The sequence below is a fragment of the Balearica regulorum genome, chromosome 12 (assembly GCF_011004875.1).
Source record: "Balearica regulorum gibbericeps isolate bBalReg1 chromosome 12, bBalReg1.pri, whole genome shotgun sequence".
NCBI classification, from domain to species: domain Eukaryota; kingdom Metazoa; phylum Chordata; class Aves; order Gruiformes; family Gruidae; genus Balearica; species Balearica regulorum.
This window is the reverse complement of record NC_046195.1, coordinates 22922637-22984829: the sequence shown is the minus strand read 5'-3', so window position 1 is coordinate 22984829 and position 62193 is coordinate 22922637. Positions and strand designations below refer to the sequence as shown.

General features: G+C 44.8%; 1 protein-coding gene across 5 annotated transcripts; it reads left to right on the top strand.

Annotated features, from left to right (window-relative positions):
- The first annotated feature begins 10570 nt into the window (after window positions 1-10570).
- On the top strand, window positions 10571-50536 carry UACA (uveal autoantigen with coiled-coil domains and ankyrin repeats). Of its 5 annotated transcripts, XR_012837411.1 has the most exons (21): window positions 10571-10731; window positions 24972-25105; window positions 25613-25701; window positions 26792-26856; window positions 27757-27814; window positions 28298-28368; window positions 28474-28580; window positions 29513-29694; window positions 30140-30177; window positions 31473-31559; window positions 32705-32812; window positions 33891-33923; window positions 34418-34516; window positions 34719-34755; window positions 35668-35720; window positions 37044-39731; window positions 40374-40526; window positions 41461-41526; window positions 42236-42366; window positions 44095-44112; window positions 45127-50536. XR_012837411.1 is itself a non-coding variant. In XM_075764336.1 (19 exons), the coding sequence occupies exons 1-19, from the start codon at window positions 10675-10677 to the stop codon at window positions 42305-42307; spliced, it is 4197 nt and encodes a 1398-aa protein (XP_075620451.1). In that variant the 5' UTR covers window positions 10571-10674; the 3' UTR covers window positions 42308-44084. The 5 variants fall into 5 exon arrangements, 3 of the variants coding, with proteins under 3 accessions (XP_075620451.1, XP_075620452.1, XP_075620454.1); XR_012837410.1 differs by having other exon boundaries at window positions 44095-50536; XM_075764336.1 differs by lacking the exons at window positions 44095-44112; window positions 45127-50536 and having other exon boundaries at window positions 42236-44084.
- The last annotated feature ends 11657 nt before the right edge of the window (window positions 50537-62193 follow it).

Here is a 62193-nt window from a genome sequence, read left to right as displayed (position 1 = left end):
GAAACTGAGGCAGACAGAGGGAAGAGGAGGTGGAGCAGGCCGGTGCTGGAAGGAGAATGTGCAGTAGGACAGAGGCCTCACGTCTGGCAGCCGTGATCTGCAGTCACGGAGAGCTGCCCGGTGGCTTGGGGACCCCCTCGCCTCAGCTCAGCCACGCTCGGCTCCCCACGTCTCCCACCGCCCAGAGCTGCTGCGATGCTGATGGGCAGCGGTGAAGGCTGCGGGAGTGAGGGGCCAGGCGGAGTGGAGGCAGGGACCACAGTGGGTTTGCCCAGCAGAGCCGGCGTCTGACAGAGGTGACTGAAACTTTTGGTGGTCGGTTTTCCGAGCCCCTCCACTGGGCGCCTTCCTGGGACCCCCCGACACCTCCTCTCCACCGCGGGCAGCAGCCGGGGGCTGCTCCGGTCAGAGCCCCGAGGCAGCGTGGCACGCAGCGCTGTGCTGGGGTATGCAGTCCCGCCGGGTGCCGTGTTTGTGCCGTGCTGCCCAAGCCACGTAACCAAACACGGGGCGTCTGGTACGTTCCCGCTGGCCCCAAGTGGAAACAGGCTGGAGCGATGGGGCGAGGACATTGCATCCATTGGCATGTTTCTACTTTTAACATGTTAAAGATCATGTCTGTAACCTGCTCTAATTTTAGGCAGCAGTATATCTGCACTGAGTTCCCAGCACGGAAGAATGAGTGCAGGTGTAAAATTAGATGTATTATTTATGGGCCGGCGGTTACCAGTGCTCCATCACTAAAAGCGCAGTGGCCCGTTCGTGTCGGCACTTCTGCCTCCCATGCTTCATACCAATCGCCTACTGCTGTTTTCCCACCCCAGGATTAGCCTGCAATCAAAATCTTGTTATCCAGGAGGAGGTTTATAGGGAAAGGACTCCATTCCTGCATTTAGGAATCGATCCCTATTAGGATCAGTTAAACATAGCAGCCTTTCATTCTCAGTGGCTTTGGCTGGCAAGAGCAAGGAAAGCACGCTTAATCAGCGACTGAACAATTATAAATGGTGGGTTTCTAGTCTGCCACAGCTGGAGAAAAGATTATATGAAATAACTAACATGGAAATGTTAATCAGCATTAGCTGTAGTCCAAATTCCATTAACAGGAATGCTAAATACAGAGGAGGAAAGTGCTCGGATTAGAGTGGCTTGGTGACAGACTCTTCCCCAATGTTTGGGTCTTGTGCTCCAGGATTTAAGCTTTGATTTAAAAGACAAGTAATCTTCTTTCCCTCATCAGTACGAACAACAAAAATGTCAAATATACAGCAGCTGTAAATCAGTGCAGTGATATGTGCAGGCAGCCCGGAACACTCTTCCGAGGTGACATTAAAGCAGCAGCTTGTTAGCGTTGGCATGAAATCCCTGCTAACGGCTGAGCCGTGGGGCTCGGCGTGCCAGGGACCTGTGTCACGGAGAGGCAGGCGACTGAACGGCTCTGCGTGAGATGCGGTCAGCCGGCGCGGCTAATGGGATACTGAAAGGGCACTCGGTTTCTCTCCAGGCCTGGTCCGGGTCAGCAGTAATTGAGCGTGCAAACCAGGACACAAATCTCAGTCTCCTTCCCCGTCCGTGCAGGCCAAGCACATCCGTATGGAACGATTTCACTGAAAAACTCATTGCGCTGGAGCGACTTGCCTTGCAGGGAGGAAGCTTGCGGAAGGAAAGGCTTTCTGCCTGAATGCAGTCTCCAGCTTTTGATTTTTTTAGCATTTATTATTATTTTGTATTAGGCTGTTCAGTCCCTAGTTTCAGTGCGTGTCACTGCTTGCTTTATCCTGACGCTTGTTTTCCAAGTCTTTGCAGTTAATATCTCTGAAGTAACTCAGGCTCCTCCAGTTTTCCTTCAGCTGGAAATGCAGGGCTGGCCACGGAGCTGTCTGCTGTGGAGTGGATATGATGTGGGGGAAATCCTGACGGCAGAGTTCACCCCACTCCGGCAAAACTGGAACTCAAATGGATTTACCCACGCTTCTCCCTGCCTTGCACATGCCGTGCAAGGCTGCCGGGGCCTCCAGGGGCGGTGGCGAGGGAGCGGTGGTGTGCAATTGCACACACGTGGGTGATTGTTGCTGTATAGCTTATTGTTTGAGAGGCCCTTGCTGCAGGGGCCACTCTTGAACCTCCCGGGTTGTATGCACGGAGGAATTTGAAAGTGGAAGCTGCCCCGTTAGCGGGACAGAGGTTATTTTATCAATGGAGTTACAATGCACATTGCTCACTCTGCTTGATTAACTGTATGTTCAAATAGCAAAATCCAAGAGAGATGAAGACTGACACGATTTAGCAGGGCTCAAGTCTCACCAGCTAAAATAAGCCCTGAATTTAGGTACCAAGTCTGGGAGCAGAAGTTGCTCGTGTAGCCAGGGAAGCATGTTCTGCAAGAGCCAGTGAGCAGCCCGGGCGGGATGCTTGGGGGCATTGTGCTGCCCTGGGGGAGATGTGCCATCCCGCCATACGTGCTGCCCTGGGGGAGATGTGCCATCCCGCCGTACGTGCTGCCCTGGGGGAGATGCGCCATCCCACTGTACGTGCTGCCCTGGGGGAGATGTGCCACCCCACTGTACGTGCTGCCCTGGGGGAGATGTGCCATCCTGCCGTATGTGCTCTCCTGGGGGAGATGCACCATCCCGGTGGTGCTGGAGGAGCTCTTGATTATCAAGACAGTGTCTGGTGTCTGAGTGCACCCTGGCATTTGGCACATGCAAAAGCACGTGAAAGGAGCAGAGTAGTTCTCAGGCTGTTTGGATGCTTTGCCCACGGGGTTGGGGGTTTTTTTCACTCTCTTGAAATGACAAGGCTTTGAGAAAACCCATCCTTGAATAGCTCTCACAGCGCTGCAGCACAGAGAGCAGGCTCACGTTACACCGGCAGGTATTTCAGGCAGCCTCTCGCTGCCCCGTGGCTTTGTCCAGCATGCTGCGGGGAGGCACAGGAATTGGGACACAGTGTGCCTGCCGCCCCCTTCCAGCACTGCTCCAAGGGCTGAGGCCTCTGCTCTACAGCTAGATCAGCTCCCGGATTTGTGTACAGATTGCTGCCCAGCATGAGCCAAAGCTCCTTTCCAGAACCAAATCCCATTCACAGGAAATTCACACCCTGTTTGCCATCGGCCAGCATCCAAGAGGGAGCCGTAAACGCAGGCGGAAGGTTTATTTTGCAGGAGTACCATGACATCGGCGGGTGCAGGAGCTGGGTAGTGCGGTGTGAGCTGACAGCCGTGTGCCAGCCTTGTGGGTCGCCCCAGGCACGCCTGTTCTCCCTGCGTTACCCCAGGGTTTGTGCACCCCCCGGCCACCTCCTCTTTCCCCTCTGCTGCAGCTCGGTTCTCGCTCCTCCTGTGAACCCCAGGCTGCCCCCAGCTTTGCTGCTGCAGATTCAGCTGCTACCTCAGCAGAAGGCAGGATTTCAAACCCCGCTGCTTTCCCGCTGATCAGACCAGATGGAGAGCAGACAAAGCGTGGCAGAGATAACAAAGTTATTTTGCGAGGCTTGGAGAGCTGTGTGGGGTTTCTCTGGCTTCAGGAGACACTGCTGTTTAGGATTATTGTGGGAGACGCTGCGGTTGCTATTATTACATTGCAAATCCATGCCCGGATGGTTGCTAACCTGAGGCCCTGCTTGCTTTGCTCCTCATCAACCTAAAAATGAATCAAGGATCTCTCCTGTGCTGACAGGAGCTCCCAAGAGGAGACATGGTGTGAGGGAGCTACTGAAGGTCAAGGGGCTCTGGTTTCACTGTTGATCCATTTGAGCTTAACCAAGGCTCCAAGCTGCTGATGGTCCAACCCCAGACGTCATACATACACAGATAAGAAGCTCAGGAAGAGCTTTCCCTTTGTTACTGACTCCACCGCTAAAGCTTTGGAAACTGCGACCGGTGTTGCCTAGGAGCTCTGGTTTCCACTGTAGCCAGCCAGCAAAACCAATCCAGTGAGGATGGAGAAAGATGTGCTAATGACAAACAGGCACTTGAGATGTCTTCCTCTAACTGGGCTGGCTCCCCATACACTGAGCATCGTCTCTGAAGATCTGTCTGCAGCTCTGCTAGTGTTCAGATGGATTTGCACACTACACATTCCCACAGAGACACATTTTTCTCTCTCTTCCACTGCAAATGAACCGGTTGTTAAACCAGAGCATGGTTATTCCCTGGCTGGTCTTTCTATCAGGCTCAGGAAGGCATTCAGGTCTGGTTAAGTTCCTTTTGATCTTTACATTCCTTGAGGCTCCTTATCACTTTTCCTTATCCCTTCTATTTGTCTGTCCTCCCCCTTACCATATTTGTGGTAAGGCTTTATCTCTGCGACCAAACCAGTCCATGGGTGGTGGGGCTGTGTCCTGCCATTGCCATATTTCACTGGGTTCAGCCCCAGAAGAGGGGGCCAGGCACGGAGGTCACCGACGTTCCCTTTACCTCTGCTCTGCGCGGAGGCAGTTTAAGAGCCTGCCAGAACGCAGCAGGCCCTGCGGTTCCCCTGGCTCCTGCTGTAAGCCAGCCCACGGATGAGTTGCTCCTCGGGGAGTACTTACAGGATGAGTTCAGGGGCTCCACGTTTCCAGATGCTTGTTTCATGTTTTCTGCCTCCGTGGCCATTCCTGAACTGCTTTGCTAATCCACTGGGCCTTGCAGGGCTATGCTGGGCTCCCCGTTTGCGCAGTGTTTGCCGTTTCCCTGCAGATTTGCCCAGGGTACCATGGCACCCCGGGAGGCCTCCGGACAGAACTTCCCATGTTACAGGAGTTGCGTTCTCTGACTGAAGCTCCTGCCTAATATTGCTGATATACAGAGGCAGCAGAAACCCCACTTTTGTTGGCAGTGTGGGGAATCAGAGTCTAATGGCGACAATTTCCTGACGCATGTGTGAAGGTGAGAAGTTTTTGGTATGTCTCTTGCACCCACTTCTGTTTCCAATTCTGGCTGCGCAGCATTCCCCTCCCTGGGTACGACCACAGCGCGTGTTACCGAGTTCAATCACAAGTTTCTGGGGTGAACACTGCAGTCTGCATGTGACATGTTGCCTTTAGTTTCACTTGGAAATTCAGCTCCCTTACACTTGTTAGAATGTGCTGCTTAATTAATATAATTTATCACACAGATGCTGTGGACCACAGTGCTAAAAGCATCACAGGTTTCCTGGCTGTGTCTCAGTGCTGCTGCATCATCACAATTTCACTTCTCTGAAAACATATCTGCCTTCTCTCAGCAGCAGAGGTGCTTGGCAAGCCTTGCAGACCCAAGATCTTTACATGTACATCTTCCCTAGCGATATTTCAAATCTTCCCACTACAACTGGAGTCCCATGCGGTCATGCAAATGAAATTAGCCCCCTCCCTGCAAACGTGTGTGTGTGTGGGAAAGGCTGAGGAGCTGTTCTGTCCCAGTCTTCAGCCACCACCGGAGCTTTACCCACTCTCACTGCCAAAACAGATTCCCTTCCTTTGGGGTGTGCTTCAATCAGTAATGAACAGGCAGGGCAGCCTGTTCTGTTGGCTGTCCTGGCAGCAGGCAGCAGCCCTAGTTTCTACACCCACTCCTGACCTCATGCACAGCTTTGGGACGTCGCCTCCCACCTGCTCCCACTCCCATCGCTGCCCCGTTGGTTACGCACAGGCAGTTCTTCACGACAGGCACGGTCTCACGCTCAGTCTGGGCACAGTGCTGAGTGTTTCCTGTGACTGCCAGGCACTGTTCTGAAATAGCCGCTAGTAACAAGCCAGAGCAGCCAAGTTGGCAGCCGAGCCTTTGTCAAATTCAGCTCCCAAGAGACTGGCACATGCTTTGTTTTTTCCTGAGCTCGGCACCATGCCAGACTGGTTCAAGAGCACAGTGTGTAAACACTGGCTGCATGGAGGTTTCCGTCTAAACATGTTTCCTCCCTTCTCCCTTTCTTGGAACCCAGAACAAAATGGGGGTGAAAGGAGTGAAACAAAAGCTCAGACACTGGATTGCTTCGGCTATACATTGTAAAAGACTTCCCTCTGCTTGCTTGTACGTACCTGCGGCGGTGTCTGCTCCCCATCCCCAGCAGGGTGGCAGTGAGACGTGCGGGCAGGTTTGTGCAAACATGGCTGGCGCTTCTGGGGCATGGGGAGAAGTGGCTGTAGGGGAAGGTGGGAGTCAGCAGCAGGCAGAGCAGCCGGGATCCGGGGCCTGCCTGGCATGCCAGTGACGGCACGTGTGCTCCAGTTCTGTGTGGCCATGGCTGCAGGCTGCTCCTGGCAGGCGCCTGGTGTGGGGACGAGACCCAGCTCAGAAAGGCACCGGATGGAGAAGCGTGCCTCTGCCAGGTGCAGGGCATCCGGCCGTGAGCCTGGGCATCAGCCCAGAAGGCGGCCTCGCTGTACCCTTGCAGTGCAGCCTGTGACTCTTCGTGGGTTCAAGAGCAAAGGGAGATAGATCTATATCCTCCTCCATGCATGTGCCTGGCATGGAGATTAATTTACCCGGATGATTAAGGCAGCAAGTGATGCAGGAAGTGGCTGGGTAATTTACTGGCCCAGGTAGAAATAGAAAGCGAGGAGTGCGTTTCCCTTTCAGTCATGTTGGGGTTTGATTTTTATGCCCTGTTAGAAACTGATTGATACTTCACATGCCTGGAGAAGTGTAATAGACTAATCTGCTTTTTTGTCCGATAAAACAGCTGAGAACCAGAGCTTGTTGAGACTCTTCCTGGAGACAGGTGTTGCCACATGGTGGTTTGTTCAGAGGGTGCTCCCCAACCAGCTCCCTCGGTGGCCGCAGGAAAGGTGTCACTGAGCGTAGGTGGAGGTCCTGGAGTCACAGTGCGTACGGAAACCTGCTGCTCGTCTGTCTCTGCTGCTCACAAGCTCAGGAAGTCGGTATCGCTGTCCTTGGCGTTGCGCGCAGCCACCTAGCTTTTCAAAAACTTCTCGAACTCTCACTGCGGGTAAGAGAATCACAGAAATGGTGCTCCTCTAATAGAGCAGAAAGGCAGACTTTGGCACTGTAACTCTAACAAACCTCCACCATGGAGAAGCTATTCCTTCCTCCTAGCTCACTGTACAGCTTGGCTCCGATTAGTTTGTCTCGACTGCTAGATGTGGAGGCCAACACTGCTTCTATTTCAGGGGAACTTGCCAGAGATTAATTAGATCCCTGCCCTGCTAGAGGACCGGCCAGCATATTTTGTGTGCCATTAACTCAGTACTTATCACACAAACATTGTTGGAATAAATATACGCTTTGTTGTGCTGCTGTAAGCAAAGGTTGTCACAAAAATGAAACATTTGAGCAGATACAGAGTGTGATAGTTTCTGAGCTACATAAGCTGCTTGCTTAGATCAGATTTTAGCCACGGTTACTGAAACGGCACAAAGTGTGTATTAGCGCGTGCAGCCCTGCCGCGCTCAGCAGTACTTTGACGGTGCCCATGGCTGGCCAGCCGTGGTAGCGGGGAGCGTGGACAGCGGCCACCGTGTACACAGCATTGCTGATGTGGGAGCATCTCAAGGGCATCCACCAAACCCCGCGTCAATGTACGAGGAGATGTACAACCCATGTCAGTCATTGCTCCAGAGGAAGGAATATTGAAGGATAAAGTCACAGAGAAAGTAATACATGGAGTCAGGAGACAGTAGAAATAATCTCCAGCAAGGGCTGCAAATAACCGTTTGGTCTCTGTTTGTCAGCAGTGAAATGACCTTATCTAACCACCCTCAGGTTGTGCTCCACTCTTCGTGCCCACGCAAAGCACATACAAGCCATGGCAGATTGGCTTGTATTGGCTCGTCTCACTTATGAGAGAGCTGGGAGAAAGTCTAGCCAGACAAGTAGGGAATGAGGTGACAGAAGCCAAGAACCAGTAACAGAGCGATGGTGAGAGCGTAGTGCAGAACAAACAAGGACACATCTAGCTAACAGGCAGAGAGGGGATGGGATGTGGAGAGGGGTGATGGAGTGAGAACTGCCTGCCAAGAATCGTAGCAGCAGCAGCTTGAATTTGGAGAGCAAAGTGAGAAGTCTGGAGAAAAGGACTGTAGTAGATGTGTCTAGAATCAGGGAATAGTTCGGCACCATGGTCGGGGAAGGGCCAGAGCGTGGAAGTCTGTCCTGACTGCACTGCTATGGCCCAGCTTGGGCTGGCAGCTGCAGCATGTGCTGCTGAGACAGTCAGCTTAGCTGTGTTCCCCCTGAATCTTTACAGCCTGGATGCCAGTCAAACATACAAGTCAGTCCCTAGTAATTTAACGTGAAACATCTTGTTCTTGTGCTGACACATGCAGCACTAAGGCTGAAAGATGGTGTTCAGATAGGGAGCTTTCTGCTTTGACAGGAGGGAAGAATGGGGAAGGCTCCGCTCCGGCTGATCTGGCCAATTGCTTTACCCTGCAGAGAGCTGGCCAGTGAGAAACGTGGTGTGCCTGGGACAAGCTTCACCCACCGCCAACTGCAGCCGGAAGAAGCTGGCTCACAGGGCAGATGCCATCCTCTTACTGCAGTGGCTGCTGAGCCTCCAGAAGAGCAGAGACTCAGCAGGCTGGCGCAGACGCATGTATGTGTGTGATTACCTGGGGACAGGGAACGGCTCTGAACTGGCGGGGCACTTGGAACTGCTGTGTGCAGCTCCTCGGCACTGGCGTGATAGCAAGGAGGTACTTTTGAAATTCTGCTTTCCCTCTTACCGGAGTGACTCAGAAGGAGCTTCCTTTAAACAGCACGAAGTTGGTGGAACGAGGAGAAAGCTACTGCTGCTAGCTTGGTCCTGAAAGTCAGATAATATTTTGTAAAGTTGAAACTTTCAGTAATAAAACCTTGTTTTTAATGAACCAACTATTTTCTGCAACAACTCACCAGACATTGGTTCTGATCTGAACAACTCAAACCAGTTTGTCTGCCCCAGGTTAGACTGGTGCTGGAGCTTAGCTTTGCGCTTGGATTCGTGAGTGGACACGAACGCTGCTGGCTCATGTGTGTGCAGATCCTTACGCAAGCACCCTTTGAGGTGCTGTGGCTTGGGTGCGCTCTAGGAATTGGCTTTTTCAGTTCTGCACCTTCAGCTGACTAAAGGAAACCACTGCTCGTATTGCCATGGATAGAAAATAACCGGGGAATCCTGATCTCACCAGCTTCCAGCTGCTGCTGTCATTTTAGCCACCACCTCACTTTGATTTGTGCCAGGCAGGGTCAGGTTACCTGTGCCAGTGGTGAGAGAGTGGCAATACCAGGCTGAAGTGGTGGGAACTGGGGTTCAAAGGGGACTTACGGGGCTTTGAGAGCAGGAGCAGCGCTGGGCTTTGAGAGCAGAAGCAGCGCTGGCTGGCTGAATGACAGAGGTGTTGGCTTCTGCTCGGAGGAGGTGCTGGTCTTGGAGTTTCTGTCAGTGCCTTGAAAGCATGGAGGCATCCAGAGGGGGAAAGGAGGTGGCTCCTGAAATGACAGCGGCTGCCTGAAAGCACACCGAAAACATTAAATGACGTTCAGAGCATGAATGTCTTGTCTCCAAAGAGTTCCGATCTGGACTCAATCCCGTTTAGATGAGGCTAGGCTGGGGTTAGCCTGGTCTGGGGAAGGTTTTACTTTGGAGCACGCAGGTACTTCCCAGCGACCCTGATGTGCATGAAATGGCAGCAGGTATTTAAAGACACCAGGTATCTTTCCCTCTAAACAGGCCACCTACAGAGAAACCTAACTGTTTGAATACACGGTTTGCCTGAACTGATTAAAAAGCAGTGACATTTACCTTGAGCTCTGCTTATATTAGAGATATATTGATTGAATAGCTCCTATCCAGCTCTAATAAGCAATGTTTTAAACAGAATCCATGGGTTGTAATTAAATACTCTCAGTACTGTGCATGACCTTAAACTTCCCGGTGCTGTGCCATTGTGTGTGACAGGGCTGTGAGTAACATGATGAAAAGGAGATGTTAAATAGACTTCGGGCCGAACAAAGCTGTGACCAAAACAAGCAAACTGCCAGCCTCAGACATTCCTTTCGCAGAAGCAGGGAGTTAATTACATTGTTTTAAATGCTGCCTCTACTCAGCTTGCAAGATTTCTTGTGAATAAACGCCTCCTTTATTAAGAGGGAGTACGTTTGCAAGGACAGCGATCACTTTGCATTCTCCGCTCCTGGCAAGTGTGCACCAGGCTCCTACCCGCTCCCTCCCGCCACCAGGCCTGGGAGCTCTGCCCTCCCTCCCCGACCCGGCAAGCCCGGAGCGATGGAGGCTGTGTCTCGGGGTGTCCGGCCCACAGCGGGGCTTCCCAGCACCAGGCACACACGGCGGGGCGGCGGGGCAGCCCGGCCCCGGCCCCGGCCCCGGCGCCCTCTCTGTGGTGCCCCTGAGGGGCTGACCAGGCGCCAGAGCGGCGCACCGCTGGCCGCGTGCCTCTGCCCCGCCCGCGGCGCGCCCCCTAGCGGCCGGGCGGCTCCGCACAGGGTAAGGCTCCGCCCCCGCCACGCCGCTCCCACCCACACCCACCCTCAGGCGGTCTTTAAAATCAGGAAGTCCCTCCCTCCCCGTCCCATCGGGTGATTGGCTGCGACCCTCGCGCGGGCGGGTGGCGATTGGCTGCGATTCCCGCGGTGGGCGGGGCGGCTGGCTAGGGGTGCTCCGGCGGGCGGGGGCCAGCTCGTCCCGGCCGTGGTGGCGGCGGCGGGTGCGCGTGGCGGGGCCGGTGCTGCGCCCGCCCGCCCGGGGCCGCGCCATGAAGAGCCTCAAGTCCCGCCTGAAGAAGCACGAAGCGGTCATCGGCGGCAGCGCGGTGGGTGCCGGCAGGGCTGCGGGCAGGGGGGAGGGACGGACGCCCCCTCCTCCTTCCGGGGTCGGGGGGCCTGTGGCGGCGGGCTGAGGGCCCGGGGGCTCCTGGGAGGGCAGGCGGGGCTGGGGGCCGCTGGGCTCCGGTGCTGTGGGAGCCAGCCCCCGGGGTACCTGGGGACGGAGCGGTGTGGCCGGGCTGCGCGGGAGGGCAGCGGGCGTGCAGCTCCGTGGGGAGGTGGGCTGGGGCAGGGAGCTGCGCGGTGGAGGGTGGGCTCTGCTGGGGGGTAGGGCTGGCTCTGGGGGCCCGGCGGGGGGGGGGCGGCAGGGCGGCTGCGGAGCTGGGGCTGCCTGGGAGCCGGGGTGCGAGGAGTAGAAGGGGCCGGGCTGCTGGGTATGGCGTGCGGGCAGAGCGCAGGGAGCTCCGGGGACCTCCGGCTTTGCTGGGGGCAGCGAGCGTGGAGGAGCCGGGGTGACCCGGGGGAAGCGAGTCTGGGACGTGTGGGGAGTGGGCGCTGTGGGGCCGGCCCGCAGCGGCAGCACCCTGGCACTGGGGCGGATCGGGGAGTTGGGATGTGCCGGAGGAGCGGAGGAGGTCCCGCGGGGTTGGAGCGGAGGGGCAGGCGGGGAGCCCCGGGCCGGCCCTGCGTGGGGAGGGGGCACGGCAGGGAGGGGGGGCTCCGAGCGCTGGCTGGGGAGAAGCGGGATGAGGATGTGCGCTATGCCTGGCACCCAGCCTCTTGCTCGGGCTGCCCGGGGTGACCCGCAGGTCAGAAAACAAGCGTGCAACCGCATGTTACCTCTGCCTTCAGTTTTGCTTTCTGGCCCCAGCAGAAATTAACACCTTTTTATTTTTTCCATAAGAGCCTTGGGAGCCAGTGATGAGCTCTGACTGGCAGCCTGCCCCGGGGCTTGCTGAGATATGTGTGCATGGCACTGTCAGCAGCTTGTTCGACATCCGTAACTTCTGTGGCAAAATTGGAGCACTTATCCCAGTACACAGAAAGAGGATATACTTAAAAAGTGGACAAAAAGCTTTCAAAGTGGCCAGTGACTTTACACAGTTGTGATTTCTGATCGTGTGGTCTGGGAATATTGGGCCTTGGGGAGTTGCAGCCTCTGGAAAGGGGGTACTTTTGTGATGTTGCAATTGTCTGTGTCTCATTCTCTATGGCTCCCAAAATTTACGTTTTAAGTGACTTTGTTTTTCACTTTTACTTCATTCATCTATGCAGATGACTTTTGATGAGAGGGGTCTTTGTGACAGAAGAAAGCTATATTCAGAAATTACTTTGTGTGGTAAATATCTTTATTTGTGACCATTCAGTAAATGCTTCCCTGGGAGCCTACTGCAGCAGTTGCACTCCTGAGCTTATTGCCGTCTTCCTGTGCTGGTGTGCTAAACTTGCCGCTGGCTACATGAAATAGCGGAAAAGGGCAGGTTAATATGATACACTGACTTTTATCAGTCATCTTTTAAGATATTAGCTATCTTTAAAATGCTCCTGCACATTTGTCTTGGATCTGAAGCAGTTATTTGAAAATAATAGCTCACTGGAAAGATATGTAGATATTCAGGCTTGTAAACTGCTGACTGAACTCGTCTGACAAAACGACAGCTCCATGTGGAAGTGCATCACTGTGCTGAACGTTTCACTGTGCAAAGGAGTGATTCAGAAGTCTTTTATGATAATTTGTAATGTGTAGGCTGGCTTATGTTATTCATTAGTCATCCTATACTTTAGAGCTGTTTGTTATTTCAAAGTAAGCCTACTATATTTACATTTCAACAAACACTTACAGCATCCACATTTGTTTGTGAATAGGCATGGAGATTTTTCACTTCCATAGGTGAAGGCTCAACAAGCCTTCCTTTCAAAGTATGTCTGAGCTGTCTTAATACTTTTAAGAGCTGAAGTTATTCTCAAATACATGAAGTGAAGTTACTTTCACTGAGATCCTTTAAAAACTGGGGGTTGTACCCGTGATGTACTTATTTCCCCTGTTTATTACATATTGTGGTTACGTGATCACCGGCTAATCAAACACCAACTTATAACCTTCTATTTGGGGGGGGAAAAGAATTCATCAGCATGGATGGGTGTTAATAGTGAGGCCGAAGGGGGGCTGGCTGGCTAAAGCTGGGTCTCTGTTTCTAGCTGCTGGGGAAGGAAGGGAAGTGGGTGGGAATCCTGCCAGCATGAGCTTTATAGATCCCGCTTGAAACGAGTGTAAAAGGGTTGCCTGTTTGAGAAACTTCATCCCTCTCTCCTGTCCCCACCCAGTGCTATTTCCTGGGGGGTGGAGAGAAACTCAATCCCTTCATCATGCTGCTGAAAATTTTCCTCCAGGTAATAGTTACGTGCCCTCTGCCTTCCGATGGTCATCTTCTGGAAATGGCTTTATTACCTGTCTTGTGATGGAGGGAAGCCATGACGAAGCGGCAGAAAGTAAAAATGAGCGTTATTACCAATTCCACAATTATCCAGAATGTTTTGTCCGAAAATGGAATTATCTGGTTTTGCCAACTCCAGCTGGCTGATGGCGCTCGGAAAATAATCTGAGCAGCCTGTTCAGTAACTGCAGTGCTCTGAATAGTGAGACAAATGCTTGTCATTCGCAGGAGTGTAGGCTGGAAACTTTAACACCAGATTCTGTGCAGCATGAAGCCTTGAGGACATGCTCCTCACTTTCAGTCAGAGATGATGCCTCATTCACCCCAGTTACAAGACAGATTTTAATTACTGTAATCAGTCCTACTGGGGTGACCACAGCAGCATGCACTGCTAGTATTTCTGGGATTCCAAAATGCAGGCCGATATGATAAGTGTACATTTGTGATCTAGTTTGTGTTTAGGAAATGTGTTCTTCCAGTATAGTTAGGAATTCTGTATCTATAAGAAGCAAATACAAAATGCTCGCTGGTTGTTTTTTCTTGCGAAGATGCTCGGGGAAAGATTGGTTTATCGTTCTACAAAGTTATTTTTGTTTCAGACCTTTGCTAATCGACTCTCACTGGTGAGATGCTAACTGTTGGCCTCGGTGGGTAGTGCTTTGAGCTGAAGCTGTGTCACTGAGTGGTGGCAGGTCTGTAGCTCTTGGGAGTTGTGTGCATCCTAAGATACAACACCAAAGACAGAGCTGGTGTGAGATAAGACACACACTGCAGAAACCAGCAGCACTGCCTGGAGCACCTGCGAGTAACGAGGGTGAGCAGATGTAAAATCATGTGAAAACTTCTATCAATCAACCCTTTCTCCTCTGGGAAAAGTGATGTTGGATCTTTTTAATTAAGAGGAACTGAATGTCATATAATTAGCGGAAACTGTTGTGCAAGAAACAAAGGTAGACATCTGAGCACTTGCCCTAGTATGATGATCTGTGATTATTAAATTAATATCTGAACAAGTTCTGTAGTTAGTGACAGCTGAACTTGTTTAAGGTTGTGGTAATGCTTTTTTTTTTTTTCTCCTATGGAGACTGTCCAGTTCTGTCAAATGGATGACTTTTCCTCTGTGTAAGGACTGGAACTTTGGGGGTTGACCCAATATAAAATTAAACCTCTACTACTGCCCTGGGAGCAGAGGGGAGAGGTACCACCTCATGTTCTGATCTGACCCTTTTTACTAAGGGAACGAAAGAATACTGTTTGTCTCAATTTGCTAATTAGCCACATTATCTTTGTATGTACAGCAGATGTAGCACCAGTGTACTGTAGAATACACATTAGTAACTGAAGGAATGAAGTAAAAAATGGATGTTTGGTAACCTAATTTTAACCAAAGATTCAAGATCACTTCTGTATTTACCTTCTAAAACAAAAGAAAAAACTTGTGCTGCTGGTGGCACACATCAGTTTTTAAACGAGTGAGATTTTCATGGTATTCTGTCACGACTCTGCAAAGACAAGATCATTTTTGTCAGCCAGGCTGACCACAATGCTATGAGCTATCAGCAGAATTTTTCCAGCATTGCTGCTGTTGGTCGGAGCAAAGTTACTTTTCCCTCCCCTCCACCTCCCTCATGTCTGTCCGGGGCAACCTCAGGTGACTTTACGATGCCATCTTCAGGCAACGCAGCCAAGAGCCAACAACACTATAATATTCAAATGTCAAATCTTAGACTGACTGTGGTTATTCTTTAGAGCATGTTTGGGTTCCAGGAAGCTTTATTAAGGCTTGTGCTAATGTGCGTGTTCCTTGAAAAAACTTTGATTCACTTGCATTTAGTTAAATAGAATTAGGTGCTTGTTTGTGTGATGTTTGTGGTTGGTGTTGAAGAAACACGAGGTTAGTCCAGACAGGCAATTTGTGGTTCGGCCAGAGCTTTGTGGTGCAGCATGTTTACAGGTGCATTGTAATTTTCAGACTCCTTAGAAAGGAGTATTTATCAATGCTTTATCATTTTGGAATGTAAAAAATATTTTAAAAATTGGAGGCACAGCGAGTGCCCGTGTGCAAGTTAAATATCCTTAGCTGATTTGCAGATGTAATTATGCAGATAAGGCTGTTTTGTTATCTGTTTTAAGTTAATCTAACCTTTTGCTCAGATATAACTTATGTAGTATTTTGTCAATATTTAAATATTAATATTTATGAGCAAGCAAATGCTTATAACATCTGAGACACAGGTATTGTCTCCATATTTTCATTACTTGATGGTGACGGAACAGGATCAAGTCAGACTGTAACATGGCATTCCCTTCTCCATGCGTACGTGCTTGAGGCTGCTTCCCTGCACGATGAATGTAATAGTCATGTTGTGTTTCATCACCCCTCAATATTTTCTGATGCTTTGTTATTAATAAATGGAAGCACACAAATCAATCGCTCCTTGCTGGAGAACTCGTGATTTCAAACGACTGGTGTGCTGGAGTCCGGAGGAAGGCAGTGTCATATGCTGCTTTTAGTGGCACACAAAGGCAGCTGGACTCTGACCTTGCTGCTGCTTTGTCCTCGTTCAGAGGGGAAACATGTTCTCCTGGGGACTTGCGGGGGCAAGGCTGGGCAGTGGCAGGACCTGGGCTTCCAGGGCTCCCCGGTAGTTTTGTGGTGAAAGCCATGATGCTCTCCTTGCTGTAAAAGGGTGTAATGTGCTTTGATGTGTGTGAGTCTGGCCCTAGTTACCATAATATGTACCTAACAGACTGTTTTAAAATGCAGCTGCAACAACACTGATTTGTTTCCAGAGTGCATAAGTAGTTGTGATCCCTTTTGTTAGTGTCCGAGTTGGTCTGTATCTCAGGCCTGAGAAACTGAGGATGTTTAGCAATAAAGCGTGCTTGAGTAGTGTGTTGGCAATGAGACATGAGGAAGTTGTGTTTAAAAGCAAAATTGATTTTTAACTTTAGCAGACTCTTCATCCTTCAGGAGTTGTATGTGGAGTTCTTTCACATTTGTGTGCTGTTGTAGTTGATGCTGGTGGCTTTTCCCTCACCCCAGCGATGCAGAAAAGAGACACTGGCTGTGCTGTTAGGTACGTGTTACTGCTTGTAGATGGCAGTGTGCTATTTGACACAGATTTAGAGCCCTTAAGATGGTTTTGAGAGGACTATTTGACATGTCACATAAATAGCTAGAAGTAGATTTGAATGCTTTCTTAATACTTAATAATTCGATCTTGATGTGTTAACTTGTAGTAGGAAGGAAAATGCCGTAAGAATAGGGTAAAATCAGGAATGTTTATGACGAGGTTTTGGATGGTTACTGTTTGTTTTGCTTTAACCTGTTTGTTAGGAGACTATCACCTACATTAATTACAGGATGCAGTTAGATATAAACAAGCCATGCAGCAGCACAACGGTTGATAGGAATTCTCGACAGGCACGTTTTAAGAGCAGCGCAAAACTGAAGCAGTCCTAGGAAGGCTGTTGTTTTTGTTCCCTGTTTAGACTAAGCCTTGCCCGCTTTGTAGCATTCAATGACTTTTCTGTAGATGGAGAAATCGCAGTAAATGAGGTGGTAACATAACGTGCTGCGTGTGGGAACCTGTTGGGTGAAACCAGAAGCCTGTGTTCAGGCTGTGTCTGTTTTTCCCTTATGTAGACTAAACAGTACATCATAATCTGGCAGTTTTAAACTCCAAAACATTTGTATGTCAATACAGACATATCCTGATAAGCAAGATATGCTTGTAAAATGCCATTCCCCCACCCAATTTGAGTTAACGCTATCCCAAGCCTGGTATCTGCAGTGTTTTCTAGGCAACTGCAGAGAAGCTGAAGTCTGCAGATAGATGGGTGTTAGTGGTTGTGCATCTGCACTGTAGGGGGAAGCTACACCTGGTGTGTATCTTTAAAAAATAGTTTCGGTAGCCTAACCTATGCTTGCATTTTGACAATCTGTGCAGTTTTTCAATAAATCAAAGTACTTCAAAAGCAGTTGTCATTTTGTGCCATATAAAATCACAAGGTGTGTCTGTTCAGACTTTAGTTCTGATCCCACGTGTACTCTGACCTCTGTAGAAAGAGCAGGGAAATGAAACGCGTGGGCTGATATCTGTGCCAAGCCTGCCCTTCTCACTGTGCTCGGCTTACGTGACACACGTACATTTTTCAAGTTAACTCTCTTTGCAGTGTGTCTGCCTTTCTCCGCAGGAAACCTGCGTGAAACCTAAACTGGGAAAATTACTGTTCTGTGGCAGATGGACCTAAAATTACTAACTCTTGGTCTCTTATGTGACGAGAATTATCTAATTGTCCTCACAGACTTCAGAAACTGCAGTTTTAGTAGTTTTATAACTATTTCCATAAAAGTAAGCGGGTTAGTGTTTTTGTCTAGATAATTTTTAGGACCATTCATGTATTTGTGAGCACTTGCTGTCAGTGGTGATGGCAGTGTTTTACCAAAGCTCTTTGCTCTCGGTGTGTTATGTGCTTATGTCACCTGCTAATGGCATTAGGGAAGGATGGATCCCGGTTGGATTTTTTCGTTAATAGGGTTATCTGCCTAGCTCAGTGGTGACGAGGAGCTGTGTTCGCTTTCACAGGTTTATGTCAGCTTTCAGGCTGAAAGGCTTAAGAACTGCTTTGAATTACAACTGGTGTTTCTGAAGGGAGTTGGATGACTGCTAAAGATTGTGCATGTTTTATTTAAATATGCTGTTTATTTATGTAGTCGGTGTCCTGCAGCTATGTAGGCAAAAGTGTTTAGAGACTCTGGATGAGCAATTCCCAGCTCAGGTGGAAGCTTCCTGAGCAATACTTCTATTTCAGCAATGAGTTAACTTGTCAAAATTTTTTTCACTGCAATATTAAGACCGGTGTTTCTTGTGTCTCTGGACCCATACTGCCTTTTTAAAAAGGTCAGTGCATTCTCAAATGGGACTTGTACCTCGTGGATTAGGTTCAGACTGATGACCAGAAATCTCTTCCTGTGGGCTTCTTGCTGGCATGAAAAGTCAAGTTCCTTTTTGGCTGCTAGAATGTCACTCTGGAGAATATTTGGGTTGAGAAAAACCTTAGCAGAAGAGCTGCTGGGATTAAAAGGTATTATGGATTGCTTTCCAAAGGCCTTCCAAGTTGGGATCTTCATTTGTCTGTCCTCTTTGAGTCCCCATAACCTCAGTGTTATTCTCTCGAGTCTCAGGATCGCTAATAAAGCACTTTCTTTGCTCAGAGTTCCTCAGTGGGGTGTGCAGTAATACTGTGCATGGCCTCAGGGGCTCCACCTGCCTTTCTTTTTTTGGCAGATTCCCTAAGTATGTTATGTTTATTGATAAATATATATATCCTATAACAATAATAAACTTAAACATCAACTTTGCTAATTGTTTCTCTGCATTTATTTCTTGTACCCTAACAGAACTACCCTTGCTGATGGCACCCCATGGCTGCCATTGCCAGCAGCAGTGTGCCCTTTCCGCTGCCTTCCGTGGCTCTGGAACATCCTGTCTTGCTTTGCTTAGAAAATTGAGAGTAATTAGTCTTGGTACCGAACATGCCCTGAGTGTAAACATCTCTAGTGGTTGTCATTAGTGCTCTCACAGCTCTCATCTTTAAATACTTAATTGTGATGATGGATGAGGAACAGGCTTGTTTTCAAAGGTTGTAGTTTTAAAGAGTCTCCCATAAGCTTTGGTTCTGAATGTATACTCCTTGCAGTAAACACCTGAGCGCAGTGATATTCTTTATCTGCTTCCTGAATTGGTGCTGGTTGAGAGTATTGCAGTGCATGGGTAGGAGGATGTAGTAATGTTATGTGATGGTCCAAAGATACCTACAAGATGAGGACTGCAGATAGGTAAAGTAGCTTGACTTCTGATCTCCTAAATACCTGGTAAGATAAGAGGTTTCAGGTTCAGAGAGACCAGAAGTAGATAACTGTTCATGCAATGTTTGATTAAGCTGTACAATTCCTTACCAAAGGGTGTTGAGGATGCTAAAAGCTTACCTGGACTTGAGGAAAAACTGGAGAAGTCAATAGAGCAATTAATTCAGAATTATTAAGCATGTAGGTGGAATCCCTCTAGCTCGGGAAGCTTAAATCATTCATTGAAAGCTAGGAGAGTAATGAGAAGTATTCTGTGCTTTTTTTCAGTGTACGTTTTCTGAGCATGCTGATGGGAACGTGTATCTCTGCACCACTCCTGAAGGCATTACAATACCAGATGGATGTACAGAGCACATGCAAACACCTAATGTATCTGTTTAATGTAAAGCCCTTAACCTGAGAGCACACCAGATACAAGCTGATAGGAAACAGTACTGCTTTTGGTCCTGGCCAGATGGTGGAGGTGGGATGCTCCCTTTGGAGACCTGGAGTGGGGAAGAATTCCCGGCAGGCTGAGCTTAGGAAAGACAGGTGCTCTGTGTTAACAGCAAACAGGCAGTGCTGGCCTTAGCTGGGCATCTGTGGGATGTCTGGCAATGTAGCACCTCCAGAGATCTGCACTGCTGCTGTATCTGACAATGGTCTTTGTTCTGAAAACCCAATTTGAATTGGGTTCCAAATGTTGGTTACACTTAAAGAATGCAACACAAGCATGTTTCATTAGTTTCTACCCAGCGAGCTCTCTGAGATTCAGCTGCCTTGGAGAACAATTTAATCGGTGTCAGTTTGTAGCTGGGCTGAGTTTGCCGAAGCTGCTGGAGCCCTGAAAGCTGTGTTTCCTGAGAACCACTGTCTGCACTGAGCCTGACCTGGGCAGGAGTGGGGAATGCAGTTTAGCAATCCTAAATCTTGTGGTCAGGACTGTCTTGGGAGGATCTTCAGCATGAAGCGACTGCAGGATGAGTGCAGCTCATGAGCCATGAGGAGTGTCTGCAGGCAGAGAAAAATGGAGACAAGTGAAACCTTTGGGAGAAATAAATCAGACTGTTCACCTGGAAGGCATAGTCTTACCTATGTGGTTTCTCACCAAACTGATTTCAGTTAAATGGGGTTTTTGGCTGTTGCTGTCACTTTTAAAGTGTTGTTTTGGTTTTTTTCTCCCACAATGCCATTTTTAGCTTCAGGATCCAGACTTGGTTCTGGCCAGAAGATAACTTGAGATGACATAGTCATTGCACTTTTTTGGAGTGGCTTTGTCACGTGGACACTAATTGCAGAGAGGTCTTGGAACATTCTTTTGAGAAACACGTTAGTGCTGCAAGGCAAAGGGCTGGTGCTCACAGCCAGTCATGTGGAATAGTTTAGAAGTTGCTGGAAAAGGGTGAATTTGTGCCAGTATGGATGAGTGATTTTTAAAATCACTTTACTGAGAAGATCCGTTTATGAGGTTATTTGCAGTCTTGTGTGTGTGTGTGGTTTTTCTGGCTGTGTACCATGTTTCTCCTCTGCAGACAAAACAGTGCCTCTCTTGTCGTGCTGACCTAGTCCTCTAAATATGGCACTCGGGAGATCTCCATTTAAATTTAACACTTGTGAAAGGAGACTCTACGTCTTCCCTACTGTTAATCATTATGCTGTCTATTTAATGTTTTCACAGCCTCTGTGACTCCTCTCGTTTAACATGTTGGGAGACAGACTGGCAGCAGCAGTAAGCTGAAACCAGGTTCTATTCATCACTGTAAAAGGAGAATTTTTTTTAAAGCAGAGGCATGTGTGTTTTCTAATTTAAAATCGGTTACATTTCTGTCAAAATAGGATCATGCATTCCATCTGCTCTGTAGTTGTAACTGTCTGAAGTCTGATCGTGAGTCTGGTTTCGGCTTTGTGGTGTAGTGGAATGGGAAAAAATTACTCCTGTGAGTATTTCAGTCCTTCTGTGTTATTAGTGGTGGTAAGTATGACCTTCATTAATGTCAGTGGACAGTTAATTTGACTAACATGTTTGTTATTTTAAAGTGAGTGTTTGTATGTCTGCAGAACATAACAACACTGTAGTAAAGTTTCATGCATGCTTGTCTCGTTAGTTAACATTCAGTCTAAACCCCATTACTCAGGGCCTGAGCACGAGGAGAATGTATTAATAGCTATTGCTTTCTATCGCTCGGCTATCAAGTACTGGATTATCAGAAAATAGATCTGGGCTGATGAGACTGTCTACGTATTGTTTACAAGATATTTCAGCTCTGGGCAATATTTACTTGTGAGTCTGAGTCACTCTGGCAGTCTGTCACAGAAAGAAAAGCTCAGGGAGGGTTTTCCGGGGAGGGACAACCTGAGCCGGACCCACAAAGGGCTTCGCTGGCCGGGCTGCTGCTGGGCAGCCTCTGGCCGGGGGTAGCCCCTGTCTTTTTACGAGTTATGAAGTCTGAAGATGATCCTGAAGATGGGGAGAATATACTTGGGGATCCAAGCTAAGTGAAGGATGGAACAAAATGAATTCCAGGTGGTGGAGAGAACGCGTTTCTCGAAGCAGCCCATTTGAGCTCTGGCTTGGTGCTTTGTGAGCTGCAGCGGTTTGGGACTCGCTGCGAGATAAACTGATTGCTTCTGGCAGCAAGAAGCTGCGAGTTCGATGATGACTTGTTGGTTTTCTTGTGCAGCTAAAGACACAGTAGGTATCTTAGATCTCGTATCAATGGCAGTAGTTTACAACTGCAAAAAAGCAAAAGCTTGAATGCTGTAAATGTTTTGTAACAGTTTCTCTTTAATTAATGTGTGCTGTATATGTCTTTAACAGCTCTTCCTGTGAGGAATTTTCCTGAGATGTGAAATGCTTGGATGACAAATTTGATTAAGTACATCATAGGAAATGGATACAATTTACTTAAGTGTTATAAGCAAGGGGAGGGGGAAAAATAACATGATGGTTTGGTTTTTTTAATAATGCTCTTGTTAATCAGAGTTATGAAATGGGAGCATGGAATGGCTAGTGAAGAGGTTTTTTTCTATAGACTCGAGTGAATTTGTGCTAGCAGGTGTAAGCTCCAAGGGTGAAACTTGGCAATCTAAACCCAGTGGCCAACATGCAAGATGGGATTGCTTTCCTATAAGGATGTGAAATGTCTCATATGCAAAAGGATTTAGAGGGAACAGAGCTTGATGCTACGTATGTACAGTTTCTATGGCATTTAAAAATAAAACATAAGACTTGCATAGTAAGGTAGCTTAGCAGAGGGAACTTTGCCAAGCTGTGGAGGAATTCTGCCTTTCGCCTGGCAACGCGTGCAGCTTCTGCTCTGAGCAGTAATGTCACCAATGCAACCCCTTCGTTCAGCCAACCAGGCTGGCTTGGCTTTTAAGCTAATGGATGTTTTAATTGATTGACAAATCAGTACTGTGCTCTAGCTGGGCAACACTACTGGTTGTAATTTCATTAGTTGTCTATTACTTCATGTCACTTCTAGCATGTATTGTACTGAATAAGCTGTTGCTAAAACTTCATGAGTACTGTAATCTTGTTTATCGTGAAAATGGGGAATAAAGGTAATCATGATTACAACTCCATTATACAAACCATTCCACAGATGCAGGGAGGGGTGGTGGGTTTTTGGTTTCGTTCTTTGTTCTATCTCTTTGCCCTAGCACAGCCTGGCTCTGGCACAGGGCGAGACCTTGCTGCAGCTCTGGGCTCTGGCCGCTTTGAGAACGGGCTAATTGGCATTGGCACTCTCTGTGGTGGATCTTCCAGGCTTTATTACATTAAATTCCCCAAAATTTCGCTCTTTGCTAGTAAGACAGTCTTAAGGAGAAGGTAGTTCTGTCTTAAGAGAATGCAACTGTATTTTTAATGTGAAAATTGTGCATAGTTTTTGTTTTTTTATCTTATTCTTGTTTTTACGTGAAGACTGCTATGCTTTTTCATAGTGGGTTTAGCACTTTGTGGAGGAATGTATTGTGATGAACACAACGTGAAGGATATGGGATTGATAGGCTGCTTTCTCACTTAAAGAAACAATGTTTTCAGCTACTCTGGTTTGGAAATTCTTACACTTACCAGTTTTAATGTTCTTTATTCAGTGAGGGTATGGAACTTCAGATTCACAGTGACAGGTAACTTCGTGCACCTACAGGCTGCTTATGTCTCACTGTTATCGGTCCATTCTTTCACTGTGTAGAGTTAGGTTGGAATATAATACTCCTTTACAAGCCTTTTTCTTCTGTTAAAAGCTTCTTGAATATCAAGTCATCAGTGTCCGGCTTGGCCATGAGGTTTCTGTTACAGAACAGAATTTCCTGAAAAGTGTAAAGCAATTCAGAAAGAATGGTTTGGCAACAGAGAGAACAAGCTCCATGTTTTGGGTGGGATGCTTGGCCTGTGGCCTGAAATTCTAAATTTGAAGAAACAAGGAAAAAGTGGGGGGTGACGAATGTCTGAGGCTGAACGCGTGGTAGTCTATTTATAACTGACTTGTACTTTCTCTGCACTCCATGTTGCTGTGGTAATTGCAGGCAATTTAAAGCTGTAAGCTTTGAGTTTTTCTTCTACAGCTCAGTAGATGCTAATCTCTTGAATATCACCCTTAGCTAAATTTTGACCCTTTGAACAGTCAGGGAAAATCGTGTCCTGTTGCATATTATTAGCGCATCCATTTGTTATTAACATCTGAAAGCTGCTTGGAACATAACAGAGCTGGTTCAGCTCTATTCTTAAGAATGGCCAAATCCAGGGAGTTGAATGAGTAAGTACGTTTCTATACTGATGCCATGTGCGTACCTACGTTGACTTGCAGCATTTCAGCATCTGGTTTTGTGCAGGATTGGGGTACGGTCTGGTGTGGTATCGGATCCCCTGTGCCTTTCCCTCCTTGGTGCCTAGCTGTGGGGGCATCAGGCCAGTGAGCCGGTTTGCTGGCAGGTCTCTCTGGACAGTTTCCTACGGATCAGCTTGTTGGGCAGGTGCAGGGTGAGGACTCCCCTGCTCAAGGCACATGAAGCGGAAGCAGAGCGGCTGGGCAGAGGGGGATGCTTGTCTCGGCAGCAGCCTGTGGTTCCCTGGGGTGGGAAGCAGCGGCAAACTCCTCGGCACCCCTGTGAGTGGATGAAAGAACATTTTGAGGAAAAGCAACTTATCTGAGTTGGTAAAGGGAAAATAGGGACTCCGTGTTTTGCTTCTCTGTTCTTTCATCAATTTTAGTTATGCATTGGACACGAAAACCAGTGTAGCTTTCAGTAAAGCTGGGAGGCTGTTCTTGATAAATGTGAATGTGGTTTAGAGAGGGCTAAACTTAGTACGTATTTCATGTGTGGCTGAATTCACGAAAGCTGCAGTCTGCTGTTGCTTACATGTATTTCGTAATTGTTCTGTTTAAATATCTCAAAGCTCACCTGTTGAGTTCTATGGTACCTTTCTACATAAGGATTGATAGAGGGGAAAATTGTAGCAGCGGTGTTTTGTCTGCCCAGTTCCTTATGAAACCATTTTTTTAAATGAATACTGGAAAGCTTGTACTGAAGATGATTAGATTGGAAGTTGTTAGCGGTACTGTTTTGGGCTGTTACTTGCAATTGCTCATTTATCTGTTCTTTTGTGTTGCATCTTGTTTATTAATTTGTAATTTGAGGTTTGTATATTCTTTTATCATTATTGTTATTCTATTCCTTTTTCTGTCCTATAAAACTGTATTTGTCTCATCCCACGAGTTTTACTTCTTTTTGATTCTCTCCCCCATCCCACTAGGGGGGAAGGAGTAAGCGAATGGTTGTGTGGTTTTAGCTGCTGGCCAGGTTAAACCACAATATATATATATAAACAACTCTAAACATCTTAACAGGTACAACTCAATCTGTAAACCAAGATTTTATTTTTTTTTTGCTTCCCCCCGCCTGTTGCATATGATTCAGCCTTTTACTGAAGTTCCTTTAGTAGATCAATACTGTACCGTAAACTCACTTGCTTTTCTAATTCTGTCTTATACAGCTGAACACAGACTGGAACAAATATGATGACAGGTTAATGAAAGCAGCTGAAAGAGGCGACGTGGAAAAAGTTTCATCAATCCTTGGCAAAAAAGGAGTCAGTCCTACTAAACTGGATGTGGAAGGGAGATCTGCGTAAGTAACTTCCAGTACTCGCTCCAATAATGGTGTTGGGAAGCTACTGAAAGTTACCCAATTCCTAAATGTTACTGCTGCTCTAAAAACTTTTTAAAAATACATAAATCTCTGTAATATACCATGGTAGATTCCAGCCTCATCTAAACTAGAATACCAGATAGCTAGAATGTTAAATTCTCATACACAATCTTCACTTCAAAGTGAAGATCAGTGTTTAAATACTTGTTTGTGCCAGATTTGAATATTAAAGAGAAATGGAGAGCATACTGGTTTTTCACCTGGTTTGCTGATTCAAGGTAAGTAATGACTACTTCTCCAAAGAGTCATCTTGTTCCTTAAAGTAAAAACTGCAGAACTTTTAACTGGAATTGGACTCTGCCCAAAGCTGGGTTTGTACTGTATGATGCTTTCAGTATGCAGCCGTTTGCTTTGACTTTCCTGGTTAATATTACTGTTTCTTTGTATAAACCAGTTGTGCTTAAGCAAGGTATTTCCCATTTTTAGATTCCATGTTGTAGCGTCAAAGGGAAACCTGGATTGCTTGAACACCATCCTTATTCATGGAGTTGATATCACAGCCACTGACGCTGCAGGTAGGCTTCCTCAAATGTCCAAGTACAACTTGCAAAGCTCCTCAGCTTGGTTTTTATTTTGGAGTGAATTAAGCTAAGCTATAGGATAGATGCTCTTCCTTTCCATGGATTTCCCTGTAGTTGGTAAAAAAAAAAATTATCTGTGTGACTCGTTGCTGAACTTAGAGGAAACTGCTCATATCAATTAATGTAACTTCATGAATGCCCCTGACATGCAGCAGAACTTGTGAACTTTGGCTTTGTGCTGTTGTAACTGTATAACAGTCTGCTCCAGGCTCACGGGTGAGATCAGTATTTCTGTATAAAAACAGTTTTAAATAAATTTGTGTTCATTTAAATACTAAGTGTATTTCGCAGAGACTTGTACTGTATGCAGTGAGGATTAGAATGAAACGATATGGGAGGCGTTCGTGCACCCTTATTGAGCCCTGAAAACTTCAGAGTGCGTCTGTGTTTATAAACTCTGAGTTTATGTGAAAGTGTTATGAAAGAGGTAATTAGAAATGGGCACTAATTTTGCCTCAGATTTGTTCACATTTTAGTTTAACAAGATTAACAAATATTGCCTTGTTTTCAACTTCATTATAGAAATAATCTAGCCTTTCATATGACAGATTTATTTTTTTTTTTAAAATGCTTGTGGAGACATTTTGAGATTAATTTCACTGTTCATGAACTTGAATGGTTGGCTGCAGTTTATCTAAAATAAAAGACTTTAGCAAATAGTGAAGTATGTATGAGATGACTTACAGTACTAGTAGAATCAAGGGGGAAGCAACCATTGTATCTAAAATGATGTGGATGTTGCTCTAAACTCTTGTGAAATCAATCTATCAGTCTAATGACACATGTATGCTGTTTCATACGTGTAGCATGAGCAGTAATGAAGCACGTGGAATTATAGAGGAGGCAGAAGACAGTCTCTTGAGATGAAATAAACTGTTAATGCTTTAGTGAAGTACAAATTTCTTATTAGAGTTACGTAATTAGTAATAAACTTTGAGAAACAGCATAGGCATGTTGAATTTGTGTAGTATTTCTAAAGGCATGTTAAAATAGATCCTGAATTGATGTTAATATCTCTTTTTAGGTAGAAACGCATTGCACCTAGCTGCAAAATATGGACATGCTTTATGTTTGCAGAAGCTGTTGCAGGTACTGAAAAATACAACTTGTCATGTTTTTTTATTCTTCAGAAGAAAAAAGATGCTCTTAAATATACTGATTGGAAATGGGATATGCCACTTACCTTTTTTTTAAAAAAAACCCAATTACATTCTTCTTTAAAAACAAGACAGCCATGGGGAAAAGACCTTTTCATATTAAATAACAGGTTGTAGCTGACAGAGTGCTAAAATAAAGAAAATAAACGTCTTTTTCTCTCTTCACGTAGACAATCAAATCAAGTTGTGGTTTCTACCTCTTAAAGAAAACAGAATTGAGTGTCTTTTGAAAGACTAGTGCTCCTTTTCTGAATACACTTGCATTTAGTAACAGTAACGCTGAAAGATCTGCTCAAGAGTAGTGTTCTCTTCAAAAAACGAAGCATTTGCATCCAGTAATCTTTCATTAATGAAACAATATTGGGTGCTTGTCTTAGGTTTGTGTGATTATTTTTTTCTTTCATTTCTTTATGCTCACTTGATTTTTTTTGAACTTTTAATGGAGTCTCTTTGTCTTTTGTTTACTTGATGCATGTCTGCACACAGATATAAATGGTATGTTTTCTGTGGAGGACCAGTACTAGTAGTGATACTGGCAGTGAGGGAGTAATGGCAAGTAGTGGAGAATCTTAGCCATAGTGAACAAATGTTTGAAAAGTCTGTGATGAATTGTGCATTTTCTGTGCATGGTCTTAACTCTACAAATTTGGATCAATGTGTTTAGAATGTTAAAGTCCATGGCTCTTTCATGTATGTCAGTGTATTTGTAAACTGCAAACTTACTTTTTTTTCTTAAATCAGTTTTTATTGCTTTAATTCAAACCTCAAAATGTTTCATGTTTTAAGTGCAATCTGAATCCTAATTGATAACTGGGGTTACTTGTTTTAACAGTACAACTGTCCAACGGAGAATGTGGATCTTCAAGGAAGAACTGCTCTTCATGATGCAGGTAAAAGATTTTGCTTTTCTGGTAACTGCAGTATGAAATCTAGATTTAATTAATGGATTAACTTTCAGATGGGCCAAATTCTTCTCTTTTTTAATTTTGGTGACTGCAGTAGGAGATTGTTTGTGTTGTCATGACATTTGTCCTCAATAACAAACTTACTAACAGATTTAGCAGAGGTTTTAGGTCAGCAAGTCTCTTCTGATGCTCATAAATTGTCTAGTAAAATCTTAAGCAGTGTGTTAGAGCACTGATGTTAGTAGGTTTACTCTGGATTGTCTGAGTCCTCATCATGATACGTGGTGTCTTGAACAGCAGTTTGATTTCTTTCATGTGCTTCTGTGTGAGAACTAAGTCATAGAGCCTGGCCATGCTTTAACTTAGTTGCCTGAATTTTTGTGAAACAAATACGTCCAAGGAGGTGTTTGGGGTTTTGCGAAGGCTGTTCTCAGCAGTATGACTTGCTCTTTCTTTTTCTCTTGAAAGCTATGTCAGACTGTTCCTCTAGCATACAACTACTGTGTGATCATGGGGCCTCAGTGAATTCAAAAGACGGAGTAAGTTGCTGCTTATAGCCATATCCTGCACAAACCCTATTGGAGTTCTTGTGCTTCCTCTGCTTTCTCTCCCTTTCCTGATTTGTTTGCCCTTCCTCTCTGCAGGACGGGAGGACACCGCTAGTGCTGGCCACTCAGATGTGTCGTCCCACGGTTTGTCAGCTTCTGATAGACAGAGGAGCGGATGTTAATGCCAGGGACAAACAGAACAGGTAATGCCTGCGGAGTGCTGTCATAATGCCTGCTGACATTTACAGGGCAGAAAGCTTTCCTTTGGCTTTTAGGCTACAGAATAAATACGCTAAATGCAGTGGAAAGACCCTGGGATTTATTTCAAAGTAGATACGCCAATTCAATAATGCAGATAAGCTTGGCCTTTTTATTGCTTGTTCGTGCATCTAAAATACATATAGGCTTGTTACTGCCAGCAGAGAAACAACAGTTGGTTTTTTAAGGGTTTGTACAAAGCTGCATCTTGCACCCTTTGGGATCAATATGCAAAATGGGTTGTGACAAAAGTGGTACTCTGTCAAGAAGTACTGGGGTCCCCTTGGAGTTTCTAAGGGACCTAAATGTCTTAAAATGTTTGCTTCTACATTCATGCAAGGGTCAGGGGAGCCGTTTCTATTTGTAGCTGGTACTTCTGCCAGGTATTTCTTGGAGGATGATCACCTGGTGGCCAGTGGATGTGAGGCTGCTGTGGAACAACCCATGGGTACTCGTGTTCGTGCTCTGACGCTGGCGTGTGTTTGGAAGATGTTGCCAGGGCTCCCAAGCACTTGCCCAGACTTTGGCTAAACTTTTGTCTTGTGTTTGTTGTCTCTGTTGATGTGTGTATCTCGAGAGGCAGCCAGAAGTCACATGAGGTTTTCAAAGCACTGGGTGGCTGCCTCAAAGGCAGTAGGTTTATGCTGGGTTTTGTGGAAGTACTGCTATTATAGTGGTTTTGTTTGCTTTTTAACAAATGTTTAAACACTGGCTAAGTGACTTCTTAAAGCTTAGTTTCCTCTTTTGATAGAGGAAAGATTCCTTGGCTCAAGTTTCCGTGATTAGACATAAGTGTACAAAGGATTATTTCTGTGATTGCTCCGTTAAAGCGTGACATCCCCTAATCTCTGAATGCAACCTTTCTCCCCATCCTCAGGACTGCCTTAATGTTAGGCTGTGAATACGGCTGCAAGGATGCAGTAGAAGTTTTGCTCAAAAACGGTGCGGATGTTAGTTTGACTGATGGCCTTGGTCATGACTGTGCTTACTATGCCAGAATTGGTGACAATATTGACATTTTGGCTTTAATAAAAGCTGCTCTTGAGGATTCCAGCAAAGGTATGAAGAACACGGCTATAAGTTTGATGTTACTCTTTCATTTGAATTGTTTGTCTTCCCACTGCTATGTCTTCAGGATACTGTTCTTTGGAGGGCAGCTGTAGTCCTCTAAACAAAAAGGTGATGAACTGCCTGTTTGGGAGGGAAAGAAGGCTTTGGGTTTCTGTTTGAGTTTAGTAAAGCTTTTAAGGTTAACGCAGGCTCCAATGCCTCAAGGTATTAACGTTGCTGAACCTGGCATTACAGTATTGATCATAAGAATTATTTAGCCTTATCTATAGAAAGACTTTGTACATGTGTTTCCATATTTAATTAACTGTGGGAGGGAAATCTGTTTCTTGACATGTCCTCCCAAGACTGACACTTGATAGAAATAGCTGAATGTGTTGCATGAGTCTGTATGAAATGTGGTTTTTAACTTCCTATTTTTGTGGTGCTTTTTTAGCAAGAGATACCATGAAGAAAGGGCAACCTGAACAAAAGGTGAGGCTGCTTATACTAATTATCTCCTAAGGCTAGTTTCTGAAGGAGGTGTGACATGGCACACAGTGTTAGTGAAGTTTCGATTTTTTTTTTACCATGTTATGCTTTCAATTTCCCTTTTGGGGTGAAAAAAGAGTTACAATGCAGGGCCCATAATGCCCAGGGATATTTGAGCCTGGGTTGGAGCCAGTGTTCATTTTTATTAAATTTTCTGCTGTCTCAGGCTGGAAGTGAGCTATTGCTGAGCAAGGAGCTGACTTTTGTCTGTCACTACAGTATCTTCAAAACTTGTTGTTCTGCAGAGGTGTCCCCCACCTGATGTTCCCAACATATGGTGGGGACACCTTATGTTTTTAAAACATGTTGGGGGAGTAAAACTGAATTGTTTTTAACTTGCCTAGAAAGATTGTTTCCAAGGTTTAATTCAAATGTTCAGTATATATCACAGAAAGAAAGATTACAGGCTTGTGGTGTAAATTTTACTGGGCTTGTCTCTGCTGTGAAACCGGCCTATAAATGCAACTAATGAGTAAAATTACCTTCTGTAAGCTACTGATGAATGTGTAGTATTTTCTTTACCCACCATCAGTGCCTCATTTGATGGAGGACAATGTAAGAATTATGAAATATTTCAAGATTTTTGTAATTTCAAGATTCATAATCCAAAGTAAATGCCTGATGCTGCTCAGCAGGCCTGTTACTTCAAGATTGATGCTATATGTGTATGCTGCAGGTCAAACAAAACTTAGGTACTTTTTTTGCTTCTTGCCACATCTTTATACCGAAATACAGCTCTTCGAGACGTGATGGTTAGGCCTGTTAAATCTCTTCAGGGAGGTGTTGAGTGACTCCTAGTACAAGAGTAATATTGTAGGTGTCAAACTGAAGGAGGTGAAGTGTAAGCTGCTTACTGCTGACCACTGAAACGCAGTACGCTGCTGGTATCGTTGAGAGGGTGATTAAGATTGTGCTATGATGCAAAACCAGTTCAGTATTTTTCGAATTCTTAACTTTGTATGTAGCTGAGAAGACTGCCTCTGTAATCAGATGGCGTGTCTATTTCTATTAGAAGAATACTCAGTGATGTGCCTATTCAGGATTAGAGTTTTGACCGGCATCCCATTTCCTGTCCGGGTGAGGTGAGGAGTGACCTCTTGCTGAGAAGCAATCTGTCAGATGGGAGCCGCGGTAGGATTGTGCCCTGGGCAAGCTGAGCGCAGCCCACCATCCCCAGAAATGGATGACTGTAGAACACAACAGGAATATAAATTAATGCTTTACTGTTGCAATAACAGATTACTAATATGTCACAGAAGTGGAATCGGCTGCATGCGCAGGAGGAGGTGAATGTCAGGCTGTATCAGAAGGAACATAACGCTCAGGTAACCGAGAGGGATTTCTATGACTTGCGTATGCCATGTGCATAATGAGCCAGACATACTAAAGACAAGATGTGCTTGTAAGTAAGCATTGGCAATGCCATTAAGAAAGGTCATATATATTGCTGTTTACTTAAAACTTAATTGCATGAGTGTGTAATGTAGCCATTACGCAGATCGGCACCAAACTTTTTCAGGAAAGAAATAATTCTTTGTGTAACATAGTTGCAAGTCTTGTCTTAAACCTACCCATCTCTTCACCTTCTGTCCCCTACTTTCACCTGCAGTAAAATCACAGGGTCACAAACCAGGAATATTTATTTTCTTGTATCATTCTTGAGATGAGTGTTTAAGTGTCTCACTGATAGCAACCTGTATCATAATTGTTCTACTAACTAGTATTAATTTTCTCATCTTGTTAATATGTCACTACAGTTCTCGAAAAGGTAAACAATGTTTTAAGCTATGGGGAACAAACCACTGAGAAATTGAGGCCTTTGTTCCAGAAGGATTTGTAATAAAAGGATAAAGATCTCTAAATACAAATTCTCTGGTTCGAGCTACAGCAGTTAAGGCAGTGATTATCAGGCAAGAGTTAAGCAGCCATTATTGGTTGCATGTGAGCACTGGGCTGACTGGTAGCGCAAAGATCCATCACTTTCATGTGTTGGATTCATTATGAGTTGCTAGAGTGATTCTTGTGGCCGCTGGAACAGTTAGCACACTTAAAGGTTGCTGTGTTTCCTGGTGCTGAGGCTTTTTCATGACACCTCTGGCTGCAGTGGTTGGGTTCCAGGAACTGTTTTGCCATTGGTTATTCTTACTTAGCAGACAGCAGGTAAGCAGCCCTGTGAGCGCTGTCAGCATTGAATGTAATCTTACTCTGCTCACACTTTCAAAACCTGTATGTACACTTATACAAGTGAGCTGCCTAGAGCTGAAAAGCTTGAAGACTCGAGCTTGTGCTTATGTAAACCTTCAGAATGAGACAGACCTGGAGTAAGGCCACAGAATTATTAGGGGACTTGTAGGCAAGGCTTGGTGTCTTTACTGACTGTTAAAACTGTTGGTTCAGACTCTAGTTTTCCCAGTGTGTATAGTGTGGTGTTTTGTGGCTTTTTTAATCTTGTTTTTACTTCCTTTTTAAGGAATTGGAGTTAGAAAATCAAGATTTGAAAGATCGAATGAGAGAAGTACAAGAGGAGCAAAGGATGCTGCTGGATAGAATCAGTGGGCTACAACTACAATTGAATGAGGTAAACCTAGCATTGGAATAACCTGCCGTGAAAGCTATAATGACCACCTGACGCTGACAGAGAAGGCTGGTAGAAGTAGAGAGGAAAGCATGTGTAATTAGGAATGCAGTCTTTGCTGCTTTCCTGTGAATTATTTCTATATGTGTCACGATCACTTTATTCTGCTGCAAAAGCCTCTGGTCTTGTAGTAATATTCAAAATGCGAGGAGACGTGTTACAAAGTCATTCACTGATACTCATAACTTGGAGCAATAATATTTATGGCTATAACTTGCAGTGTAACATGAACCACGAGGTGCTCTGGTACATTGTACTTTGGAGAGTAAACTTTATCCGCACAATTCAGCGTAGGTGGTGTGTGTCAGTACTTTATCATAGCCATTGCTTATTTTCCAGCTTTTACTGTAAGTGGAAACTGAGAGAAAAATACTCATTTGGCAAAAACAGAAACAAGGGTTTTCAATAGGGAAATTCTCACCCAAATTTGAAACCCTGTTTTAAAAAAAGTTCCCTCTTAGAGGTCTAAATATGACCAGTACAATTGAGGAAAAAAAATAACACCAGGGTTTTTTTGCTTTGTGGAGGCTCACATTTGTTCCTTCACTGTATTTTTTTCAGGATGTACATCTAAAAAGTGTATGCAGCTTCCCCTATGTGTGGCACATGGTTAGAAAGAATATTTCTTCTGGTAATCATTGGCTTGTCTGAACTTATCTTAAGCATTGCCCTTATAAAACAAACAAAACCCACAAACTCACTCCTTAACACTCAGTTTCCAAAATCAGCAGACTTCTACTGAAAAACTGTACTCTTATGCCTCAGTTGTGTATGATCTAGATAATTGAAGAGACATTCCAGTTTCCTAGTATGCATATCAAGGGCATCGCTCTGTCAAACACCCTTAACTTTTGGCAAGAGAGAAAACTAAACAGACATTGGTGGTAGATGGAAGGGGGACAGTCAGAAGCAGGTAGCATTAGAAACTGGGGTAGACTTGTCAACTAATGAACTGTGTGTAAGCCCCTAAGACATTCTTGAAAAAATGATTTGTGGGGGAATTTTTTTGTTATTTTTGCAGGAGCAAATGTTTGCAGATGATCTTGAAAATGAGGTATGATACATCACCTTAAAGTGTAATAGAACTATGAAATAGGGGAAGTGACTATTGCATTTCAGTAATGGTATTTAAAACTATAGAGATAAAAGGTATCTGTAAATGCTAAATGAAATATCTACTGATATGCACTCAGTGTATACAGCTGCACAGCGCTTCTATTGCTACAAATAATATATGTAATCCCTATGGCACCTTTAAGGCAGACTTGATATTATATCTCTTTAGTGACTTTCAGTAACGCAGAACTAATAAATGCAAATAAATTAAACAATAGCAAATTATGTTGGTGCATATTCCCTTGACTCATTCTTCATGATTCCTCTTGCAGAGGAACAGCATTGTGGAAGAACTTCAGAATCAAAAATTTAGGGATTCTTCAAGTGCTGATCTTGGTTGAAGTTCTTTCTAAACTTTTTTAAAGTTGCTTGAGACCTTATAAATCTGGCTGTTCTTGTGGCTTTGGCTATTTGGCACTCTTTCTCTTTCAGAAAGATGAGTTGAAGAAAATCCTAACTACCAAGGAAAAACAACAGGAAGAAAGCTTAAGAACTATTGAAGCACTTAAAGCTAAACTCAAATATTATGAAGTACGTTAATTGACTTAAAATGTAATACAGCAATTAAGTATTTACTATTGTAAATATCAAGCAATTTTAAATTGTTGAAAGTTTTAAATGGTTGTCTCATTGTAAAAGTTTTCCCTGCCCTTTAATCCCTTGCTTAACGTATAGTGAAAACTCGAAAGGAATTTTCAGCTTTATTTTTGTGTTTCTTGCTGTTTGCTTTTAGGTTGACTTTGTAGGATCTGGAAGTAACTTTGGTAATAGTAAGTATATTTAATTCTTAAAACTTACTGTGCCTGATGCAGTGTTAGAGTACATAGACAAAGGGTGTGTTTTCTGTCACCTCTTCCTTTTGTTGGTCGTACCTATAGCCAAGCATAATACGTGTGTCCTCACTTCACACCTCACAACAGTGTCGCTGGCCTTGGTTGTGTTTGTACCCTAGTGCCAGTGCACTCTTGATCAGTCTTGCTTATGAGTGACTGGTCTGGTGAAACGTGCCTTGTAACTCTGCAATGTTTTCTAATACTGTGAAAAACAAGCTGAGCAAGATTTGTGCTCCAAATGGAGTCTTGCCCTTTCCATCCTTCATCTTACAACTCATGTCCAGCTTGTGTCAAGAAAACTCTGGTCGTTGTGAAAGCTTGAGTGTAGCCAGGTTTAAAAGTGACTTTATACACAAGACCTCAGCCTACACTTCTATTGGAAGTGATCCCATTTCCAGAAACCAAAGTCTTTTGCACCCAACTTGGTTCCAGGCCTATCTTGCACTTGTGTAACTTAAAATGTTACTTAAGCTGTCATGAGCCCTCATGAGAGCTGTTTGACTGCCTGTCAGGAAGGATCACGTATTGGAGTGCAAGAGGATGCTTTTCCCTGGTGTGTTCATGTGCAGACATGCAGCCAGCAGCTCAAGGTGGCTTTCATCGCTGTTTAGCAGAACAATACCTAGCCTGGCGTAGTGAGGGTATTTTTCCTTAAGAAGTCTGGACAACGTCCTACTGTGTGACTTAATTAAGGAGAAGTTGTTTTAACACCAAGTACTTAAACACCAGCCTGCAGCCTAGCGCAGTCCCATTGAGCAGAATAAAATTAGGAAGGAAAACCGTGGTTCTTGTGATTATGTATTACTGTTTTTAAACAGAGACTAAATGCTGTTTGCTCTGAAAATCTAGGAAAAGAAGATATATTACTTAAGCAAGGCCAAGTGTTTGCTGTGGAATCACAGGTAATAAATATTTTGCCACTTGAGAGAATTCTAAGATAGTTACGCTTGGGAAAGCTAAATATACTTATAAATGTACATACATTAAACATTTCTGAATACATTTTCAGTAATTTTTGCTTTGCTATGTTTATTTTTAACTGCTGGTGCCCTCTAGAGTTACGTATGTGACATAGCGTTAAATGCTGGGAAACTCTTGGATGCTGAATGGTCTGAAAACAACCAACAAACTACTGGATCAACAGTCACAGTGTAAAGTGCAATTGGGTTTTCATCTCCGTAATTCTTTTTTACTTCTGATTTTTAGCTGGATTTAAAGACTTTATTTTCCTGCCAGCTATACAATAACTTCTGATAGCTAGCTACCTTTTAAATGATTCAGTTATAAGGGTCAGGTGGACCTTATTTCTATATGAGTCATATACCACAGGGATTCATCCTAACTGACAAGATGTTCTGATGCTTGAGTATTTCAGCAGTAATGCTTCCAGCAGAGAGCGGTGGCTAGAAATAAATCTGTACATCCTAGGCTTTCTTGCTGGATTTCACAGATATATATCTATCTTGTATGTTCTGCTGGTAACATAGAAAAATCCAGTCTCTTCTGCCATGTTTTACACAAGGTTATCCCAGTGGTCTTAGGAAAAAGATGGGTGGGAGGTAGGCACAAAAAGCCAACTGACCAGCCAAAAAAGCCCAAACTATGTCCCACGCAGGAATTAAGTGGCTTCAAGCTGGTCCTGCCCAGAAGCTGCATGAGATGTTGGAGCAAGCCTGTGCCACGGGACACGGCTGGTAGTGAAGCGAAGCTTGGTAGTGAAGATCACATGGCAGGAGGGCAAAACTGTTGTTTTTCTTTGAGATATCCTTTACTGCACAGGAAACCAAATGACTGTTTTCCTCAGTCTTTTCAGAGAGAAGGTTCTGTTAACCATAACGTACTCTGTTCTGTTTACTTTTAAAATTATTTTCATGTGCTTGAGGGATGGGGGAAATCTCTTAATTTATTAAACTTCTAGCAGATGAGTGATTAAATATGAATAACAAGGGAAATGAATATAGTATACCTGCACTTTAATGTTAGTAGGGTCTGATGATTGGGAAACAGTAATGTAGAGCTATATTCAAGGTTTTTATTGTTAAAAGCTGAAATATGTGTTCTGTAATCTGAGCAAGAATAGGTTAGTGTGTTTCAAAGGAGAAAAATCTCAAATTTGATGCTCATATCAACATAGGTTTAAGACAGTGATGTATATGACAAGTCATACGTATATGACTTGTCAAACTTGTAAACAGGTATCCATTTTTGTTCCGATTTGTCTTCAGTCTAGGTCAATGCTGAGACCCCTGGAGCTCTCCCTGCCTAACCAATCATCCAGTTCCGAGAAGGAAGCTTTAAAGAAAGAACTTGACAACGTGAGGACCTGCTATGGTGCGGCAAAAGAAGAAATCGGCAAACTGCAGAGAGAACTTTCTCACAAGGTATCTGAATGCAAAGCTTTGGCATCTGAGTGCGAAAGAACCAAGGCGGAATCTGATGGACAGATAAAACAACTGGAAGATGCTTTAAAAGATGTGCAGAAAAGGATGTTTGACTCTGAAGGCAAAGTTAAGCAAATGCAGACCCACTTTCTTGCTCTGAAAGATCACCTGACTAATGAAGCTGCTTTGGGAAACAGTAAGCTAACAGAGGAGCTGAAAGATCAGTTGAAAGAAATGAAAACGAAGTATGAAGGAGCCTCTGCTGAAGTGGGAAAACTAAGGAACCAGATTAAGCAGAATGAATTGCTGGTGGCGGAATTTAAGAGAGATGAAGGAAGGCTAGTGGAAGAGAATAAAAGGTTGCAGAAGGAACTTGTTAAGTTGGAGATGGAACGAGATAAAAGGGGAAGAAATGTCATGGAGTTAGAAGGGCAGCTCAAAGAAACAGCAGCAAAGTTAGCCCACTCTGTAACTTCAGAGAAATTTGAAAACATGAAGAGTTTGTTGTCAAATGAAGTGAACGAGAAAGCAAGGAAGTTAGCAGAGATGGAAGGAGAGCGTGACAAGCTGCAGGCAGAGATTCTGCTTTTAAAGAGGGAATCTGAGAGTCAGAAAGCTAAACTAGCTCAGCATGTAAAGCCAGAAGACCACGAACAAATGAGGAGTGGGTTTGAGCAAAAAAATGAGGAACTTGAGAAGACAATTTCTGAACTATCACAGAAGAATCAGACTCTGCAGATGGAACTTGAAAAATTGCAGATTGATAACAAAATGCTTAAGCAGCAAATCCAAATGCTAAAAACTGAAATAAAAAGCCAGAATGTGCCTTTAAAAATTCATGAAGAACTGAAGAAAACAAATGATCTGGCCGTTGGTGACCTGACCAAAAAGCTTTTTGAAATAACAAAGAAGTACAATGAAAGCAAAGCAGAAGCTGAAAAGTTGCTGGCAGAGAACAACCACCTAAGTGAGAATATCGGCCACTTCCAAGCTGTATACCTGTCTCCAGAGCAGCACAAAAAAGAAGTGGAAGCCTTAAAATCTAATGGTCTTGAACTTGAAAAGCAGCTTGCTGAGCTTCAGAAAAAATATGATGATGAGCAAGCAAAAGCATGCAAACTAGTCTCAGAAAATGCAGTCATAAGGGAGACTCTCAGGGATCAGTATGTGTTGGCTACAACACATGAGGAGGTTAAAACAGCCTTGAATAACACACTAGAGAAGACTAACAGGGAGCTGTCGGATCTGAAGGAAAAAACTGAAGAGATAAAGCAAGAATTCCTGAGGGTAAATGAAGAAAATGGAACTTTGAAAAATAAGGTGAAACTCTTACAGAATCAATTACAAACTGAGCATATAAGTTTAAAAGATCATGAAAGTACAGTGACTGCTTTAAATAAAAGTATGCAAGAACTTCAGGAGAACAATGTTGCGATTACGGCTGAATGTAAGAGGGGTCAAGAAGAAATTTTGCAGTTGCATGCAGAAATTGAAGCCCAAAAGAAGGAACTTGACACAATTCAAGAATGCATTAAGTCAAAATATGCCCCAGTTGCCTCCTTTGAAGACAGAAAGCAAAGCTTTGAAGCCACAGTAAAGGAATTAAAAGCACAGTTGCAGGAACAGATGCAGAAGTACAGAGAAAGTGAGGAGGAAAACGAGAAGTGCAGACAGGAGAACGAAAAGCTCAAAAATGGTGTTTTCTCCATCCAAAATGACTTGCAGCAGAACTATATCCTTGCTGAGAAATCCCGTGAAATGGAAAAAATGTTTGCAAGCAAAATGGAGGAGTTGAATAAGCAGTTGAGGGAATTGCTGCAGAAATACACAGATGATAAAGAAAAAGATGAGCTGCAAGAGAGTCCCAAGCAGCCCGTAACTCTGCAGGCTCAGCCCCTCACAGTAGAACAAATTGAAGCCTTGAAGAAGGCTCTTGGTCACACGATAGAGGATCTAAAGGAAGCCCTCCGAAGTAAGAAGGAATGTTATGACAAAGAAACGCTAAAAGTAGGAGAACTACAGCAGGAATTGTCAGGTCTAAAAGAGTCTTCAATACCTTTGGTAGAATATACACAGATGAAGGAAATGCTAGAACAAGAAATTGTAGTGATCAAAAACAGCTTGAAAGAAAAGGAAGAAGAAAACAGAGTTAAAAATGAGGAGATCTTGAAGTTGCAGTCTGAGATTCAGCTTACTCAACAAGCTTTAACAGACCTGGAGAGTAAAGAAGTGATTGACATGTCAGAATACAAATCCATGAAAAGTGCTCTGGAGGCCCAGATTAATAGCATAGCTGAGAACTTGTCCAATATGAATAAAAAGTATGAGGAAGCATGTGAGGAGGCTTTGCAAGCTAAAAAGAGTGAGCTTTCTTTAAAGGATGAAAAGGAGTTGCTTCAGTTACGGAGTTGTAGTATTGAGCAAGAAATTAAAGACCAGAAAGAAAGGTGTGATAAATCATTGACAACAATTATTGACTTGCAGAAGAGAATACAGGAATCTGCAAAGCAGGTGGAAGCCAAGGATAACAAGGTAGGATGTCAGAGTTCGTCACCACTAAACTGAAAATGTCAGGAGCATTAACTAGATTTCAAATATAGCCACTGAAGTAGTCACGCACGACTTTGTGTATGGAGCGTTAGGTACCCAGGGCTGGCCCACATGTGCTCAGATGAAGTCCTTGTTTTGGTTGCGTTATACTACACTTCTGTAATTCCTCCTACACTTTGGGCATCGTGTGTAGTGTTTAAAGCTGAGTTTCAGACTTTTGGGGTATAAACCCATTCTTTCATGGGAGCTGTATTTGTTTAGTATCTCTGGCTTGCCTTCTGACTGCTCGTTGTCCTTTTTAGAAATTAGACCCAGAATATCCTTATAGCGTAAGTTGTTTCTGTTGCTGGCTGACCTCCAGGGTCTGTACCTCCACACCTCACAGATTTCAGTGCTGGGAAGCTGAATGTGAACCAGTGATAGCATGTCATAGAAATGAAGTCCTCTGTCTTTGTGAACTCTCTTGGCTATTGTGATGGCAAGCTGGGACAAAGACCCTTCAGTGCTTGCTGAGCTTCATCAGACTTCAGAAAAATGTTAAAGAATATTTTTTTTTTTAGTAGTTTTCAGTAGGTGAGGCATCCTTAAATGATGGTTTTGTGTGCTTTTTTTTTTTTTTGAAAGATAACAGAGCTGCTTAATGATGTAGAGCGGTTAAAACAAGCTCTTAATGGCTTGTCTCAGCTTACATACACCTCCGGAATTCCCTCAAAGAGGCAGAACCAGCAGGTTGAAATGCTCCAGAACCAAGTGAAAACACTACAACAGCAGCTAGCTGTAAGTAATCGCGCAGGGTGTTGTCTGAAATGCAGTAGCACTGCTTACAGATTCTTGTGTAAAGGAGGTCACAGGAACACTGAGGCTGGTTGTAGGCTTAGACCTCAAAAGTAGAGTATTCACAAATTAATATTTGTTCCCTGATTGCTTGCTTCTCTGTAAACTTGTCTACTTCCTTCTGTACATTAGAGTTGTGACATTTGGGAACTTGCCAGAAAAAGAGGAGACAAACAATTTAGAGAATTTGTGCTTACGAAATACGCTGCTATAGTTCACGTCAAGACTATATGCAAGTTCCATGTTAATATTTTCTTGCAAAAAACCTACCAGGCATGTATTTTCTCACTTCGAGAGAAAGCAAGGTGGTCCTTTCTTAATGGATTTTATTTGTGTTTCCTTGTCTGGAAACATTGTGAAGTATATTGCTTATCATTAAGTACTGACAGTAAAGGGGAACACTTTATGGTAAGTGCTGTGATTTTGTGCACAAACACATTTGTGGCCCCTGCGACTTCAATAAAGTGTAAAAGTAAAGCTATGTATGTGAGCAAAGTCAGTTATTTGTAAGTCTGTACAGAAGTAGGATACGTCTTTAATAATATTTGCAAGGTTGACCCTTGTAAGGCAAAGTGTTCTTAAATTGGGTGGTTCTAAAGAGATAGCTGATGCTATTGATGAAACAGTTTTTAATCTTAGCACCAGGGCTGGCACACTAGATGAGCCTGTCTCTGATAGCCTTTCAGCAAAATTGCTTTGCTACAAGTAAGCAATAAAAAAGTGAAGCGGTGACTTTTTTTTTCTTGATTAACGGAGTGGATATAGCTAACTCTAACCTTGAAAACACAACAAACCAAGCCCACAAAGTTGGAAATAGGCAAGAGTAGATGTTAAAAATGTGATGACTTCACCTCCTCTTCCTCTCTTCTCTTCATAGGATGCGAAAAGGCAGCATCAAGAGGTAGTTTCGGTTTATCGGACGCATCTTCTTAGTGCTGTACAGGTATGATCGTTCCAAGTTCAGATTTGTTTTACTCTGTCATCTCAGTGTAGGGGTTCTTGAGACATGTTTCTAACTGCTGTACTGGAAGACCTTAAATAAACTTGAAACTAGCATTAAGTACCTGTTTTCATGTTGAGAGTTTTAATTTAGAATGGACTGATCCAACAAAAAAGCAAACAATAATCTCATTGTGCTGTCATCTTGCTACCACTTGTCAATGTGTAAGTACGTATAGCAATAACCTGCTCTGAAGGGTGATGGTGTCTGCTTACTAATTCTGCATCACCCCAGGTAACACTGGAAAGAAGTTGAGTCGAAGTTGGAAACTTAATGCTCAGTGGCTCTCGCTGAACAAAGAGCTGATCAAATAAGTCAAATCTAATGACTGGAGATACTTAAGCGTGCAAAAGAGGGACCGTTACTACAGCAGCAGGCTGTGGAGTCCAGAGGATAGGAACAGTAATTTTTTCCCACATCATATTTTAGTAAAGGAAACTGCTGTGTTGGAGAGGCAGACCCTTCCTTCCCTCATGAGAAAGAAATAACAAGATTCCTAAAGTATTTCAGATTTTCCCAGAGTGGTGAAAATACAGCAAGGAGTTAAGACTTTTGGGTAGTTTTGAGGAATCTCCTGATATTAGCAATGGATGTTTGGCACTTTATGGGATTTTTTAAATTTTTCTTTTAACTAAGTGTTTGCTTGCTCTAGGGTCACATGGATGAAGATGTCCAAGCTGCTTTACTACAGATCATTCGAATGAGACAGGGACTTGTTTGCTGACGGGCTTAGTGCCATTGCTCTTGAAGGCTGCTGCATCTTGTACGAGTGCTGTGATTACGGTAGTGATAACCTTCATGAGATTTATAAAATTATGATAATATAGCTACAGTTAGAACCTCCAAATATGAAACAATTTACAAAGTTGAAATATTTTCTCATAAAACAGTAAAATAGGGTGACACTTCATTAGATTAATAAAAGATGTAGAAGGTCTTTTAAAACTGGTATACAAGCTGACTGTCAAAATGATGACATAGTAGTTAAATAATTTTAATGTCTGATTGACCACATACTAAAGCGAGGCCTATACCCAGAAACTCCAGTTTATCCTATAACTTGAACTCTCATGGTATGGTTAAAAATAAACTATATTCAAATGAGCTTGGCTAAGTATTGTAGCTGTATATCTCCTTTAGTGATTAAGAGAAAGTGGCTATTTTGTCACATGAGCTGATCAAGACATACTACAACATGCATAGTAAATCAGCTGCAAAGGTAGATGAAAGGTATTTAGGTATACGTTGTAACTTGGCTGGCCAAGTTACAGATTTATTTAAATATAAGCTTAAGAAGTAGTGCCTTTGCTTTTTGCAAGACTTAAATCAGGTTTTCCATCAAAACACTAACTCTTATGTTTGCCTCCCCCAAGACTTTTCATGAATGCTTTGTAATATTGATTACTGTAGGCTAAAAAGTTGGGACTGGAGTGTCATGGTTTGTAGAGCAGTGTTTTGATCTAAACGCAATAGTCCTGCTTCTATATAATTTCATTCTTCATTAGCCCTAAGATGGGTGCAGACTGAGCAGCTCATTAAGCTGTACACTAGATAATTCAGGTATTAGATTTTCAAACACTATCTCATGGAAGCTTAAGGTATTTTCCTCTTAGCTGTAAAGTATGTACTATAACCTTATTTATGGAGAAAGACGCAAATAGTAAGGATTAATGAAATGAGAATTTTTATTTGCTTGGAATCCACCTATTAAACAAAACAGGGCTTTGTTTTTAATGGAAGGATGATGTTCCCATAAGTAAGTTTTATGAAAGAAGATATGAAATTCGGGACTGTTCAAAGGAAGTAATTGAAGAATGAGCCTGATAATGTATGTGGCTGTTTTAATAGAGCTAAACGTTGTAGAGCTCTCAGTAGCCATGTTAACTTCACTCTACTTAGTTGAAAGCATTTGCTTGTAACTAGGAAGTAGGAATCTGGCACTCTGATGCAGAAAAGACAAACTTCCTTTTCCACGTTCCTGAAAAATAAGGACCTAAGTCAGAGTGCTGAGTTCTCTGCTTCGTGTTAACTGGGCTTCCCAACACGCTGTACCTCACAGGCTTTTAGGTCTTTTATTTTTTTAGTAGTAGTATGTTTGTTTCCTTTTTTGTCCCTTTTTGGGCAGACTCTTGTTATGGAATTGAAGAGACAACTGCCACAGAGAAGGATACAGACATAGTGATGAATGTGTAGGGCAGTTTTTATTATATAAATACACTAATATATTTTCTAAAATATGTGTCTGTAGTTAAACAGATCTGCTGCTGCTTTCCTTTAATTCCTTAGAGGACTATTACAGAAAACATCTCAGTACATATACGTTACTTTTTAGCCAAATTCTTTTATGATTGCATTACTTGAAACTCTTATTAGAGAGGATTTGTTTTGATATACTAACTCTGGCATATTTTGATATTGTATGTTTCCTTATTGAGGGAGTTCTATGTATGTTTTTCTAAATTCTCCCATATTACATTATCAATAAAATGTTTTCTTCTTTTTTTATTGTAGTGGTCAATTCTGTAAAAGGTAAAGAAATGCAAATAGTTTGGCAAAATAGTCTGGGTAGTGAAGGATATTGAACCTGCTTGAACGCTCTCACGTACCAGGTAACACGTGGTTTTAGAGGTCTGCTAGGATTGTGGGGTTTTTCTGTTTCCAGAGTTTATGGTTGGTAAAATTTTGGTGACTGGTGGAGACTCAAAGCTCCTGCGAGTTAGTTCTGCAGAGTAAATCAACTTTGGCCACTTCTACACCAAACAGGGTGAGCCATTAGGTTTGGGGGTGAGCTGGTAAAGTTTTACTACCGCTTTTAATGAAAGCGTATTCACTTAATAGCTTACGCTGCTACCTGACTTCGTGCTAAGCAATCTTTACAGAATAATTTCTTGGCACTACCGAAGTCCATTCATTCAGTGTGACAAAGCAAAGGGCTCTCTAATTTCACCATTAGCTTAATTTTTGGTTCTTTGGATTATCTCATCCAGCCAGTGGGACATGAAAGTGAGTTAAGGTTGTGAAGTTGTTAGGGTATGAACAGTGTAAGTGAAGCTTTACTGTATTTAAAGAATGACTGGAACAATGGTTTCTTCCTTGGATCTTTGCAGGAGTTGCTTGTATGCAGAGTTAGTAAGCAGAAGCTCTCTTTGGGGTTCTTGTGAATCTCTAATTTGACTGTGGGAAAAGTGTATGAGTGTATATATACATTTGAGGTCTTTTTCTGAAGAGAAACTGGCACTTAGGTAGAACTGTTTCAAGATTCGATATGTCTAAACCTTCCCTCTGCCAGTAGATATGTTCTGTCAACTTTACCGAGTCAGCTAATCTACAGTGTATTGTGAAGTGCTTTTCACTGATAATTTTGATAGCTTTATATAGTCTCAGGTGTTCTATATGGGTATTTTGATCTCCAACCCTTTTTTTCTGCACAATGAGACTAATTATTTAAAAGCTTTTTCAATTCTGTTTACATCCTCTTATTTTTAGTAGACAAAGTAATTTCTTTCTGCTAGAGTATTTTACTTCTGCCATCTTTGTTTTAAGGGAGGGAAGATTAACATGCCACTTAAACACCAGCCTGAAACATCTTCAAAAGCAAGCTGCTAGCTGAAAAAATTCACTGTTATTCCACTCCTTGACCTGTATCAGAGCAGATACCTGGAAATGCTGAGGTTGTACGCTTTAAGTTCTTACGGTGTTGAGACTTGATTGTTGTAACTGCTGTTCCAGCGTAGATCTGAGGCTTTTTGTTATGTTGCATGACTTCAAGATCACTTTTGCAGCTTCAACCCAGTGTCATGTTACTTGAAGCATGAATACAACTACTGGCTTCATGCCTTGCAGGACATACTGGTTTTTAAAGGAATAATTAAAATTACCATTTTTCTAAGGCAAATTCATAAATTGGTAGCTGGGGTTGGTAAGTTGTGTGAGTGTTCTGGGTTTTTTTTCCTATTTTTAAAAATGTTTCCTTAATAGTTCTCTGTATCCCCTGTTAATATGGTACTAAAAAGGAGATAATGAAGCTGAGAAGTTGCTACTTGTTGGGGGGGCGTGGAGGGAAACCCACCTAGCCCGATTGCGCACCTTCTGCAGTAACATTTGAGTTGCACATCAGAACGTGGCTGCTTCATGGAGGAGCAGTGCCACAGAGCTTTTGCCAGCCTGGGGTCAATAGGCAGTTGTGGAGTTTTTATTGCGGTTACTTTGCCCTTTGTACAACGCTGTTCTTAACAGCAGGATTGTACTTGGGAAGAAGGTCCTACCTGAACTTTCCCGTACTTACCTGGGAAGGAAGTCGTACATTAGAAATAAATGCAAAATAAAGAATGCCATAGGAATGAGAAACTAAATCTGAATTTCCTTGAGAACACTGTAATTCAGTATTTCGTGTAATAACATGTTAGCTCAAACTTTGTTACCTCGATATTGGTGATGTTATAAAATCATAGCGTGCAAGAAAGAAAGCTTAATGTTTTGAGTTTTAATAGGTGTGGATTGTTTAAATACTGTGCAAACGGGGATGTCTCCAGGCTCAAATGGAATGAACAAGTTCCTTGGCAGTGCTGTATATATTGGTTTGGGTTTTTCTGGCTCAATTGACTCATGAAGGTGAGGGTAAAATCTGGGCTGTGTCTGTTTATCAGTGAAGTTCCCATGGTGATCCGTGTGTTTGTAACATCGAGCTTGAGGTATCACCTGCCTAGGGAAGGAAGCTTTCAGTGTTAATGCATTCATGGACAAACATGCTGATAAATGGAAGGAGGAAATGGGAGGTCACAAAAATGTCAGATGTAAATGAAATACATCTGAGAGGTTTGAGGGGTGCTTCACAGAGGCATTTTGTGATCTGTTCCATGAAACAGTAAAGCAACGTTAATAAGGTAGTGCAGCTTATAATTGATTGTTGACAGAATGTTCCTATTATGCAATAGCACTTTTGAAATGAGTATGTGACTTCTTTTTGTTTTGAGTAGATGACTTGGAAATATGTCTGAATCCTGGGAAGTTTATAGAGATTACTGCTTTTTTTTAATCTAATGCTTGTATTGCTCTGCCAACTCAGAAAATTAACTTTTAATAGAAAAAACATACATATAATTCAGTCACAGCTATTAGATCAGATGGATTTTACATTAAGTGAAAAAGATGTTGAGCATTTAAGGGCCATTAAACGTTGAAGCTTTTTATTGTTGGACTCGTAGCCTTCAAGCCAGCACTCCACTGTGAAGAATATTTATTTTTACATTTGCAAAGCATGCTAGATGATGGGAAGGGAATACATTTTAAAGGAAAATAGGACATGAAAATGTGATGTTTTTCCACTTTGTGAACAGCTAGTTTTATTTCATAATAATTAGTTTTACACTTCATTAAATGTTGGGGGTTTTGCTTATATGCTCTTAGAATACAGTGGAGAAGACTTTAAAAATTCTCAGCAGGGCATCAAGTTAGAGTTTTATAATCTAATGGGGGTATTTCAAAGTGAGACAGGAATTTTCTAGAGGTCCCTCATACCTTGGGAGTCAGGTGTAGTATAAGAATTATTTTGGGTGCAAAGACACTTCCAGCTGGTGTATTGCAATACTGCTTTCTGGAGTTCAGGTCTTGTAAGATCTTGACAAACTTACAAATGATGAGTGTAGATCAGGCAAAGTTGTAGGGTGAGCTGGTCACAATGGACTGGGACAAGTGACTCTGTCTTTAACCAGCTCAATGGGGAGGAATACTTGTACTTGTGCCTTTAGTCTTAAAAACAAACAAAAAAACCCAACGAAAAACAAACAACAAACCAAATCCCCAAAAGTTGTCTATGAACATCATGGCTATGAGAAGGAATACATCTGCATGGTCAGAAGATGACCCTAACTTGCAAATTCCCCTGAAAGGAATAGTGAAGGATTCCTTGAGGGAAGCAAGGATAAGAGAGGTCAAGTAGGTGATGGTTTTTCTCAATGAGAAATTCACTTGGAGAAAGTAGGAAGAGAAACTTGGGGGGTGGGGGGAAGGTGCCAGTTGTGGGATACCAGGATAAAACTCCTTCCAGAATATGAAAATGGCTCAAGCTTCAGGGAAACGGCCAAAGCTGGTTTGGTGGTTGGTTTTTTTTTTTCTTGTGTGTATAGGAGGCCAAGGACTTAAAAGGAGTACTTGCTGCAAGCAAGAATAATGGACAGGTTTTTAAAAGAAATGGGTTGAGAAATACCCATTAAGTATTTATGGACCTGACTTGAAATTACAAAGCTGAATATGTTCCAGCTGGTGAGCTGTTACAAGAATGTACTGGAAACAGCAGAATAGGTGGTGAGGTATGATATTAAAGCTGCCAGTGCATGGCCTAAAATCAGAGAGACATTGTCCTCTAGGCTTGAAAGCTACAGCAAGGAGAGAGCTGACTGTGAGTGAGCTCTTGTGAGTTACATCCCATTTTGAAAAGCTTTAATTTTAGCTCAAGAATGACTTAAAAGGCAGCGGGCCTTTCCTGCTCTGACTGCTTCTGTGCAGTCCCAGCTGAGGTGAACCTATAGAGATGCTGATTTCTGTTGGTTGGACTGGGAGATAACAAGAGACCTGTCAAGTTGTATTTAAGAAGGCGGCACCCTACATCTCCTGGAGCAGGACGCAGCGTCGGCATGTCTAGTGGGAAAATCCAACATTGCTACTAGTGTGGTAAAGCTGGAAGAACATGGAAATTCTCGGTCTTCAATTTCTTTCAGTAAGACAGGGAAGTACATACACTTCTGCCTTTTGTATTTCAAATCTGAAGTGAAAATTACTCCAGAATATCTGCTTCTGCTCAGAGGAGGATGCTGAAATGATATATGGATGAGTACTTCCTAATGCTAGTACAACACGTGTTGTAAACAGCTACAGAACAAGTCAGTCTGCATCATGCTGTGTGCTCGGTTGAGGCACAAAGCTGGCAAGCTTAATTACTTGGAGATGTGTTCTTGACTGGCTGTGCTGCCTGATCAGGCGCTGAGCTCCCCTCTCCAACAGCGGCAGTTCGGCAGAGCACAGATTGCCCCACGCCTGCCCCACTTGCAGCAGCGTCTGCGTTTTATCGTGCCTTCAAATGGGTGAGGTGCTTGAAGGGCAGATTACAGTTTGAGACAGAGCAGGGAAAAAGCGTGCTAATGGAGCTGCTTTCTGATCTTCTAGGCTCCAATAGAAGCCAGGGGTGTAGAACAACAATTCCTGCTGGATGGGCAGGAGATTTCAGTGGGTTGCAAGGGGAAGCGTTTGGCTGCAGAAGTGCAAATTTAAAATGTAGGCGATAGGTACGAGTTCTTTAAATGCTGATCTTACAGGAGCTAGGAGTCCCAGCAGGGGCTGCAGTAGGGACTGGATTCTCAAATGGTGATATTCATGTTGTCTTCTGCCTGGAAGAAAATGACCTTGTCTCCTTTTAGGAATCCTGGGCTGTTGGCAGCTTGCTCTGATCTGAAGCTCAACAGAGTTGTCAAATTCCTGTAAATCAGAATAAGACGACTGTGTGTACACATCTCTGTTCTTAAGTCTGACACTCTCAAGCTGTTGGTGGTTTTTCTGGAGGTGCTGTGTTGATATCTTCCCCACATACAAGGAATGGGTGTGATGCACTCGGAAAACATGGGACCTCTGGTCTTAATGCATATTTTTGTATGAGAAGTGTGAGGCGGAAGTATGGTAACCCTATTCCAGCCTCAGGCAGTTAAGTCTCTTACATCCTACTATTGCTAAAAGGTAAAGAAAATCAGTGGGCATTTAAGTAGTGACACACAGAGTTCTTTGCTAAAAAGCAAAAACCTACAGGAGGTTTGGGTGGAGGGGGAGCAGGGTCTGGGAAGAAAGGTAACACGGCTCTCCTAGGGTATCCGATTTGCCTGGGGAGAGTGAGGGAAGCACAAGAATATGTTGATTTGGGCAACTTTGAAGAATCCTGGCAGTCTTTGCTATTTTTTTTTTTTCTTTCTTCTGAATGAGGGTATAAATAGAGCTGAGAGGGGAGGGTACAAGTGCACTGGAGAGGGCTCTTGAGAATCCCGGTTGTTCCCTGGTGTACCCCCAGGGAGAGGGCTGCTGATGGGAAGGACAGACAATTGCTTACCCTCCAAGAGGGTCCTTAAGGATGGAGGAAGACTTTGTGGTCAGCAGCGCAGGGGTGGCCCTTCCCAGGATGGCTGAAACTTCAGAAGGGCCTCAGTGGCTGAGAGCACTTTCTATTTGCAGCAGAAAAAAAGAGCTTTCATCCGCTTGTTTCTTAGCATTCTGTTTTTAATTTTGCTATGGGAGGTGCTGTTGGGGAAGAGACTGCTTCAGCTGTGGCTTGCCGTCCTGAGAAGGGGCTGCATTGGGCCGGCAGTGACAGCTTTTCCGTGTGACAGAGGAGGTGCTCCATGCCACGGCTCCACGTGCTGCTCACAAGCCCCTGCACAAGGGATGTTACGGTGCATCAGCTTCGAGGGGAAAGGGAGAGCACAGAGATGTCACGTTGCATGGGGGAACTTCAACCAAGCATTCATTTCTCTGCAAATGTTAGAAGAGTATTTAATATGCTTATTCTCTTGAGCTGTTCTAGAGCTAAGAACTTTGGGGATAAAGGAAGGGTGATCAACAGATCACTAGCTTCAGATTGCATGCGTCTGTCTCGTTCCTCTATAGGTGCTTCCTCTGGATCTGTCAGTGAAGCTGTCTCCAGGCATTCACTGTTGTCCTTGCCAGAAATGTGACCTTGGAAAGGTGAAGCAAGTTATTTAAACACCCCTGCCACATGCAGCAGCACAGCCCCCCATGCCCTAATCCCCATGCCGGGCTCTGGCTGGCTGATGGCTGCCTTGTGGCATCTGGGGGGGCACGTGATCGAAAGACTTCGCAGGTCACCTTTGCAGTATCTCAAATGCAATTGATGGGGAATCCAGGGACACATTTTAAAGCAAATTACATGGAACAAATAAACCAATCTGCTTCTAAAGTGCTCTTGTGCCTTTGAAAACAGTGACTATCTGCTGGGTTTTTTAAGGGTATTTTTATTCATTCCAATTGAGTTGACCTTAAAAAAAAAAAAAGGCAACAACTGAACACAAAACCCACCCCAGTGATATGGGTGTCTGCTTTGGAGATGTCTGGTTTTAATCTATGCCAGCCTGCTCAGACAGCCCCAATGGCAAGGACGTTGCAGTTACTCCCTCGCAAAAGGCTTTGCTGTACCCCAGAATCTGAGTTCTGGTGGCAGCTAGTGCCAGCTGCTGTGGGGTGCGTGATGATGTGCTTGGCCAAGGGCAAGCCAGGAAAGGGCTCTTGTAGTCCTGGAAGGGAAGGATGTGAAGGAGCATCGTTTGGGTCGGGGCACCCTGATCTGCTCTGCCTTCCTACCTGTCGATCTACCCATGCTCTCTGCCTCCTTCCTCTGCAGCAGAGAGGTCCACCATTCACTGATGTATGTGCTTGTTATTTGATGTCTCTTGGGATGAGGCAGAATTCATAGCAATAACTTTGCACCGTGGGCTGTGTTCCAAGTGTTTCTGACTGTGGGTTAGTGATCATTAACAACGTGCCTGTGTGCCATCAGATCATCTGGCAGTACAAATTTGTCTACCTCAAGCATGATCCTGTCATCATATTTGTCAGAGTAGCTAGAACAGGCAGTCCCGAGCTCGTGCTGGCTTTGTGGTTTTTGTGCCAGCTGTGGGATAACAGATGGTACCTGCTCTGGCATAACCTCTTCTCTGCAATCAGCTAAAGCTAGGCTGAGGACAGAGGTTACCTGATCTGGCACAGAGCCTGCCAGGACAAAGTTGATGTGCCAGCGCTTCTGGAATGTGTTTGAACTTGCTCGGGGAGTTTATACTGGATCAGTGCTTTGGGGCTACATGCTTAGGGCATGTTTTCATCCTGTATCAGACACCCCAGAGCTGAAAAGTGACAAAAATGCTTAAAAGAGGGTCTGAGTGTAGTCTGTGGCTGTTGCATTTCAAGCTGGGTGTGGTTGCATGGTTATTCAGATGAGATTTTCTTATGCTGACAGCAGCTGGGTTCTCAGCATCCCTTCTGGGACCAGGAGGGGCCTGGGGAGAGAGAGAGAGAAAAGGCTCTATGGCTTTCTAGGCAAGATGAAGAACCAGAAGGGGCTGTAGCCCCGGGCTAGCAAAACTGCTGCTTCAGCAAGTGACTGCTGGACTGTTGGGGGAGAGAAGGCATCTTGCTTGTCACCTTGGGGTTCCTATCAGATTTGTCTCTGAAAGATGCATGCTTTCCCCATTAGTTTCAAATGCGTTTAATTGCAATGTACTTACAGAGCTGCTGCCTGTACGCTCTGGCAGAAATGATGTTCTGCCCTGTGGCTTCAAGGTTTTTTGTGCCAGCTGACTTTCCTAATTGACAGTGTTCACTCTGCACTGATACGGCAAGTCATAAACTGTATAACAAGCGTTATGGGGGAGGGAAAACTGGCGAGAGGATTCTGGCTCTACCTTGATACAAAGCACTTACCCAGGAATGTGCTTATGGGGTGTACTTCCATCTCGGGCATGAGATGCTCTTGTATTTCTGTTGAAATAGAGATGCGCAGGAGATGTTAAAAATGCTGCAGATGAACTTTCCGTGGGCTGCAAGAAGGTATGACGTTACCTATGCCAGCTGGCTTGCCTCATCAGGACAAAGTATATATGTGACTGTTTTAACTGTCCCAAAATCCTGGGAACATGCTCTAGGGGGATAGAGAAGGAGAAATGAACACCACAACTCGTCTGGAGCTGGGCAGTAAGACAGAGAGCTTTAAATTCTTAGGTGGGCCAACATTTGTGTAGTCTGTGCCTGAATGTGGAATCCCCCGAAGCTCAGTACCAGGAACTGACGGGTGTTGAACCACACAGCACTCTGCCCTGCATTGCTCCCTGTGCAAGCCTGAATCTTCTGAATCCTTATGCTTAGGGGAAGACATTGCAATTTAATTCTCATTTAAAGGTAGTTTGACCTTTCCTGATATGATTGTATTTCATTGAGAAAGAAGGGGTAGTCGTGCACTGACTTGGCAGAAGCAGAGCTGCTCAGGCCTGTGAGAACCCTTGTGCTTTGGGATTACTCACGGTTTTTAACATTTGGATGTACTTAACAGCTGAATTGTGCATGTTCTGACACGCTCCCCGAGCCTGGGGTTTGGACTCCCACAAACCCTGGAAATGCTGCTGGGAGGATCTGGAGGCTCTGATTCTTTGCAATAAACTCCTTACAGCTCTGATTAAGCCCCCCGACCCAGTTCCATGCGGAGTTTTCATTTGAGTCTTACGTGGGTAACTGCCTGTGGGGGGAGAGTGAGGAGAGAGGCGCTTTGCGAGAGCTGTTCCTACCACCTTTGCTACCACAAGTAGCTTGTGCGGGCTCCTGCCGGGGCATGGATTTTGGCGCTGCCACGCAGTGATCTCCCTTGCAGCAGGAGCAGGTCGGGTGTCTTTGTCAGCTGCTCTTGGGAAGAGCTTGTTCCACTAAGTCTTGCTGCTTGCATGGCTCTGGTGCTCATCGCTTCTGGCCTGAACTGGTTTGTGGCCAGCTTTGTGCCTGTTCTGGTCCTGCACCAACGCTGTCCTCTGGCATAGACGCTGTTGTGCCTTCTCAGTGCTTGCTGCCTCTGTACCTCTGTGCTTCTGCAGAGCAGTCTGATGCTCTTTGGGTGGTGAGGCTCTTCCAGACTTGTGAAACTTTATTGTTGCTGGTCACTGGCTCAACATCATCTCCTTGGTGTCTCAAGCATGCTCTGAACAACCTGCTCTGTTAACTCCTGCAATCCTCAGACTGATCTGTGAAGGACTCCGGTGTGTGCTAGGAGCAGTCCCATACAGCCACGTCAGTGCTTGCTCCCTGCTCTCCCCTCTTTTATGGGTTCTCTATGGTGCCTTTTGCACCCCAGGCAGGCAGTTCCATGGGGTATGGCATCATGTGCCTTCGGGGAGCAGAGCTGAGACTCAGCAGTGTCCTTTGTCTGGAGGATCAGCTGCTGAACCCAGCCCTCGGGGCGGCCTCGTACTCTGTGTGGGTCTTCTCCACTTTCCCATTTATCTCCATCGCATCAGCTGTTCTTGGAAACTTGCTCTGAAGTGTCACTGGGAGCTGCCCTGACCTCAGTACTTCTCGTGCTGTCCCTTGGGGGTTTTGCTGTATAGGCTGGGCGACAGAAATACAATTGATTTTTTTTTATTAGTATTTTTTTTAAAATAACCAAAGCACCCAGATTCAGTAATCTGCTTTGGAATCTGACGAGCAGCAGATGGCTCCGTGCTCTTTGCAAGCACCCATCCTCTCCATACTGTGGAATAACTACGTCATGTTGTTCAACAAGCCACAGAAAATAATATTTTAATCCAACCTTGCTTCTCTCTTCTTCCTCCCACCCGCCTTGGGGTTTGTTGTTTCACTCGGTAGCTTGCCATAACGCATTTAGTCCTGCCTGCCTCTGATTGGAAACACAAGACGCGGCTTCATTACAAGCTCTATGGCTTCCCCCTACACTTAACATACCGTACAAATTGTTTGCTCAACTTTGGCATCTTGCCTCAGAGGAATTTTTGTCATTTGAAGGTTTTAAATCAGTTATTTGAGCCACTCACAATTGTAAATAATAGGCTATTAGTTTATAAGAGACATGTTTGCTGGCATTTCAAACCTCTCGGAGGGATCGCACTGTCTTGGAAACCCTGTAATGCCTGTGGAACTGAATGCTGTTAAAAAGAAACCCCAAAACACTGCCCTGGGAAAATTCATTTATAGAAAATAAGTGAAATGAATAGCCGTTTTTAGCCACATGTTCCTCATTTTCTTTTTATTGCTTTAACATGTCTTCACTGGAACACGTTACCATCGGAGGCTGCTGGTGCCAGCTGTACACCTGGCTCAAGCTGGAAAGAAGCAGAGTTTGGCCTTTCATCTTTTCTGTTTTCTGTTATGATTGGAACCAAGGACTGGCCCCAGATCAGACAAAGGGTGAGCTGAAAACCATCCTCAGAGCTGGTTTCTAGAGGAAGCCTTATAGGGCTGCGTGTGGGGGGTTTGGTTTTTTTTTTTCCTTTTTGGAGCTCTTGTATCAAGTTTATGTACTGGCAGAGGCAGGAAACCATTGTGTACAATATGGCAAACAGAGCTAGCAGGCAGCCAGGCCAAAGGCTATAAATTATTATTTTAATTTCTTGGTTTATGGTTTCTTGTTGACTCCAGATCAATAGGAAAAAGGTGCATTGAGCCACCTCTTTTAATTTAAAAGGCTGCCGTGATTAGGCTTCGCGAGGGATGGCAAGAAGTGCGAAAAGGATGTGGCTGGAAGCAGATGCTGGTTTCCAGCGCGGGGTGTGTTGCTTTCCTCTTGCTGTGTTGGTGGCTCGTGTTTTTTAGAGGAGAAACCCAACTGCAGTACAACACACTTTACCAAGTTTCCTTCTAGCCTGCTTTGTGTTTGCGTTCTCACATCCTAAGCCAGTGGGCCTTGTTTCCCACAGAATAAAAAGGCAGTGTATTTTAGTGGAATCTTCTGCTTATTTTAAAATAATTCCAATTCCATTTCACCCTAAACTCGGGACACTTTCCCCATAGTACTGAGAAATCATTAGCATTTTGCACCTAACAGGTGCAGCAATATTTTTCTTTCCAAAGAATTTCCAGAGCGAATTGCACATCTGTAACAAAGCTTGTATTTTTCTGCTCATCACCTTCAGACATGGCCATAATTAAATGCAGATATTAAAACTGAAGCCTAGTTTATGTTCCATAATTCTTAGGAGAATGCCCCATCGTATGATACTTTTTTGAAGTCTTAGTTAACCTTTAATCATTTGATGCTGAGTCTGGCTTTGATTTTGCTGCAGGGGAGAAAAAAAAAGTGTATTTTGTAAAAATCTTCAGGAAGGAAATATGCCAATCCTGTGGCATTTCTCATTGTGCTGGGAATGTTACGTTTGGAATCTCCTAGGTGATAAAGTCTGTGGAATGAAGGCTTCTTCCATTTCTGTGCTTGGGCTCTGCCTCTTCTAAGGCTGGTATCCGGTATCAGATCAATGACTTCAATGCTGCTAAAGCTAGCCCATGTGATGGAGAGCTGGGGCAGCTGAGCAGGATGGCTTGGTGTGGGTCTCAGATATGGAATTTCCTCAATACTGAGCTACGCTGAGTAGATACTTGAGGAAACATTTACAGGTGTTCAGAAAAGCAGTACTAGAAATATTAAATCTTCAGCACATTCCACGATAAAATCGGAGCCAAAAGCTCTTCAGATGCATGTCTGCTTGTTTGTTTTTGCCTTATGGGAGGTGCTGTTTAACCGACACGAAGCTGTAGGATAAGCGAGCCTCCACCGTGCCAAAGAGCGAGGTGAAGAATTCCCCTCGCCCGCTCCCACCCAGGCGCGTTGTAGGGGAGCTTGAACTGACGCCTGTTTGAGTCGCTGTGGAAAATCTGCCTTCTGCGGTGGGTTTGGCTCGGCGCCTGGGGAGCTGGAAATCCTTAGGCTGTTTCACTGCTCATGCAAGGTGGGCAAGGAGCAGGGTGCCCTGGATCAGACCAGCCTTTCTGCACCGTTCTCCCGAGCAAACCAGGGTTTCTAGCACTCCTGACCTCCTAAATTCTTCATCCTTGTGCCAGTGGTTGCTTTTCACCACAGTTCCTTCCCCATAACTATCCCAGCTGTTTCCTTCTCCAAAGAATGAGAAATAACCTCCCCTAGCGCTATCCAAAACCTGATAACTGCTGGTAAGTGGCTTGTCAGCAGGGACTGCGACAGGCGACGGTGCGAGTGAAATGGCAGCTTGTGGAGGGAAGGACGCGTGCTCCTAGCTGGTGTTGGAAAGCTCATCCCCTCCTCACTGAAGAGCCTGAATTCTGCATCTGCTTTGGAGCAGGTAAAGCTGTCAGGCCAAGGCAGTGTGGAGCAAACCTGGGGTCCCCGGACTGTGGGGACGCGCTGGGGTCCTGTGTGGCCCAGAGGCTTGGCCGTGGGGTGAGCAGCTGGTGGACAGATCAAAGGGAGGGTTACAGTGGGCATGCATCCCCAAAGTGTTTTCTTCCTGCCGTGTACGAATACTTGGCCTGTTCACTTGCAGTTTGGACAGGAGAACAGTGAGCAGTATTGGGGGGGAACCATACTGGGTTTGATTTGGAGAATTCGGGCTTTGTAAGTTGGTACATTCTTTCCTCCTGGTGCTGGCTGAACCTCACTGGGGCATAAATACTGTCACGGGCTTGCTTTGGCCTGCAGGCACTTCCACTGAACCCTAGTGAGAGCTGGGCATGTGCCCAAGAGCACGTGGGATCAGATCTACAGTCCCATGAGGCTTCTAGAAATCATCGTAAGCTCACGAGCTTTGAAAATGTTTACTTTGTGCTGAAAGACCTGCGTGGGCAGTCCTGGTTCCCCTAACACAAAGCACCTCTCCAGGGTAAGCTGGGAAGCTGGGAGAGATGCTTGGCTTTTTTGGATGCACTGCAGGCAGGTTTTGGTTTGGTCCCCAAATCTCTCTTTGCTTCAGCTTTCTGTCTGCACGCTGAAGATAAAAGCACTGCTGTGTCTCTCCTGGGGCCAGGGAGGATAAACACGGTAGAGATTTGCGAAACATTGAATATAATAGAAATCGGGGCTGGCTAATGCTGAGAGAGCTCTCTGCTGACATCTCCAAGCACCACGCTGCCCTTTTCATATATACTCTTATTAGTTTTCTTTTGCTTCCCTGAATGAACTCAATGGAGTGATTCTCATGTTAATAGCAGAGACTATTACATTGCATATCTCAGCGTTCTTCTGTGCTGGCTGGGCTTGTACTTACCAGACGTGTGCTGCTGTTCTGTGGTTAAACACGCCGTCGTGAAGACCCTTCTGCATCCCCTGTGCCCGTGCCCCGTGCTGCCCACGCCCCTGCAGCCTGCAGATGGTGCCAGAGCTGTGGACAAAAGCACGCTGGCTGCTCTGCACCGCATCCTGCCCAGTGCTGCACTCCGGGAGCGCTGCGCTCAGCGGCACAGAGGTAATACGAAGGTAATACTGGGAAGCAAGTGGAAATGGAGAGGAGATCTGTACCGAGAGTGTTCCAAAGTTCAGGGAAAGCGGTTATAAAACCTACTGCTTTAAGTAGTTGGGAATATTACCTTGAAGCAGGGGAAGCATTGAAAACAAGAATAAAATGTGGAAAAGGTCCCCCACTTTTTATAAAAAAAAAAATTATAGCTTCATCATTCTTCTGCCTTGTATCTGCTCTAACACCAGTTAGGTCTGGTCCTGGACCCTGTTTGTGCAGAGAAAGATGATGGATGCAAAGGAAGCAGCAAGGTTTGCTCTTTAAGTGCTCTGTGAAGACGGAACATCTAAAGGAGGTGCACATCCACTGTCAGCCTCGTGTGTCACAGATTGCATGCCAGCTCGCTTATCCACCCTGTCTGGTGTTTTGGCTGTTCCGTGAGCATCTCCCCTGGTTCCGAATGTCCTTGAAGACATTTTCATTAATCTCTCAATCTGAAAGCGTTTAATACAGTTAAAAAAAAAAAAAAAAAACCACCCTAAGGATAGTCAGGCAGGCTATTGAATTATTCTTTCATTGAGAAAACAAGGATGTCTGGAGAGCAGCAGTATATCTGCCATGGTTCATAGCTATCACAAAGCAGAAATACTTGATCTCTTAATTTCCAAAGATGCCAGACTGACTGTTTGTTTCCCTGTTAAAAGCACTTGTAGTTGGTAAGAATTGGGGTCAACTACGGGTTCTAATAGAAATCCCTGGTCCCTCCTGCTGCAGGGGATGTCTGGTTCCAGCACAAGCCTGGCATAAGAGCTCTGTTCACACTGGAACCAGCTGGACCTGCTCAGCCAAGCACAATCTCTCAGGGAAGCTTTGATGGTACCGAGGTGGGATGCATCTTTCTCTTCTGAAAGAGATGAAGCGTCCCGCCATGCCCCCCGAGACCAGGGCCTCTTCCTACTGATTTCTAGGAGCAGCATCCTTGGAGGAAGCTGGGACCAAATGGCCGCTGCACATGAACTGGTCGTGGGTAGTGCCCAGCCAGCCTCTGGACTTGGCTTTCTTAGTCAAACCGCGCTTGTAGGCAGTGCTGCTGCTGTGCCCCACGTGTCTACCATGCCGGTTCCTCTGCTGAGTCCTCACTGAGCAGGCCATGTGCGAAAGGGATGTTAGTTAGAGACGGGGACTAACTCTTCTCTGGCTTTGCAATAGCCTGTGGACATAATTTATTTTCTGTGGACAAACCAGCTGGTTGCCGAATGGGATAGCATGGATGGCATTTTCCTTTTCAAGTTTGGTTTCTGTGCAGACTAGTTTCTTCATAGGTGATAACTTTACAGAGGAGACTAATGACCACATGTTGATGGAATACTGCTGTGAGCCCATCTGGAACTGACCTGCGTCTTTGGGTAACAGCTGGTGAGCAAAGACAGCAGAGGGAGCTGCCCTAGCAAAAGTGGAAGAGGTTGACCCTTTTTCTCTCTGACAGGGCTGTTAGCTTTTTAGGATCAAAGCTTTTCACATTTGGTCCCTGTACTTGAAGAAGCTCAAGTGTTTCCACTGCAGACATTAGTGATTCTGGCTCTGCTCCCTGCCACCCATCCCCAGATCCACTTTGCGAGCATTCTCCTTGAAACTGTAGTTTACAAAAATAAAACCTAGATTAAAGCCAGTACAGCTGCCCTGAGGTTTGAATCAATGCTGGTATGATGTGTTGCCAAAGAGAGAATTACTCAGGAGTGTGGATTAGAGCTGTTTGTCTCCAGGAAGATCTGGTCTTCAAAGCCAGGGAATTTTCCCAGCTATAGCTGGTGCATCTTCAGCTGCAAGGCTCTGGTGCCCTTCTCCGTGGGCACCAGACGGTCAGCTATCTCGTTTTTGTCTCAGCTTCTTCACCTCCTTTCTTCCTATCTGGTTCAGTATTCTTTGGCTGGAATTTGCTGGCCAGGACTGCCCTCCAGCCTTCCCTGTTGCTGTCTCTCACCAGCTGTAAAAACTTCAATACTTTAAAAAATATTTTTCCTTCCTGTTGGGAGAGAGGTTAGATTTTTGTTTTGTTTTCTTTGCTTGTTCTAAACAATCCACACTCCTGCAGCACTGCTGAGAATCCAAATGCTATGGGAAGGTTTAGAAACTCCACTTCTTAGCAGCTGCTGGGGCTGGGGAAAGCGATGCTGCTGCTGAGCTCTTGCAGGAGGTGTCCGTGCAGTGCTAGTGCCATATGGCAACATCTCTGAGCAGCAGTGCATGGGCTCGCACGCCGGCCTGCATGCAGGGAAGACTGAGGGTTTGGAAGAGCAAAGGGCTCAGGTCCAGGCTGGTGTTCAACAAAGCACCTGGGGCCACGTTTTCCTCCACCCAGTGCCCTGACAGTGCACGTGGCCGCGGGAAAGGGCTGCAGCAAATGCTGGTTGGTGCCCTGTCCCAGCTGCAGCAGAAGGGCAGCCCTGGCCATTCCACGGTGAAGGCAGGGTGACGCTGGCGTCCCAGAGCTCCCTGTACGTTGTGCTGCTCCTCTGCACGGAGGCTGCTGGCATGCTGTCCTTGTGCCAGCAGCACGGGCCGGGCTGAACGTGGCTCTGCAGCAGACCTTGGTGCCTCCCCTTTGCTTGGGTGGCTTCAGCTTTTTGACCAGAGATATGCCTCATGAGGATGCGAGTTCCTGACCTGGCTCTGAATATCAGCTCTCTGTAATTACCCAATGGATAGTCTGCCTTGAGTTGGGATGGGGTTGTTCAAGGAGCTGGCTGACCACGTGCAGGAGGGGAGGCAAAGCAGGGAGGGTCATGGTACTTGTAGAAGTGATGTAAGAAAGTGAGCCTCGGACCGTACCCCCTGCCCAGGGAGCGAAGAGCAAACCAATGAATTTTCCAGGCTTGCAGGCGCTCAGTGCTGGCTAGGGTGCTCAGTCTTCCTGCCTGGCTCCTGGGCTAGAGCTGAAACCCTGCACGGAGGCTTGGAGTCCTGCTTTGGAGTGAAGCTCGACGTTGATATCTAGTGCTGCTGCACCCGTAGGGCTGCTTTGGAAGTGAACGCCAGATTTCTGACTGCAGGTTAGACCAGATGTTGTTAGTAGGAGGGCTTAAGGGTGGCATTGATTTTAACGGTTGGATTTGATAATCTTAAAGGTCTCTTCCAACCAAAACAATTCTATGATTGCCACACTAAGCGAGTTGTGTTGCTTCCCAACTCCGAGCCCAAATCCTGTTGCTGCCAGGCATGCCGTGGAGCCTGGCCTCTGTCTCAGGGCAGTGTTTGTTCTCCAGGGACTCTACGTTCCCAGTTTCTAGAGCCAAAACCCTCCGTGGCTGTGATAGCCGCCTTTGAAGCAAGCTAAGCCTTCCTCGAGTGGTCTTTGGACAAGCCTGGGCTCTGGCTCAGCACTTCTGACATGGAGTGTTCTCCACCCCTCGTATCACCTGCATTTTGGGGGATTTGTTTCTAAGCCATGGTAGAAGAAGGGGTGGAAGATAGCAGTCCCAGGAGAGGTCTGGACGGTGAGTCCCATCGTCCCATCTGCAGGTCACACCACACCGGAATGTGTGGTGTCTGATGGGAAGGGAGCTGGTCCTTTGGACAGGCTGGTAGGAAATGGTGCTGGGGAATTCTCCAGGGTGTTTTCGGAGAAGAAATGATTGAGGGCAGTGGTGGATGTTTTGATGGATTCAGGCTTTATTTATTAATGTTCCATTTTTGCCTTGTTTGTCCACTTCCTTAACAAGGTCATGACTGTAAAATAAAAATAGCATCCATAATGGATCTCAGCCTTGCCTATTAAATCTCTTTTTAAAATGCAGTCTGGATCTTTAAAAATAAAAATCCAGCCTGGCATAGAGGAAGGATGAGCCACCAGATTTCCCACTGACTAGAGAATTTCTTCCAACAAACGCGGACCTGCTTCCTTGTGTGTCGAGACCCCAGGATGGTTTAATTTCTGTGTCAGTGCTAATTGATTGGAAGCAACAATTTTGCCAGACAAAGCTGTAAATTAGTTTCAAATGGGGGAAACAGGCCACCCACTGCCCAAATATCATATTGCAGTAACAACATTAAACATAGAGCAAACCATAACCCAGGGAAGGAAAACCCAAGTGAAACCAGATTTCCACTCATTCCCTTTCCCCAGGAAAGTGGAACCAGATGGCTTGTGGCTTTGATAATAAGAGAGACCGATTCTTTCAGATACAGCTTAAGTATCACACAAAGGGATGGGCTGAGAAGCAAAACCTCACAGGCATGAGTTCTGCCTCTGGAGACCATCGGCATGTGAAACCCTCCCAATAAAAACATTACAGAAAATTGTCTTCCTAATTGCAACTGAGCCCGTCTTGCTTGGACAGCCCTTCTCCTCGCCTCCTGTGAAATACCAGCCCCGCTCCCACAAGGTTCAGCCCCATACGCAAATCCCTCCTTGCGTTTCCCGCAGGGCAGCGGGTGCCCGCCCTGGCTGGCAGCGTTTGCAAAGTGCCTGTGCAGCAGGGCTTGGCTCTGGTGAGAGGTTAGTGCTGCTCCCTGTGATAACCCGTGTCAGTCTGTGTTACCTTCGGGTCCCTCTGGAGACCAGGGGGTCTGCGCTGAGCATCAGCACACCAAACCCCGTCTCTGATCCAGGTCTGGTGCCCTGGCATTCAGGAGGTAAAGCCTC

Excerpts from the sequence above, each read along its gene's own strand:
- UACA (XM_075764336.1), top strand. The coding sequence starts at position 10,675 with ATGAAGAGCCTCAAGTCCCGCCTGAAGAAGCACGAAGCGGTCATCGGC. Across the intron at positions 28,369-28,473 it reads CAGTGAATTCAAAAGACGGA|GACGGGAGGACACCGCTAGT; the intron begins GTAAGTTGCTGC and ends TCCTCTCTGCAG. Across the intron at positions 31,560-32,704 it reads AGAAGGAACATAACGCTCAG|GAATTGGAGTTAGAAAATCA; the intron begins GTAACCGAGAGG and ends TTCCTTTTTAAG.